Raw genomic sequence first — 60,948 nt, forward strand, 5'->3', positions numbered from 1 at the left:
ACACAGAACTCGAAAGGCTTTCCAGGCAGAAAAGGCAGCTTGTGCAAAGGCCCTGAGGCAGAAACGAATTCTACCTGCAGTCGGTGTGGCTAGAAGGCAGTGGGCACAATGCAGAAGGGTGCAGGATTAAGGTCTGGGAGGCAGGCTGGCCCCAGATCACTTAACGGCTTTGTTAGCAAGGACCCCATGGGTCCTCACAGCATCCTGAGAAGCAGGCAGGGCTGGTAGTAGGTAAATAGGTGGGAAACAAGGTGGGCGTTTAGCAATAAGTCTGAACCCAAGTCTCCTTCCTCGGGGCCACCTTGTGGTCCCATGTCACCGCTGCCTCTGCTGTGGAAAGGAGAGGACCGGGCTGCATCACGTCACCCGCTCCCGCCCTGTTCATGCCGGGCAGCACGGAGGAGTAAGGTCGCCACTGAAGCCACAGAGCTCATTGCTCCATTTCCTAGGTCACCTCTGCAAAGGAAGACTGGTTTAGATAAGCCATTTCGAAATAAAGGGGAAGTTGAATTTCAAAACCAAGTGAAGGGAAATGATGTGGTTTAGTGTGACGTCTTTAACATTTTCAATTTGTGGGGAGTATTTTGCTTTATGGTTAAAAACTCATCACTGGAAGCAGGATGGGACATTGACTTCAAACAGTGGCATCATACCTTATCATAAGCTTGTTGCCAGCGAGATTCCTGAGAAATGCTTGCATGTCCATATCTGCAGGTGCAGCAAAAACATGTACCAGCTGTGACCTTGGAGCAAGACCCGCTGTGTTTACTCTGTGCCCAAACATTGAGGCTTCAGTGCCCCCAACCCCGTGCACATCCACCTTCCTTCTGTGATGGACTTGAGCTAACCATGAAACTCTCAGAGGGATTGTGAAGTGAGCACATCATACACCAGTACTTCAGATAAATGTTATATATCGTTTCTATGTGGAATAAAAAAAATACAAATGAACTTATTTCCAAAACAAATCCACAGACATAGAAAACAAACATGGTTACCAAAGGGGAAAGGGGGAGAGAGGGATAAATTAGGAGTTTGGGATTATTAATTACTATACTATATATTAAATAGATAATCAACAAGGACCTGTGTAGCACAGGGAGCTGTACTCGATATTTTGTAATAACCTGTAAGGGAAGAGAATCTGAAGAGAGTGTACATATATATATAACTGAATCGCTGTGCTGTATACCTGGAACTAACACGATATTGTAAATCAACTACTGTATACTTCAGTTTAAAAAATACTTCATATAGGTCTTCCCTGGTGGCGCAGTGGTTGAGAGTCCGCCTGCCGATGCAGGGGACACGGGTTCGTGCCCCGGTCCGGAAAGATCCCACATACCGCGGAGCGGCTGGGCCCTTGAGCCATGGCCGCTGAGCCTGCGTGTCCGGAGCCTGTGCTCCGCAGCGGGAGAGCCCACAACAGTGAGAGGCCCGCGTACCGCAAAAATAAATAAATAAAAATAAACCTTCATATAATGTTAAGTAATTTATCATGGGAGGCTAAACATTCCAAATATTTGGAATTGTTCAAAATTGATTTTTTTCTGTTTTGTATTATAGTAAAATGCACATAACGTAATTGCCATCTTAACCATTTGTAAGTTCACATTCAGTGGTATTAAATATATCCACCTTGTGCATCCATCGCCGCCACCCGTCCCCACGACTCTTCATCTTGTGAAACTGAAACTCTATACCCGTTACACAATAACTCGCTCCCACCGTCCCTGAAAACCACCATTCTACTTTGTCTTTACGGTTTTGGCAACTCTAAGTACCTCATTAAGTGGAATCATAGTTTGTCTTTTTGTGGCTGGCTTATTTCCCTTAGCATAAGGAAAACCTTGGGAAACCCCAAGGTTTATCCATGTTGTAGCATGTGTCGGAAATTCTTTTTAAGGCTAAATAATATTCCCTTGTACGTATAGACCACCTTTTGCTTATCCATAAATCCGTCAGTGGACACTTGGGTTGCTTCCACATTTCAGCTGTTGTGAATAATGCTGCTGTGAACATGCATGTGCAGATATCTTTGAGATCCTGCTTTTAAATTTTTTGGCTATACACCCACAAGTGGAATTCCTGGATCATAATGTAATTCTGTTTTTAATTTTTTGAGGAAACACCACACTCTTCCACAGCAGCTGTACCATTTTACAAGGGCTTCAATTTCTCTACATCCTTGCCTATACCTGTTTGCTATTTTTTTATAGTAACCGTACTAATGAGTGTGAGGTTATATCTCATTATAGTTTTGATTTGCATTTCCCTAATGATTCAGCATCTTTTCCTGTGCTTATTGGCTATTCCTACGTCTTCTTTGGAGAAATGTATATTCAAGTGCTTTGTGCTTTTCTAATCAGGTTGTTTTTATTGTTGATGAGTTTTAGGAGTTCTCTATACATTCTGGATATTAATCCCTTATCAGATATATGATTTGCCAATGCTTTCTCTCATTCTGTGGGTTGCCTTTTTACTCTGTGGATAGTATCTTTTATGCATAAATTAAAAAATTTTTTTTCATAAAGTCCAATTTGTTGATGTTTTCTTTTGTCACCTGTGCCTTTGGTGTCAAATCCAAGAAATCATTACGAAATCCAATGTCATGAAGTTTTTATCATATGCTTTCTTCCAAGAGTTTTATTTGCTTAGGTCTTAAATAAATTTAAAGACCTAAAGGTCTTTGATTCATTTTGAGTTAATTTTTGTATGTAGTGTTAAGTAAGGGTTCAACTTCATTTTTTTGCATGTGGATATCCAGTTTTCCCAGCACCATTTGTTCAAAAGACTGTCCTTCCCCCACTGAATGGTCTTGGTACCCTTGTCAAAAATAATGTTACCATACATGTGAGGGTTTATTTCTGGGCTTTCTATTCTGTTCCATTGGTCTGTATGTCTGTCTTTATGCCAATACCACACTTTTGATTACTGTAGCTTTGTAGTAAGTTTTGAAATCAGGAAGTGTGTGTGCTCCAGTTTCGTTCCTCTTTTTTCAAGATTGTTTTGGTTATTGGGGGTCTTTTGAGATTCCATATGAATTTTAGGATGGGTTTTTTCTGTTTTTGCAAAAATAAAAGTCACTGGGATTTTTATAGAGATTGCATTGAATCTGTAGGTCTCTTTGGGTAGTACTGACATTTTAACAATATTAAGTCTTCTGGCCCATGAACATGCAATGTGTTTTCGTTGATTTATGTGTTATTTAATTTCTTTCAGCAGTGTCCTTCAGTTTTCATTGTATAAGTGTTTTACCTCCTCGGTTAAGTTACTTCCTAAGTATTTTGTCCTTTCTGGTGCTATTTTAAATAGAACTGTTTTTGTAATTTCCTTTTCAGATTGTTCACATATAGAAATGCAATTGGATTTTGTGTGTTGACTTTCTATCCTGCTACTTTGCTGAATTCATTTATTAGTTCTAACAACTTTTTTGTGGAGTCTTTAGGGTTTTCTACATATAAGATAAACATCATCTGCAAACAGATAATTTTACTTAGTCCTTTCCAATTTGGATACTTTTTATTTATTTTTCTTGCCTAAGTGCTCTGGCTAGAACTTCCAGTACTATGTTGAATAGAAGTGGTAAAGCCGGGCATTCTAATCTTAGAGGAAGAGCTTTCAGTCTTTCACCATCAAATATGGTGTTTGCTGTGGGTTTTTAAATATGGTTTTTATCATGTAGAGGTAGTTTCCTTCTCTTCCCATTTTGTTGAGTGGTTTTATCATGAAAGTGTTGAATTTTGACAAATGCTTTTTCTGCATCAGTTGAAAAGATTTTGTGTTTTTTCCTTCATTTGCTGATATGACCTATTACACTGATAATTTTCATATGTTGAGCCATCCTTGCATTCTAAGAATAAATCTCAGTCATGTGTATAATCCTTTTAATATGCTGCTGAAGTCTATTTGCTAGTATTTTTTTGATGATTTTTGCATCACTGTTCATAAGGGATATTAGTCTGTAGTTTTTTTTATTGAAGTATAGTTGATTTACAATGTTGTGTTAATTTCTGCTGTACAGCAAAGTGACTCAGTTATACGCATATATACATTCTTTTTAATATATTTTTCCATTATGGCTTATCCCAGTGTATTGAATATAGTCCCCTGTGCTGTAGTTTTCTTTTCTTGTAGTGTCTTTGTCTGGCTTTAGCATAAGGTTATGCTGGCCTCATAGAATGAGTTAAGAAGTATTCTCTCCTCTTCGGTTTTTTGGAAAAGTTTGAGAATGTTTGGTATTAGTTCTTTAACTGTTTGGTAGAATTCACAGTGAAGCCATCAAGTCCAGGGCTTTTCCCCCCCCCCCCCCCGGTTTGGAGATTCTTGATTGCTCATTCAATCTGCTTACCAGGTATAAAATCTGTTTATATTTTCTGTTTCTTTGTGATTTAGTCTTGGTGGGTTTTGTGTTTCTAGGAGTGTGTCCATTTCATCTAGGTTATCCAATTTTTAGCATACAATTGTTCATAGAACTCTTTTATAATCCTTTTTATTTTTGTGGAATCTGTAATAATGTCCCCACTTTCATTTCTGATTTTAGTAATTTGAGTCTTCTCTCTTTTTTTCTTAATCCATCAAGGTAAAGGTTTGTCGATTTCATTGATCTTTTTGAAGAACCAACTTTTGGTTTCATTGATTTTCTCTGTTGTTTTTCTATTCTTTATTTCATTTTTCTCTGCTCTAGTCCTAATCATTTCCTTCTTTCTGCTAGCTTTGGGTTTATTTTGTTCTTCTTTTTTCTAGTTCCTTAAGTTATAAAGTTAGTTTGTTGATTCTCTCTTTCTTGTTTTTTAGTGTAAGCATTTATAGCTATAAACTGCCCCCTTAGCACTGCTTTCTCTATGTCACATAAGATTTTGTGTGCTGTGTTTTTCTTTTCATTTGTATCTAAGTAGTTTCTAATTTTCCTTGTGATTTCTTCTTTGAGCTATTGGTTGTTTAAAAGTGTATTATTTAACTTCCATAATTTTGTGAACTTTTCAGTTTTACTTTTGTTATTGATTTCCAGGTTTATCCTCTTGTGGCCAGAGAGGATACTTTATATGATATTTATCTTTTCAAATCTACTGAGACTTAATCTGTGGCCTAGTATATGGTCTGTTCTAGAAGATGCCCCATACGCACCTAAGAAGAATGTGTATACTGTTGCTGTTGGGTGGGGTCTCTGTAGCATATATGTCTGTTGGATCTAGCTTATTTTAAGTCCTTCATTTTTTTTTCTGTGTGTTCTGTCCATTATTGTGAGTGGGTATTGGTGTCTTTATTTTTGTGGAACTGTCTGTTTCTCTCTTCAACTCTGTCAGTTTTTGCTTCATGTATTTTGATGGTCTGTCACTAGGTGTGTAAATGTTTATAGTTGTTATATCATCTTGCTGTATTGAACCTTTTATTAATATATAATGTCCTTTGTCTCTTGTAACCTTTTGTGGTTTAAAGTCTATTTTGTCAGATATTAGTATAGTCACCCCTGCTGTCTTTTGGTTACTAGTTACATGGAATGTCTTTTTCCATCCTTTCCCTTTCATCTTCTTTGTGTCTTTGGATCTCAAGGGAGTCTCTTGTAGATGGCATATAGTTGGGTCATGTGTTTTTATTCATTCTGCCAATCTCTGTCTTTTGATCCGAGAGTTTAATTCATTTACGTTTAAGGTAATTACAGATAAGAAGGGACATATTTCAGTCATTGTGCTGTTTGTTTTCTATGTGCCCTGTAGCCATTTTTTCCCTCATTTCCTGCATTCCTGTCTTCTTTTGTGTTTTGTTGATTTTTTTGTAGTGAAATGTTTAAATTCCTTTCTCACTTTTTATACTTTATAGCCCTTTTCTTTGTGGTTATCATGGGGATAACATGGTAAAGCTTTAACACTCTAATTTGAATTTATATCAGCTTAACTTCAATAAGTTTTTATAAAACTGCTCCTTTACAGCTCTGTCCCCACCCCTTTCATTTGCAGATGTCACAGAATTGCGTCTTTATCCATTGTATGCCCAAAAACATAAATTAAAAATTCATTGAAATGTATTAGTCTAGATTTAGAGTTACACACCAAAGTTACAGTAATACTAGCTTTTACACTAGTAATTGTTGGGAGTTTTTTTTCTTGAAATGTGTTAATCTCTTACTTCATGTAGAAAACAAAAAGTACAGTTACAAACCATTGTTACAATGATGGTAGCTTACATAATTGCCCATGTGTTTGCCTTTTTTGAGATCTTTATTTCTCCATATAGCTTCAAGTCACTGTCTAGTGTCCTTTCATTTTACCCCACAGGACTCCCTTGAGCATTTCTGCCATTGCAGTTGTTGTCTGGGTGGAGAGACAGCTTCCTGGCACTTCCTGCTCTGCCACCTCCCAGAATCCTCTGAGAATTGATTTTTTTTAAATGTATCTAATCAACTAGCTCTGAAAGTACTCTCACCTTGTCCAAAAAAACCCTTCATTTCTTTAAAAAGCAAAATCAGTATTCTTAATATTTAACAGACTTGATTTCAAATAACTTAGTCGTTTCAAAAAAATTGAATATCCTTTCCGCAGCAGAAAAACAACTACTGGGGGTATTCAAAGGCAGTACAGATTATCAATATAGAATATCAGAGGCACTGTAGATTCTGAAGGCAATAGTAATATCTAATGTTTATGATTTATTTACTATGAATCAGACGCTCATATGCTTTAAGTAGATAAACCTGTAAATCTTTACAACCACACTACACAAGGAAAAACTTAAGATTTTTGGAATGAACAAAAGAGATTACTAGATATCCTTTCAATGGGATGCTTGAGCCTTGTAGGGTGTGTTACCACGTCTTTGAATAGGCTATTTTACAACTCTCTAGAGGTAGAAGTTAATTCATAGAAAACTGATAGTAATGTGAATATTCCCTAACTGTTGCTATGCAAGTGAGTCCCATTCATGGCAATGCAAATGAATTTTGTCCTGTAGAGAATAAAGCTAAATCCTCATTTGAACTGGTTTTAACATTTTCCTGATTCTGTCATTAAAAAAATAAGTTAATTCACTTCACCATACAGTAGAAACTAACAAGACATTGTAAAACAACTATACCCCAATAAAAAAAATTTTTTAAATAAGTTAAATAAAATCATTGGCACATGTTCATTTTACATCTGTCCGAGAGTCAACAGTTCCTACTGTTAAATACATTTTTTAAATGTTTCATGTATTTGTAAGGTAGGTAATACTGATATCCCCATTTTATAGATGGAAAAAACAGACAGATCCACTGAAGGCCACACCCAGCTACTAGGTAGAGAAGGTGGGTTCAGACTCCGGTGAGCTCAGAGCTCCAGATTCCATCCTCTTCATTACCTTGTAATACTCTCTCCACAAAAGGAAAGAAGATCCAAAAGTATTTTGAGCCATGAGAGCTTCACTGGAGTAAATTCAAGTCTTCCATAAAGACTCCTTGGGGGAATAACCACTACCATTCACATGACTTTAGAGGAGATGGCATTTTTCTTAACATGGGAGTATTTTCTGCTTTAAGTAGGTCATGTTCTGTATACCAAGATGCTCACAAATTCTCCTGGCTAAGACAAGGAAAAACAATATCAATTCAGTGCACAGTTACCTAAGCCTGGCTTCTTGTCCAATTCTGTTAGGTTCTATGAGAATGAGGACAAAAGTAAATGACTATTTCTGCCCCAAGGAATTTACAAGGAATCCTAAGAAGACTTCCTAAGTAAATCTGAAAATATGAGATTGTTTGACTCAGAAGAAAAATTGTCCTAACAGCCGGGACTAAAAAGTTTGAAAGGAAATGATTTTCTTGGGTTCAGAGCTTTGTATATGACAGAATGTTTTCAGTGAATGTTTAAGTGGGGTACTGCTTGGGACCCAAAGTTGTTCCCAGCTCAAATGTAAATTTTTTAAAACTTCTACTAACTGCTTCTGTCATCTCTGAACCTGCAATTTTCCTCAAGTATAATTCTAACCATGTCATTGCTTCTCTTAAAAAGCTTCCGTGGTTACTTATTGCCTACAGGAAAGGAAGGGGGTGAAGGAGATGAATATTTTTTGAGCATCTGTGTCCTGGGCAGTGGACTGATTGCCCTCCACAAATTACCTTGTTTAATCCTCATAACAACCCTGTAAGATAAGCACTAGTCTCACCATCGTATCCCAGCTTCCTGGTTAAATTGTATTTTCTCTTCCCCTGAATGGTTTCTAATCTCCTTTTCATACTGATATTTTTACTATCTTTCTTAAAATCCCACCAAGATTCTTTGGGGAATTAAGTAAGGTATAAATAATTTCACATTAGTAACACTGGGGCCAACAAGATGATTTGGGCATGGCTGCAATCTAATTTCCAGAACAGGTCATGAAAATAACCTAAATGAAGAATGGCATATGCTTCATCTGACTTCACCGTTAACAAACGGCGATAGCTTAGCTCTGTTTGCAGGCATGGCTGCCCTCAACCTCTGGGCAAGTCGGTTGCTCTTCAGTCTGAATGAGACTGTAGCCCGCCTCCTTCATTTTTATGAAAGATCATCAACTTTGCCATCTTCTGGTACCTAAAGCTTCCTGATCTCCAATCAACAACGTCGCATGTCTGCACTCTGTGGGCTCAGTGATGAGCAGGCTGCTAATCAAGGCATGGCCACAGTTTAGTAAGGGAAACGAGAGAGAGTAAGGACAGTATCATCTGTCTGTTTCTCTTGGTTCCCCCAAGTTTTATTTCCATATCAAACTTGATGCCGGAAAGCAATACCCCTGGGCTAAGGTAGAAGTTCCTTGCTTTTAGCAAAGAAATAGCCCTGTGAGCAACATCTCCTGTCCTCCAGAAATTATAATTGAAGACATGGTCAATTACGTGACCTATTCTTTTCTTTATAAGGATCCGTGTAATAGATTTTTCTTAGAATTTAGTGCAAGTAAAAGTTTGCCTCTTCAAATGTCTATGATTGATTGATTGATTGATTGATTTTTATTTATTTATTTTTGCGGAACGTGGGCCTCTCACCGTTGTGGCCTCTCCCATTGCGGAGCACAGGCTCCGGACGCGCAGGCCCAGCAGCCATGGCTCACGGGCCTAGCGGCTCCACGGCATGTGGGATCCTCCCGGACCAGGGCACAAACCCATGTCCCCTGCATCGGCAGGCGGACTCCCAACCACTGCGCCACCAGGGAAGCACTATGATTTATTTTTATCAGACAGATGAGTCCTGTCACTTCCCCTTGTTAGACTTCCTAGCAAGGGGCACAGAGGCAATTCCTGTTTCACTGTCTCACTGCAGCTTCCTGTAATATTGCCCTGGATCTTTCCTTACACACTCTCTGATCTCCTTTGTATACCTCCAATTTTTCTATTTTATTTTGTCTTAATTTAAAAATAGAGCCCAATTTGGGGAAGAATCAAGTAAAAGATAAATAAGTATGGAGTAGTCACCTGGGCGCATATGAGTAACCTTGCGCCCCCAATGTTAAAAATATATATGAGGGGACTTCCCTGGTGGTCCAGTGGTTAAGATTCCATGCTGCCAATGCAGGGGGCCCAGGTTTGATTCCTGGTCAGGGAACTAGATCCCACGTGCCACAAGTAAAGATCCCGCATGCTGCAACTAAAGATCCCGAACACCGCAACTAAGACCCAGTGCAGCCAAATAAATACATTTTTAAAATAAAATAAAATATATATGAGAATGAGCCATTTCACAAAACACAAATTCCTAAGTGAGGCACATCAGCAAAAGTGGTGATAAAGGCAAGAGTCGTAGAGTCCTGTCACTCTAGAACTCTAAAAAGAGGGAATAGGTCACGTCAATGATGCAATAGAAATAGTAGTTGCTGGGCTTCCCTGGTGGCGCAGTGGTTGAGAGTCCGCCTGCCGATGCAGGGGACACGGGTTCGTGCCCTGGTCCGGGAGGATCCCACATGCCGCGGAGCGGCTGGGCCCGTGAGCCATGGTTGCTGGGCCTGCGCGTCCGGAGCCTGTGCTCCACAACGGGAGGGGCCACAGCAGTGAGAGGCCCGTGTACCAAAAAAAAAAAAAATAGTAGTTGCTAACTGTAACTCCATTCAATTGGTACCTGAACACATAGGGTCAGACACTGTGTGTGTAACCTGCTTGTACCCTGTGCATTCAGAGGAAGAAGGCTCCTGACCTGAAACAGCATGTGGTCTAGTGAGAGAGACCAACCAGAGCACAAATCCCAGAAGAACATGCTTTTATCACAGTAGGAATGGGCGTGGAGCATTAAGAGAGAGCATAGGAAGGCCTCCAAAGATGGAGAAATCGCCAAAGCTTCCCAGAAGGGGTGATGCCGAGCCAGGACTTGAGCACTCAAGGAGTTAGCCCGGCCAAGGAGGGAAGAGGCGATGGCTGTTCTGGGTGGAAATGCCATGTTAAAGGCACAGAAGCCATGGGCACATAGAGCATCCTGGGCCCTCTGAGGAGCTGGCTTGGCAAGAGCATAGGATGAGAGGCAGGGTGTCGCCAGAGAGCAGCTTCCCATTTCATAGGGTCTCATAGGAGGCTTATAAGACATACATGATGTGTAGGTTTTACAGGAGTCTGATTTTCCATGCTAAAAAATTTGGATTTTTGCACTAAAACATTTGGAAGCCTCTGAAGGACTTTGATTTGATCAGGTTTGCATTGTAGAAATCTGATTTGCATTTAGAAAAATCCCTCTGCTGACTGTGGAGAATGGAGGCCAGACTACAGAGTTAGAAACAGGTGGCTGCGCTGGCAATCCAGGCGAGGAGAAATGAGGACCCGGCAGCACATAAAGGTGGAGACACAAGGCGATGGGCCGGCATCTCCGTGGTCAACTCTCATGCTGAAGACAATTTATACACTGGATAAAATAGAAAAAGCGTTTTTCTAAAAACATCAGATGGCTAATGAGCTAGTGAGAAATTGTTGCACAAGGTCTAGAGGAAAACAAGTCAGGACAGGTGAGTGAGTCTAGCGTTGCCAAGGCGACATGGTAGCCGTGAAACAGCAGTGCGCTTCCACAGCAAACGCAGTGACCCTAAATCTGGGGTTCACAGACAGGTCAACTCAGGGGTCTGTGAACTTGGTTAAGAAAAAAATTACATTTTCTTTTCACTAACCTCTAAATGAAGCTTAGATTTTCCTTCTATTACGAGTCTAGGCCACAAGCCTCAGTGATGTGTGCATGCCTGTGACTTTGTCACCAACAGAAATCAGCTATTTTCACACCACATTTACAGCTGTATGTATCTCAAAATGTTTAGGGACTTCCCTGGAGGTCCAGTGGTTAAGACTCTGCGCTCCCACTGCAGGAGGCACAGGTTTGATCCCTGCTTGGGGAACTAAGATCCTGCATGTCGCATGGCACGGCCAAAAAACAAAATGTCATTTACATTCATCACTATTTCTAAATTGCAGTCACTTTCAGACCTGCTGCTTGAACTCGCAATTTAATGCTCTAATAAGGAAGCACACATATGACTCTATCACAAGGTTTTTATAAATGTTTTGGTAACTGTATTTCAATTTAACGGGCTTCCTCTGTAACTCTGTATATTTTTCCCCCTTTAATTTTTTTCTATTTTCTTCTTTTATTTTTTGTTCTCTACATATTTTATGTTTTTAAAACCATCGTTCTGAGAAGGCGTCCACAGCTTCATCAGATTGCCAAAGGGACAGAAGAGGCTAAGCACCCCTGGCCTGGTGGAACTGAAACGGAGCAGTTTGGTCCTTCCCTGCCCCCCACCCATGTCCTCAGCCTACCTTTTGTCTGTGGAAAAACTTTAGCTGAAGAATAAGTTTAATCAGAGAAGTGAGAAAATACAGAAACAGAGGAAAACAGTCAAAGGAGACCAAATAATAACAGTTTAGTCATTAAGCATAGTTAAGGATCTTTAGTTCCTCCTTAAGGGCTATAGATAATTTTCTGAGCCATGTCCTGTGAGCTGTCTTGTAGATACTGAAACCCCCACCAGATGGAAGAAGTTAACTCCATGATGACCAGGCTGTAGCCATGACATAAGCTGCCACAATTCCAAGAATTGGCCTCAAAGAAACGGAAACAAACCGACCCTGGAACTGAAGATTAACTGTACCTAAAACAATCGAGATGACACTGGTCAGGCCACCACATGACCAATATCATGATGACTGTCAGAGCTGACTGTGCTGTTTCTGCATGTAGCCCCCTCCCTCTGTCTATAAAAGCTCTGGCCCCCTGGGCTTCCCTGGTGGCACAGCGGTTGACAATCTGCCTGCTAATGCAGGGGACATGGGTTCAAGCCCTGGTCTGGGAGGATCCCACATGCCGCAGAGCAACTAGGCCCACGAGCCACAACTACTGAGCCTGCGCATCTGGAGCCTGTGCTCCGCAACAAGAGAGGCCACGATAATGAGAGGCTCGCGCACCGCGGTGAAGAGTGACCCCCGCTTGCCACAACTAGAGAAAGCCCTCGCACAGAAACGAAGACCCAACACAGCAAAAATAAATAAATTAATTAATAAACTCCAACCCTCAACATCTTCTAAAAAAAGCTCTGGCTCCCTGATTGTTGGGGGGCGGGGAGTCGGCCTTTGGACAGGTGTCCACCCTCCACCCTGGTTGCTCGCCTCCGAAATAAAGCAACCTTTCCTTTCCTACCAACACTTGTCTCTCTCGAGAACTGGCTTTTGAGCGGCAAGCAGCTGGACATGGGTTCGGTAACAGAAAAAGTTAGAGTCCAGGGCCTGTGAAGGTGAGAGTTCTGGTAAACCACCCTTCATTCAGTATCAGGACTCTACAAGTGCAGGTGAATTAGAAGCACACCAACCCCTCACACAGAGATTTTAGGCCAGCTTTGAATCCAGTGGATGGTCCTGAAAATTTCTAACTCGTAAATTGGATTAAAGCAACCCAGGCACCTGATGGGACTAAAATCATCTCTGAGGAAAGAGAACATCCTAGGCCTTAAATGATTTCTATACATAATTTTTCAAATACAGTATCTAACATAGAGATAACTGGCCATAAAAGGAAAAAAAACAAAGGGGGAACAGATAACAGAGACGCAGGTCCTCCAGATGGTGGAACTAATAGACACAGGCTGGAAACCGACCATCCTCATGGAGATAAAACACGAATGCAAACATTTCAGGGAGGAACTAGAAGGAATACAGAGTAACGCTGCAGATTTGAAAAAAGAATGTTAGCAAAGAGCAAGCCTGAGAGAAGGGGATGAGCACTTAGATTGGAGGTGGGCGGGAATTTGAGTAAAAGAGAGAGGAAGCTGGGACTTCCCTGGTGGTCCAGTGGCTAGCTCCCAATGCAGGGGGCCTGGGTTCAATCCCTGGTCAGGGAACTAGGTCCCACGTGCATGCCGCAACTAAGACCCAGAACAGCTAAAAGAAATAAGAAAGTAAATATTTTTTTAAAAAAGAAAGAGAGAGGAGGCTGGCTACCCATCTGATCTGGGTAACTGTGAAAACAACAATGCCATTCATTGGTACAGGATAATGTAGAACAATTTTGTAAGGTGGAAGTGGAGTAAAGAAAGTGATGGGGGCTTCCCTGGTGGCGCAGTGGTTAAGAATCCGCCTGCCAATGCAGGGGACATGGGTTTCAGCCCTGGTCCAGGAAGATCCCACATTCCATGGAGCAACTAAGCCTGTGCACCACAACTACTGAGCCCATGTGCCACAACTAGTGAAGCCCGCATGCCTAGAGCCTGTGCTCTGCAACAAGAGAAGCGACCGCAATGAGAAGCCTGCACACCGGAAAGAAGAGTAGCCCCTGCTCACCATAACTAGAGAAAGCCTGCGTGCAGCAACGAAAACCCAATGCAGCCAAAAATAAATAAATTTTTAAATTAAAAAAAAAAAGTTACTCAATCCCTCTGTTAAAAAAAATATAAAGAAGAATTTTTAGAGTAATGCTAAATAGTTCATTCTTTAAAAGGACTAAACAGTAATATAATTACTTACACAGCAAAAGAAGTGTTCTCTGAACATGAGGAAGTCTCTAGACTACAAGGAAGATAAAATTGTAGACTGGGCAATGTTACAGACTGAATGTTTGTGTCCCCACCACTGCACCAACAAAATTCATGTGTTGAAGCTCCAGTCTCCAGGTGTTGGTATTTGGAGGTGGAGTCTTTGGGAGGTCATTAGGTGTAGATGAGGTCATGAGGGTGGGGCCCCTATGATCGGATTAGTGCCCTTACAAGAAGATGAAGAGCCCAAAGTCCTCTTTCTCTCCACCATGTGAGGACACAGCAAGAAGGCAGCCATATACAAGCCAGGAAGAGGGCTCTCATCAGAACCCATCTGCACTGACACTGTGACCCAAGTCTTCCAGCCTCCAGAACTATGAGAAATAAATGTTGTTTAAGCCACTCAGTCTATGGTATTTTGTTTTACCACCCCAAGCTGACAGCAGACAAGAGACCCATGGAATTTCCATCCCTGGGAGCCTCTAAGAAATGTATAGCCCTGTCCTCTCTCAGATGGGAACCTGGGCTTTCCTCACTGCTTGTGATTCACAGCCAACCACTGATGGCTTAGACTTCAGTGACCTTTAAAATGAACCTGCTCCATTTAATGAATTAACCAGAACAGCTGGGTGTCTGGACATGGTGATGAATGAGACCATCAATTTGCATGTGGTAATTCAAGGCATATACTAGATCTGATGACCCAATTTGATCCTGATTTTTAAGGGGCAAATTAGTTTTGTGGGATTAAAAAATCCAGGAGGAAATGGTTGTGGAATTACTCAATTGAAAAGAAAAAGGAAGGAATTAAGCAAGTTTTTTTGTTTTATTTATTTATTTATTTTTGGCTGCGTTTGGTCTTTGTTGCTGCTCGCGGGCTTTCTGTAGTTGCAGCGAGCTGGGACTATTCTTTTTTTTTTTTTTGGTACGCGGGCCTCCCACTGCTGCGGCCTCTCCTGTTGCGGAACACAGGGTCCGGACACGCAGGCTCAGCGGCCATGGCTCACGGGCCCAGCCGCTCCACGGCATGCGGGATCCTCCCAGACCGGGGCACGAACTCGTGTCCCCCGCACCGGCAGTTGGACTCTCAACCACTGCGCCACCAGGGAAGCCCTGGGGCTACTCTTTCTTGCGGTGCACGGGCTTCTCATTTGGTGGCTTCTCTTGTTGCAGAGCTCGGGCTCTAGGCGCATGGGCTTCAGTAGTTGTGGCACGTGGGCTCAGTAGTTGTGGCACACGGGCTTAGTTGCTCTGTGGCATGTGCGATCTTCCCAGACCAGGGCTCGGACCGTGTTCCCTGCATTGGCAGGTGGATGCTTAACCACTGCGGCACCAGGGAAGCCTGCAAGTTTTTTTTAGTGAATGTTAGAAGACCAAAAATTTATAATATTATGACTAGTGGGGGGAAAGCAATGGAGTCTTGTAAAAATCAAGCTGCTTTGGGACTTCCCTGGTGGCACAGTGGTTAAGAATCCGCCTGCCAATGCAGGGGACATGGGTTCGAGCCCTGGTCCGGGAAGATCCCACATGCCGCGGAACAACTAAGCACGTGCGCCGCAACTAGTGAGCCAGTGCTCTAGAGCCCACGTGCCACAACTACTGAAGCCCCTGTGCCTAGAGCCCGTGCTCTGCAACAAGAGAAGCCACCGCAATGAGAAGCCCACACACCGCATCGAAGAGTAGCCCCAGCTCGCTGCAACTAGAGAAAGCCCATGCTCAGCAACAAAGACCCAACTCAGCCAAAAATAAATAAATTAATTAATTTTTAAAAATTGCCTGTGAAACTGCTCTTGCCATCTACATAAGCTTTGATAGCAGTGCCAGGATCATGCTGAGCTTGGCATCAGCTAACAAACAGAGGAAAACAAACTTACACAACGTAAGTCATGGAAACACTTACTGAAAGTACAAGAAAAAAAGAAGCCAAATCTAGAAAAGCACAGTCCAACTACATTCTGTTCCCCTACAGTAACTTGACACTTAAAATAGTGGAAAAGTGGATAACAGGGAAATAAGCAAAGCTGTAACAGACTGATATTGACAAAGCAAAATAGAGGTATCTATAGAATTATCAACATAGACTCCAAGGCGAAAAAGACTAGATAGGATAAAGAATTTTATCATCCATTGATATGGGATGAAATCACTTAGAATATATAATAGTGATGAGTCTTCACACACCGAATAAGACAGTGTTACAATAATATGAACCCTAAACTGTTGGAGAATATACGGATTTGAGAAAAACGCAAACCTCATAGGAGACTTGAACTCTCCTTTCTCAGAATCTGAAGACCAAATTGGGGAACCTCATTTGAACAAACTGAGAAAACACTTGCTTTTTTTAAGAAAATTTGTTCACATACTAGCCAACAAAGAAAAGCTCAATAAATTCCACATTTTCTGAATGCTAGGAATTAAACCCCAAGATGATCAGCAACCTTGCCAGTTTTGTTCACCTTTGTACCTGAGCACCTGACACAATGTTTAGCACACAGTAGGGATCCAAAAGTATTAGTTTCATAAGGAAGGAAGGATGACCCACAATACAGCACAAAAGCAACTTGAAGAATACATCCTCCCCCCAATTAGAAATTTCCATTACACTCTTCAAAATAATTCTTGTGTCAAAGAGAAAACTGAAATGGAAATTAGAACCGATTTAAAAGTAAATGGCAATAAGAGTACTGTGTATAAAAATGTACAGTTTAAAAAAATCTACAGGTTGTCTTTGTGGAAAATTTACACTTTTAAATGCATTTCTTGGAAAACATAAAAGATTGCAAATAAATGAAATAAAGTATTCTGCTGGAGAAAGTAGAAACAAAGTATTATAGAAAAAGAAAAAGGGAAATCATAAAATGAAAACAAAAGATAACGAGCTAGACAAAAAGAAAATCACTGCCTAAAAAATTAAAGGAAACCTAGTCTGATCATGAAAAAAATAGAAAACACAAATTAAGTATAATAAAAGGACTGCAGATAACACAGAGATTTTAAAAAATTAATAAAACACTATGCCCAACTTCACATCATTAAATTTAAAGTTTAGAAGAATGGCCGATTTTCTAAGAAAATACAAAGGATCAAAACTGACTCAAGAAGAAGTAACATCACCTTGGTTGGTCAAATATTTCCAAATACATTTTCCTAGTCTTTTGTTTGTTGACTTTTTTATGGTGTCATTAGCCATACAGAATTTCTCCCACCCCAAAACTATACAAATATTCTCCGATAATCCTTTCTTATGACTGATATTTTTTAAATTAAATTCTTCAGTTATTTTTGGTGTGAGGTAGCGGTCTACCTTTATTTTCTTCCAGCTAGATAGCCCACTTGCCAATGTCATTTATTAACCTAAGCGCTACTACGACTTAATTTAAAAATATACAAATGGCTTACTATAAAAATTGGCCAAAGTTTGGAATATGCATTTGATTGAGAAGGAAATGGAAATGACCAATAAATACATGAAAAAATAATACATACCATTTTTGTTTAAAAATATAATCAAAACAATCATGAGATACTGTTTTTCACCTATCATATTGGCAAATATTTAAAGTTTGATCATTTTTAGTGATGGTGAAGGTATGGAAAAAGGGTAATTCTTCAAGGTTATTGGTGAAATTATAAATGTATTCAGCCTCTCTGGAGGCAGTTTGGCCATACTTAACAGAATTTTTAATGTGTACCTTTGAACTAACAGTACTCATTCTAAATATCTGTCAAGGAGAAATTCTCACACATGTACAAAAATGTATGTATACAAGAATGTTGGTTGGACTATTTTATTAGCCAAAAACATTGAGAATCCCTTAAATGTCAATAGTAGAGTATGGTGGACCCATATGACGGACTCCCATGCACCAGGGTGGAAAATAGGCTACATCTATAATGTACTAATATGAAAAACGCACATTGCCTATATGTACTCTGAGGCCATTTTTGTAAGAATAAAATCTCCAAACCACTTTATAACCAACAACTTTACTTTCTTGCTGTTTTTTTTTTTGAAATAAACTTTTGGTTGATTGAAGTAGAACATACATACAGAAAGTTACACAAAGAACATACCTGACTTACCACCACCCGGATCAAGAAGTGCATTATTATCTAGGAGTCTGGAGCACAAGAGAAAGGTGCAGGCTAAAGACAGAGACTTGGGAGTTAGCATAGGAAAATAATTGACTATTGTCAAAATCGGATAAAGACATCCAAGAAAAAGGTATAAAGTGAAAAATGTGAGGGCTGAGGACTTGGGGTACATTAAAGCCTAAGGGGTAGGGAGAGTATACTGGGTCTGCAAAGGAGACTGAGAAGGATGCCCAAGGTAAGAACCCCAGGAAAGAGACAAGACGTTGGAGTAGAAGGACGTGAGCTCCTATTCTTACAAAAACACCAAAATCACAACTAACTGCTGAACAACCATCGACAAAGAAAAAAAACACACACTGGAACCTACCAAAAAAAGATAACCTACCTCCAAAGACAAAGAAGAAGCCACAACAAGAGGGTAGGAGGGTGAAGTTGAGATAAAGTCAAATCCCATACCCTCGGGATGGGCGACCCACAAACTAGAACCCCAGGAAACTGGCCCACCACCTGAGACAATCTGACCCAGCAGAGGCTCAAAGCCTGCGAGTGCCATCCAGGTACACAGGTGGGATGCGCTACGGATGTACTTTGTATACTGTGACCCTGTAACTCCAGCCACAACTGACTGAACCAGAAATCATTGCCCAGGGCTCTGTGCCAGCTCTCAGTATTGGCCAATGAGTGCCACACCCAATGACCCCCCAGTCTCTTTGGATCACACCTGTATCGAGTAGTACATCAACACAGAATCCAAAATGGAGAGGAAGGCAGTAACAGAAGTGTGATTGGGAGGAAACCGTGGTGGAGAAAAGCGGCCAGAAAGTGGGTAGCTTGGAGTAGCGTAAGGAAAAGCAGCAAGGCTGACTCTCACAGAAGCGGAGGAGAGAGAGTGCCGTGGGAACCCTGGGGAAACTTCTCACTCCTGGAACTGGAAGCCTGTCTTTCACAGCTGAAAGGGGTTCAGTCTCATCACCGTCCTTCCTCTCCCTATCACAGGTGACCCTAAGCCTGCCTGGTCAGGGACGGAGTGCCACCGCCTGCGCAGAGTGTCTGAGTCACGCTTCTGGTCACCTTTTCATTTCCCCAACCAAGTGTTTAAGACATGAAAGGCCTGATTGGCTGCGTCCCGGGCCGGTGCCTCAGTGCGGCTGGCCCCTGGGGGGTCAGGAGCATATAAATAGTTCTTGCTGGGGAACCTGGTCTCAGACAAGAGGATAGACATCTCTGCCACCGCTGCTGCCCAGACCCGAGTGGGGTAAGCGCTCCTGCGTCCAGGAATTGGGAGCTCCCTGGGCGCGCAACGCTCTGCCCCTTCCTGCCTGCGCTTCTTTGTATCCACTTTCATCCGACACGTGTGGGCCGGCGACCCAGGGGAGGAGAAGTGCAGTGATGGGGCGAGGGGAACGGGGTAGACGGGCTGCAGTTGAGAATGCCTGGCCCTTCTGCCCTGTCATCAGAAGGCCCTTCCTTCTCTGTTCAAAAGTCCCGGTGCGGCCGGGTCACCCGCGCGCCGCCCCATGCACCTGTGCCTCCGCCGCAGCGCATCCCCGCAGCAGCGCCCCACCGACCATCCCAGAGGAGCTGCGTCCCCGGTCATCCTTCCGCTCCTGCCTGGCATCGCTTCCTGAAGCCCGGAGACCCAGAAAGCGGGTGGTGTTCGCAGACACCAAGGGGCCCTCGCTGACGTCGGTGCACAGATTTGAAGATGCTGTGGGCGGAGACTCAGAGGAGGACTCCTGCCGCGGGTCCAGCTGCGCGCGCCCTGCACAGCCCAGCTCGCCAGAGCCAAGCCTCTAGGCTCCGGGCTGCCCCGCCACGGGCAGGACTCCGGGATCCCGGGAGGCGTCTTCAGACCCCTCGGGCGCCGGGAGCAGTGTGCGGGGCCGGGGTCCTCCTGCGAGGCGCGGTGCGGGCGCGCGGGCTGGGATTCCAGAAGGTGTTGCAGATGCGCATAGCCTTGGATGCCTGAGGTCTGTCCTTGAAGCGCCGCGTGTCACACGCCCGGTGCTGGCGGAAAGGACAACACGTTCGCGCGGTGTTGCCGCGAGGCCCCCCGAGGCGGGGGGCACCATCCAGTCCTACTCCTCTTTAGAGTGTGTTCAGAGCTTTCGTGGGACGATGATCAAGGTCAGAATTATTGCTTGGCGCCTACTTCACAGTCCTGCTCATCGGAATGAAACTGAACTCGGCGAGGGCCCACAGACAGAGCCCTCGGGGATACTTTTTATGTGCAAAGCTTGAATCTCTTGCCCAGGACGTGCGCCTTTCCTCTCTTCCCTGGAGCCCATCTCAGACCCTTACAGTTTCTGCATCACAGTGGGCAGACAGGAATGACGCAACTCCTAGTCGTCCAATAAGCCTGAATGCCTTGCATTCTTATCTCACAAGGTCAGGAAGTAGACCAAAGAGATGAGATTTCCTTTAGGAAGATGCCACCAATGGCGCCCTTCACGCTCTGCAGGAAAGCTTTTGGAGTGTGGAAACAGAAGAAATGTAAAGAAAGCTTTTCTATATAATTTGTTCAAAGGCCTGGCAGAGAGTGTCCATGAGGATGGTGTGGAGGGTAGGAGGGGTGAGGGAGGGGTTCTTTGCATTAAGGCAGGAGGATGCAGCGCAGAAACAGGCTCCTTTACTTCCCTCCCTGTTTGGAAAGGTCTCGTTTTCTGGTAACTCGGAATCGTCTTGCTTCTTCAACTTTGGCCAAGAGAAATATTTGTTAAAGTATTTTCAAGTTGTAAACACTTGACCTTTCCCTTCTTCAGCAGATAAGAGGCAGGGACAAGTTTGTCTACTTTAAGTAGGTAGACTTTAAAAAATTAATGGTTTAGTACCGTTTTTTTCAAGCCGTAATTTACTGAGGCCCAGAAGGCTGACCTTTGCTCCCATGGCCACCCACACTTTCCCTGTTGTATTTACTACCCCGTATTGAAACTGCTGACTGAACTGTGCCTCCCGTAAAGCAAAGAATGTTGCCCACCATCCAGCTCTACAAGAATCAAGTCATTAGCCAGTGCAGTCCCTGGCCTACAACACACTCTGAAAGGAATTCAGGGCGAAGACCAGGTTGGGGCACTTCGTGCTCTGCGAAAACAGGCCAAATGAGCCCTTAGATAGTTAGAAATATTGCAGGAGACATTTTTTATGAACCTGGGTTCATGCATCTTCCTCTCCTTAGAAAAGCACTAAAATCATTAACTGAGACACCTGCTCTTTGTAACTAGCAGTAACCTTCTGCTGAGATGTATGCTTGAGTGCACATACCCTTTTGCCAAAATCACACGTATACTGATCTTATCTCTTCGGAGCAGGTGCCTCAGAGCTATCTGAGAGGCTGTCTCCCAGGCTATAGTCCTTAATAAGTTCCCCAATAAAGCTGAAACAGCTCTCACGTCGTGGGGTTTTATTTCAGTCAACAACTCCCTCAGGTCTGGGGAGGCTGGGACAGGCCTGCCATGTACACTGCAGTCCCCGAGCCTGGCCACCACTGAGACGCCCAGAATGTATGGGTTGGTATAATACATGAGTATTTGTGCCAAGTATGCCAAGTATGCTTCTAGCTTCAGTTTACAATATTCTGAGATCTTTAGGCTTTGGAAGATTTTAGTCTCTTTTCAGAGTTTGTTCATTTCCTCAGTTTATTGTTCATGGATGACAAATTTTAAATAACCATGCTTTTCAAAAAATCTTTATCTGCTCTGATCCTTGACTTGTTGGGCTACAATTGTTTGTGCCAGTGGCTGGCTATATAAATGCAGTCATAGTGGTCGAGCAAGCAACCTTCTCTTTATTTTTCTCCCTAAAGGGCCTGCCCTGGCCAATTCACTCTGTAAAACAACCAGGTGGTTAACATCGTAAAGAGAGAGGCAGCCAAACACACAGGCTTCCAGGGACAGTGTGAACACAGCTGCAACTTCCTCATCTGAAAAGGGATGCTATTGTGACCACCCCCGTTTCGTCCCCATCCCTATATCCTGCCTCTAGTCCTGCCTCCATTAAGGAATGATTGGGTATAGGGTAGGTGGTCCCCACAGGTATGTTGTCAGGATTGGGGAACGAATGCTCTCTGAAATTAAAGCTGGTAAGACTTGTCCATGAAAAAGTTAATCAACAGTCAACCTGGGGCTTCCCTGGGGGCACAATGGTTGGGAGTCCGCCTGCCGATGCAGGGGACACGGGTTCATGACCCAGTCCAGGAAGATCCCACATGCCGTGGAGCGGCTGGGCCCGTGAGCCATGGCCGCTGAGCCTGCGCGTCCGGAGCCTGTGCTCCGCAGTGGGAAAGGTCGCAGTGGTGAGAGGCCCGCGTACCGCAAAAAAAAAAAAACAAACAAAAAAAAAACCAGTCAATCTAAGAAAGAAATGGAAAATTTTATTCACGCCAACCTGAGGATTATAACCCAGGAGACAGTCTTTTAGAAGGCTCTGAGGACTCTTTCGAAGAGGTAAAGGGGAAAGCCAGTATATGTGTGATTTTGGCAAATGGTTTATGCAGCCACGCAGTCATCTTGGTAGAAGGTTACTGCTGTTCACGACGAACAGATATCTTAGTTAATGGTTTTAGTGCTTTTCTAAGTATGGGAAGATGCAAGAAACTGGAGTCATAAAATTTTCTCCTGAAAATATCTAACTGCCTCAGGGCCAGTTTGGCCAGTTTTCCCAGAGCACAAAGTGCCTCATACTGATCTTCCCCCAGAATTCCTTTCAGGGTGTCCTGTAGGTCAGCGACTGCAGTGGCTAATGACCTGATTCTTGTAGAACTGGATGGTGGGCAGCATTCTTTATCTTACAGTCCCCTCCCTTGTGGTCTTAATTTCGACCAAGGTTTGGGAAGCATTTCATGACCAGTTTGTCTCACGTCGCTAGGAATGCTCATTCCCAGGCCAGGCGAGGATTTTCTTGATGGGCCTCTCAATGTGCTATTACTGCATCTGGTCCTGTTCATAGTAGCTCAGAGCCTCTGGATCGCCAGTCTTACTAGTCTCTTGTGGTCCAGGAAATGGTTCCCTCTTCTTGCTTCTTCCCTTATCTAGAGTTACAATATAGTACAGTCATTGATCTTATAGAACTATATAGTTCATCAATCATTTCAAGTCACCTAATAATCATTAACTTTATTTGAGACTCAGTCACACATTTGCAAGAAACAATAATCTTGTAAAATCGGCAGAATACAAGTATCAATAATATAGCTAGTAGCATTAATAAGGTCATAAGTCAGTATTTAAGCTAAGAACTTCCATTAGGTGTGGCCTAGTGTCTCCCCAGGTCATCTGACCAGTCTGTTCTACACCAATCACTGTCTTTAAGGGAAACAATATATTGGCATTGTACAGAAAGCTCACCAAAGGTGTCGGCACATACAAGGTGAGTGGTGGGTCATTATGACCCCTTATGAGATTGAGGAAGGAATGTTATCTTCTAAGGAGTTACATGGCTGGCGCCAGAAGAAGAAAAATGGATCTATGTGGCAAGTATTTCTGCCATCGGAGAGGTCTGGTTAACTTATAAAACAGATGCACAGTGCACACTGGAGGGGAGAGAAGAGGCCTCAAAGGACAGATTTTATGTTTAAATTTTGTGGGGTTTTTTGTTTATATTTATTTTATATGTTATGTTTAACTTTTTGTTTATTTTCTATTTTATGTTCCATTTTTGTTTATTTTTGTTTTATTTTATTTCAATTTTATGTCTGCCTTAAAATGTGAATTTTTATTTCATCAGTGTCAACAGAAAAAGTAAGTAGCCAGCTATAAAGGTGACTTACCCCTAGAAATGTGTTGTAATACATTTGTAATGAAATTAAGGTTTCTAAAATCTCATCAATGAGCCTTTGAAAAAGTACTACTCATGTCAGAACTCACCACTGGGGAGCGGAAGTCTGGAAGACCATGTGGGTCTGGTCTCACAATTACGGGGACCTGGAATCTAGGTTTTTGATATTATCTCCAATGATGTTATACATGCCACCAAAGCCATAGCTAACAGGATTGAAAAAAGATGCTATTCATCATCATCTGTGAATTTTGCAAGCCTGTAGTGCACTTTGAATTAATATTTGGTATTTTATAAAGCCTTATCTTGTAAATTGCACAACTGTGCTCATTGCCCCCTTTTCTGTTAGAATTGTTGATTTTGGAAATATGCACATGTACTATATGTCACAATATTAATCCTGTAATTCTTTTTTCATAGTGATAATCTCAAAAAAAATGAAAGTGGCTCAGGACCCTCTTGACCTCTGAAGACTCCAGACTAAGATAAACTGGTCTAATTTATAACACCCTTTCTTATCTGGGTAATATTTCCATTCACTGAGCTCTGATCTTTTTGCTGTTAAGAACCCCTTTTACTATTTTTCCCCACACACAATGTGTGTTGTCTACCAAATTTCATGCATTCAGTTCTAGTTCATTTCATTAACTGCGTAAATAATCTGTCAAGTTTCTGATGGTTACATTGTGTAGTTTTTCCTCATTCAACAAACATTGATTGAGCAAGTGCTATGTGCCAGATACTAACTACTAGGGATGGAAAGATGAATTTTAAAAAATCACAGTCCAGGGCTTCCCTGGTGGCGCAGTGGTTGAGAGTCCGCCTGCCGATGCAGGGGACACGGGTTCGTGCCCTGGTCCGGGAAGATCACACACGCCGCGGAGCGGCTGGGCCCGTGAGCCAGGGTCATTGAGCCTGCGCGTCCGGAGGCTGTGCTCCGCAACGGGAGAGGCCACAGCGGTGAGAGGCCCGCGTACTGAAAAAAAAAAAAAAAAAAAAAATCACAGTCCAGTGAGGGAAGCCAGCCATATAAATAGATAATAAAAATGAACAGGGAATTCCCTGGCCGTCCAGTGGTTAGAACTCCGTGATTTCACTGCCAGGGGAAGGAGGGCGTGTGTTCAATCTCTGGTCAGGGAACTAAGAGTGTTAGGGGACACGAGGGAGAAATCAGAGACCACTTCCTGTTGGAGTTGCCCGCTATCCTGAGTCCCTACAAGCTGAGCAGATGTTTGCCAGAAATTGCATTTTAGTCAGCTTAAGTGGCCTTATTTACATATGTAATTTCCACTAGACTTTTTGAATTAAAGCAACTGAAGCTGCCCTTTTCTTGAGACTCTGGAAGGCAGCCCATTGTCTTAATGGAGGTGATAATGGCTGATGGGTGTGAATTTTAGAAAATGGGGAGCCTGGCGAAGAGGAGTAGTTTCCCGTATTCATCCAAGAGGATGCTTTGCTCAACCAAGGATTTTTCAGCTACGTGGCAGGTAGAATGCTGTACAAGTAGAATTTCGGGGGGTGTATCAGATTGCCAGAGCCTTTACAGTCACACATTTCCTTTCTTCTTCTTTTAAATGTTATAGTCAACAGCAACCTATTGGTATTGATTTGGTTCCCCAAGTAGATTTCCTACCGCTAAGGGTATGAACTGACCTATGGATTCTATTATCCCAGTTATATTATTCTATTATTCTAGTGAATTAAGCATTTTCAATTAGCCACCTAAATTAAGAAATAAGCCTTATCTTATTATCAGTGTCTCCTGTTGGCTTGATTACTACAGAGCAATCCCCAGAGCCGGATCATCCTGCTGTGAATTGGCAGGATTGAGTCTGTGTATATTCACACTGAGGACCACAGTGTGGATACAAACTGAGAAACTTGTCTTCATTTTGCTCTTAACTGCAAAGTCCTACTTAAGACCGAGTGTCCTTGTATTAATCTGATCCAACACGTATATCATCCATATTCCGAGGATTCTTAAATTTATATTACTAGCCTGGATCTCTCCTCCCAACTCCAGACTCATATGTCAAAGAATAGCATCTCAAATGGTGGTTCCCCCGAAGTTAAAAAGAGAACTACCACACAATTCAGCAATCGCATTTTGGGGTATATAACCAAAGGAACTGAAAGCAGGAACTCAGATATTGTACATTCACGTCACAGCAGCATTATTCACAGTAGCCAGAAGGTGGGGGCAACTCAAATGCCCACCAGTGGATGACCAGGTAAAGAAACTGTGGTCTACACATACAGTGGAATATTACTCGGCCTTAAAAAGGAAGGAAATTCTGGATGAAGCTGGAGGGCATTAGGCTAATTGAAATAAGCCAGTCACAAAAAGACAAATATTGTATAATTTCACTTCTATGAGATATGAGTACTCAGAGTCATAGAAATTGAGAGTAGAATGGTGGGTTGCTTGGAGCTGGGGGAAAAAGATTAGGGAGTATTTGTTTAATGGATACAGAGTTTTCTTTTTACAAAATGATAAATTTCTAGAGATTGAGTGCACAATAACGTGAATATACTGAACACTACTCAACTGTACGCTTAGAAGTGCTTAGGATGGTCAATTTTATGTGTATTTCACCACAATGAAAACATTTTTCAAAAAGAACCCAACTTTTGCTTAATTTGGCCTTTTCTCTAGGGGCTTGGAAATGAGCATCTCTGTTGCTGGTTGTGGATTCACCTCTCAATAAATGTCAAAGGCTTTGCACACATAAAGGTGACTTGGATGGGAGAGAAGTTATACAGCACACGAACGGGATTATCCTGCTGGGGGAAGGGGTATCATTTTTTTTTTTTTTTTGGCTGTGTTGGGTCTTCGTTGCTGCACGTGGGCTTTCTCTAGTTGCAGCGAGTGGGGGCTACTCTTTATTGCGGTGCACGGGCTTCTCATTGCAGTGGCTTCTCTTGTTGCGGAGCATGGGCTCTAGGCACATGGGCTTCAGTAGTTGTGGCACACAGGCTCAGTAGTTGTGGCTCGCGGGCTCTAGAGCGCAGGCTCAGTAGTTGTGGCGCACGGGCTTAGTTGCTCCGCGGCATGTGGGATCTTCCCAGACCGGGCTCGAACCCATGTCTCCTGCATTGGCAGGCGGATTCTTAACCACTGCGCCACCAGGGAAGTCCAGGAGTATCTTCTAAAAGGAGTGTCTTCCCAGTTCATAGCACCGTGTGACATACACACAGCAAACACAGTGATCGCAGAGGCGCATTTTGGGAAATGAGTTCAAAGTTAGGACGGCGTGGGAGGTTATTGAACTTCTCACTGAGCTCTTAAACACTGTGATCCCCTACTCTTAATGGACTATCCTTCATCAGGTTTTTTAAATTACTCAGGTAATTTCTGTAGTGTGAGAGGATATTCATTCTAGAATGTGAAAATCCCTTTAACAATAATCTAAAAGCCCCAATTCCCTGTGGCGAGGAGCTTGCTGCTGGATATAAGCTGATCGTGCCATAGGCAAGAGGCCTCCTCTGCGGTAACCCTACTTCGTGCCCAACCTTTCAAGCTGCTTTTCTCTCTCCCGTCTGTATTCCTCGTGCCTAGAAATGACCGTGACAGAGATGTGGCCAGATCGCTGACCTTTGCAAACAAAAGTTTGGAGCCTAAGGGAATTATATTAACCCGGTTCTTATTGGCTTCCGCTTTGGAGAGAAGTTTGATTGCCTTCCTGCACTCAAGAAGTTTAGAGATGGTCTCAGGGAACGTGTACATATTCTCTTGCACATGTGTGTGCGTGTGTGTGTGTGTGTGTGTGTGTGTGTGTGTTGATACCCAACAACTGAGTCTACTATTTGGTTGGGCAAAGAATCAGTCAACACCATTTGTGTTCAGTCTCTAGTATGTGTAAAACATTTTTAAATTTCAAAATTATTATGTACAAAGAAATGTAGTGTATGGTAAGAATTGTGAGGAAATTTAAACATGAATATATATGAGCAAAGCAGGTGAATGGATGACTTCTACATTTTGACTGATTCTGGATCAAGAAAGGAGAGCAGATATAAGAACTCAAAGAGCATTTATGATGGTGGTGGCCACTTTAAAGCCCTATGCCTCGCATTGATGATGTCCAGTTTCTCCTTTTATGGAACTTAATCTATTTGAAGATTAGACGTAGCCATGCATTGTTTGGCTTTGCATCATTGGGACCAAAATTTGTTAAATGAATGGATAAATTATTGAGTTAATGAATATGGGATAAGTCCCACAGGTGTGGTAGCATTTAGCATGGGGATGAGCGGTCCAGTGTTTGAGAGCAGAGCCATCATTCTTATATGATGATTTTGAGGTCTAAGAATATGGCCTTTACCCTCAAGCCTTACTATCAGATCATTTAGCATGGACTGGCAATCTGACAGCAGTGTGCAGAATAAACTAGGAGGGAGGGCTTGATCTTTTAAGAACAGGAAGGAAAAGGGCTAATTTTTTTTTTAAGGAGAACCAATTTTAGGGCAGATGATACAGGTTTGGGTTAGGCGTTTGAAGTTTAAAGAGATGGTAAGCAATACACATGCAAACTCTAGCAGGCAGCAACTAGACTTTAGCAGAGAGGTAAGTTACAAGTTGAGGTAGACGGTGGAAAGTTGCAGCTGCGAGGGAACAGGGAGATGCCTACACCAACCCTTGAACTCCTTGGCTTCGCTAGTTGGCAAATGAGACTCGGATGATGATGGTGGTGGTGATGACAGCTAATATTTCTTGAGCGTGCCGGCCGCAAGCTAAGTTCTTTCCATACCGATCTGTATCTCACTGTATACTCACAAAAGCCCCAAGATGACAAGGCCATTTGGTGACTTCAAGCCTTTTCTCGCTAATCAGGGCTGATTTCACTCTCTCCAGAACCTATAAGAGTGTTCTTTGCGGGAAGCAGCCAGCGTTCGGGCCCTGGCGCAGCTCAGAAGCGTGGAGACCTCTCTTTAGGAAGTGCTCCCCTTATCACAGCAGGAGTCTCGGGGGCACGCGCCAGGCGAGGAGCAGGCGACCAGGGCCCGGCGCGCACAGTACCGGTCTCTGCAGCAGCTGGCCCGGCCCAGGCAGAGGTCCTCGCCCCCCAGGTGGCAGCTTGGAGGGTACCGGGCGCGCCCACTTGGGGCTCGGGACGCGGAGCCCCGCCTCCTCGGCCCTCCATTCGGTTCTCCGTCTGCCCGTCTCCCCGGCGCCCCGCCCTTCGGAGCCCCGCCTCCCCAGCGCCCCTCCCCTCGGCGCCCCGCCTCCCCGCCTCCCCGGCCCAAGACTTGGCGCCCCGTCTGCTTATCTGCCGGCGCCCCGCCCCCATCTCCCCGCCCCTCGGGGCCCCGCCCAGCCCGACCGGGCGCGCGCCAGCGCGTGGGTACTGGGCGTGAGGTTAGACGACGGGAGGGTGGGGACTGGACGCGAGGGTCACGTCAAGGCGGCATAGACAAAGGGCGGGCGCGCGCACGTCCTTACGCACGCCTCGGCCGGCGGCGGCGAGGGCGGGGCGGACGGTCCCCGGAGGGATTTGCCTCCTGGAGCCTCGAGGAAGGTGAGTACGGTCCGGCTGGCCTGTTCCTGAAGGTCACGGGCGTCTGCGGCAGCTGGGGTTTGGGCCGGCGCCCGTGAGGGCTGCGGTCGAGCGACCCCGCTCCCTGCGACCCCCACCCCCCGGCGTTGGGAGGCACCATTGCCGCTGCCGGGGGGTTCCCGGCGCCGGAACGTGCCGCCCTCCCTGCGGCAGAGCGGGCCCGCCCGTCCCCGCGGCGCCCTCCGGCCCGCGCCCCCGCGTGTCCTGCCGAATCCCGGCCCCCGCGGCCTGCCGTCCGCGCGCTCGGGAGGGTGAAAGATCACGGGGAAAGGCCTTCACCGTGACCGCTCAAGTTCTTTGGTGTCCCTGGGATGTACGTTTTCCGCTCCTGTTCTCCAGAGGATCCCCATTTTGCTTTCTTCAGGATTTCTTAACCCTCGATATCCCTTGCCTCTCCGTTTTGATTTCACGCCCTGCGAAGCATCCTCCTACCGGAGGGTCTTATTTCCTCACTCTCCGTGTCACAGAGGGCTTTAACTTTCGCAGTTGAAAAGTTAGGGAAAATATACCGTATGAAACATACTGTAGTTCTGTGGAAGTAAGCTCCATGCTGTACTACATACCAGTGCCTCACTGCTCAAGGCCTCTGTGCCGCGGACCTTCTCGCTGATAAGTTTCTTGAGATCCGTTGAAGAATTTGCTTTCTGGTTCATTTTCCTTAATTTTGGCTGAAGTTTGAGTACGTCTGTTTAGTTTCATGTCTTGTAGATTCTATCTCAACCCAAGGGAAACGGTATGAAAAGCAATTGTCCTTATGCCAGAGATGGTAGAAAAGAGTCTTGTATTAATGCCAGTTCGGTATTATTTTCTCACTTTGACAGTGATGTTTTTTTCAACCTTGTATTATGCAGAATTTCAGACATGGAAAAGTAGATAGAATAGTGAACCAGCATGTACCCATCATCCAGCCTCAAGAACTCACCTGTGACTGAGCATGTCTAATCCACATCCCCCTTCCGCGCGCCCCCATATCTCTGGGATAAATCCTTGATGTCAAAAGTAGCTTGAGAGGGCTTCCCTGGTGGCGCAGTGGTTGAGAGTCTGCCTGCTAGTGCAGGGGACACGGGTTCGAGCCCTGGTCTGGGATGATCCCACATGCCGCGGAGTGGCTGGGCCCGTGAGCCACAACTACTGAGCCTGCGCGTCTGGAGCCTGTGCTCCGCAACGGGAGAGGCCGCGATAGTGAAGAGGCCCGCGCACCGCGATGAAGGGTGGCCCCCGCTTGCCACAACTAGAGAAGGCCCTCGCGCAGAAGCAAAGACCCAACACAGCAAAAATTAATTAATTAAACTCCTACCCCCAACATCTATTAAAAAAAACACCATGTTCCTTCAATGAGCCAAGTTCTTTAAAAAAAATAAGAAAGTAACTTGAGAGTCAAAATAAAAATCTTACTTCATGGCTTTATGGAGTAAAGCCATAACTTAGTTTTATTGGGACATAGTCTATTACAAGTACTTCAAGTCCAAAATGCATAATAGCATTGGAGAAGCACCAGAAAAGGGCATCTAAAAATTAATTAAGCGGCTGGAGGACAGGTTAAAACAGAAGGTATGGATGAGAACTTCCAGATCATCTTGTCTTTTTCATTTTTGATGAGCCCTCAAGGCCCAGAGAGGTTCAGTGACTTGTCCAGATCTACAGAGAATGAGAGGTTGAACTGAGGCTGGAAAAGACATCTCCCAACTCCGCACCTAGTCTTTCTCCTGTACCATGCTGCTTGCATTTATGTTGTTTCCTTTGGGAAAGAGAAGTGTGTGGAAGGGCTGTGACTGAAAACTCTTCCGATGAAGGGCTTGGGTAGGCAAATACGAACCTTTCCACCAAAATATGGAATAATGAAACTAGGGGATAGGCCTTAAATTATTTCTTAAGCTAGATTTGGGATAAGTTGAAGAGTTCTCATCATAGCTTTTAGGAAACATGGGAAGATGCTGACCTTAAAAGTGGAAATCCAAACAGAATAAGTACAAGCTTTAAAAGATTTAGATGACATTCATAGCTATTGAATGAAGAGTGACTAAGGGAAACTGGAATGCTTTTTAGGGGGTGTACCCCTGATGCTGTGCTCTTGTGGCTGAGAGAACAGTAGCGCCCTCCCATAAAAACATCCTTCCTTGCCATGATCAGGTAAGAATCCTGGGCTGGGTTAGGCTTTTTTTTTTTTTTTTTTTTTTTAAACAAAACCATGGCTTGTATTTCCTAGCACACTTTAGGCAGGTAAGTTTCCATACCTCAGGAAAGACAGCTAAGTTCAGTACTTGGGCCTCAATTTTTTTTACCCTTAAATGCTGCCTGAGGGATGCTGTGAACAAGGGAATCCTTGTATGTAGACTTCTTGGAGTTTGCTTGTAAGTTCAGTTTATATGATATGACATAATTGTTTATAAATTTATTTTCAGGATGGACTTTTCTTCTGTGAGTTTGTGACCTAAATACAGTAGTTGTCATGCACATCCAGTTTATGGAAATGCCGCTCAAATGAACAGCATCAGGGTGTCTTGGTAAATCATTGCCCCTGAAGACATGAGGGGGTGGGGGAATTGTATGTTTTGGCTGAGGGGTTGGTGTGTGTTGGAGAATATTTGGTCCTGGTTAAGCTTGAGCTGTACTGCAGAATTGTTTCTTCACGTAAAACAACCTCATCGTGCCATGTCATTTACTTCTTACTGTATCACTACATTCATGGGGAGGACCTGAGCAAATGTCATCAGTTCCCTGTATAATAATGCTTACTCTATAGCATGATGAATGCTTTTTAAGAGCACAGAATTTTAGAGTTAGGAGGAGTGTTGTAAGTGCTTAGAGTTTTTCGTAAGTCCTTAAAGGTACTCTCTCTTTTAAAACACATTGATACATGCACACGCCACCCAGCCCTACAGGCTGGTTTGCTCTCTGGGACCTCTTTTTATTTTGTCTTCATAATAGTTGTTAGTGTGTTTGCCTTCTATTAAACTGTTAGCTCAAGATCTGCAATTCTAGAATGATGCTTTGTAAAAAGTAGGCACATGATACGCTTTTGTTGACTTTTTGAATTAAAAAAACAGAAACCAAAAAGCTGGTGGGGAAACTTAAATCCACAGAAGGTGAATGACTTATTGAAGGTCACACAGAGCAGAGAGTAACAGAGCTCGGCCTCCAACCTCAGACGACTCCTGAGTCCAGTTCTCAGCCCCTTCCTTTGCACTGTTCTCTTCACACCTCTGAGGAGTAGGGCGGGGAAGATACTATATGTATTTTTTCCGTTACCAGTTGGAGATACATTATCTTCAGGGTCTGCCTTAAAACTTTGTGGTCAGTGCTATCCAATAGAAACATAACACAAACCACATGTATAGTTTTTTAAATTTTGTAGTAGCCACTTTAAGAAAAGTAAAAAGAAACAGGTGAAGATAAGTTTAATAATATATTTTATTTAACCCAGATTATCTAGAATATCACTTCAGCATGTAATCAGTGTACAAATTATTAACGAGATCTTTTACATTCATTTTTTTTACCCTAAATCACTGAAATTCCGGAGTCTGTTTTACATTTACAACACGTTTCAGTTTAGACTAGCCACATCTCCAGTGCTCAAGGGTCAGACGTGGTTAGCAGCGGCTGTGTTGGACAGTGCAGAATCACTGTCCGCTGAGCATAAAGATGAAAGAGCATTTTATGTTCCTGGTAATATACAGGTCTGGGGTTAAAGTAGAGTTTGTGGTTTTGGTGACTTTTCTTTGCACAATTAGGGTTGTTTCAACCTTGTGGCAAGTTGAACCAAGAAGTCTGATGTTTCACAAATTTTGTGCCTTTGTGATGAAATGCTTTCTCATTGTAAAGAAACTGCTTAGTCATGGGGGGGGGAAGGTTTGACTTTTAAAAAATGGCTAGTGATAAAACTCAATAATAAAATAACCTGATAAAAAGTAGGCAAAAGATCTGAGCGCTTCACCAGAGAGGATATACAGATGGCCAGTAAGCACATGGAAGATGCTTCATATCATTGGTCATGAGGGAAACAAATTAAAACCGTGAGATACCACCTAACGTCCATTAGCATGTCTAAAATTAGAAAGACTGATCATATTGAGTGTTGGTGAAGATGTAGAGCACGTGGAATTTTCAGACACTGCTGGTGAGAATTAATGCAAGATGGTACAACCAGTTCAGAAGCCTGTTTGGCCGTTTCATTAAAGCTAAACGTACACTTATGTCATTCCACTCCTAGGTATTTACGCAGGAGAAATGAAAAGTATGTCCATGCAAGGTTTGTAGGTAGCGACTTTATTTGTAACAGTCCCCAGCTGGAAGGACCCATCACTAGGTGAGTGAATAAAGAAGCTGTGGCCTGTTCTACCAAGGGAAACAGCTCAGCAATGGGGAATGAACTGTTGACACGGGCCGCAGCATGAATGATTCTCAGAGTGGTTATGCTAAGTAAAATAAACCAGACACAAATTTTTGAAAAAAGAAGGCCAGGAAGTTGCTTCCAGTTACATATACAGTACTCAGATGTCAGAGCACTGATTTTGAAATGGAACTCTGAGAGCAGCGTTCAGGTTGGGTAACGAAACCTCTCGGGTCTTATAGTCCCAGCAAATGAAATTGTCCTTTCTTAAACTGATGGCCCCAGAATGTCAGTGTATCCTGTATCTTTGTCCTTTTTTTCTTTTCCAGCTTTGCAGGTTATGTTGCTTTGGGTTGAACTTGGTACCACGTTTCTTGTTACCCAGGTCCAGCTGATGTGAGGCCTTTCTAGGCAAGGAGAAAGTACTTAGGGTCAGAATGACCTTAGTTAAGACCAAGACCCTGAAACTGACCATGTTCCTATCTTCTTCCTAGTGAGTTGAGTCATCCTTGAGCCTGACATATCCTGGCTTTGTCTTGGACCATCTGTTTTATCCAGGATTGCTGTTGACCGTTAAGCATATCCCTGGTTTTTCAGCAGTTCAGGTTCACTTCACCTAGCAGCTCTGTGCTGTCCCAACTCCTTGGAAACATTTTTACACCCTTCCTCCTAAGCAGCAGCGTCCTATTCAGGCATATTTCTTATACTCCACTGCTCTGACATGCTTGACATCAAATTCCCCCCAGGGTACATTTCCTCTGTGTACGTGCATTTATTTACCATCACATCAGAATGGGGGCATTTGCTGGGTCTGTGACCTGACAGAGTAAACTAGGAAAAATGGATGGCTTTCCTCTCAAGTGTAACCTGCCCCAAAGCAAAGGAGAGGCCAGCCTGGGGAACAGAAAGACCACAAGACGGGGGGGTTGGGAGGCAGATGTAAGTTCTAGTCCTGCCTCTGTTACTGGCCAATTTTGTAGCTTGTCTCGTCACTCAACTCTTTCAAGCCTCAATAATTTAAGCCATTGGAGGAGCTTGCATTAGAATTCTCAGTGATTCACTAATAAAGTTGTGGTTTGCGACAGCTACCTTAGGGATTGTAAACACCTTTAGGCAGGAGTGGTGTTGAAAGAGATTTCTTGTCAGTGTAATGTCATGACTTCTTGGGAAATACCTTCCAGTGCCCCCTTCTCCTTCATAATAACAGGAACTTAGTGTAGCAGTAATAACAGTTAATGTATTTTGAACATTTACCTTGTTCCAGACACTGTGAAATGTGAACATTCTTTTTAGTAGATGTTGAGCAGAAGTTTAAAGAGATTAAGTAATTCACGCAAAGTCACACTCACACTACCAGTTAAGTGATCGAGTGAGGATTCAAACCCTGATGTGTTTGTTTTGATTCTTGAATCATGAGTCTGTTACCTATTCAAAAATGATAAATACAGTTTTAAAAGTACCAAAAAGATAAAGTGATGCCTTCCTTCCATTCCTAGAGGCGGCTGCCACTGCCTGTCTCCTGTGTCTCTTCCCAGAGATGTGTGTCTTTGCAGGTACACACGCACACTGTATGTATTTGTCCTTTTCCTCCCTCCCTCACAGTTGGTATTTGCAGTGGACCTTGTTCTGCATCTCACTGGGAGGTTGTTTCTTCTCGGTGCATATGCAGATGTCTCACTCTCTCTCTTTTTTTTTAAACAGATGACTAGTATTCCTCTATATCCTTGACTAATGGACAGTGATGTTTCTCTTGATATTACAGACAGTACTGGAGTCAGTAACCTTGCACATATCTCCTTTTGCACAGGGTTTCTCAGCCTCCGCACGGTTGCCGTTTGGGGCTGGATACTTCCTTGTTGTGGCAGGGGCGGCCTAGGCTTTTTAGGACGTTTAGCAGCATCCCTGTCCACAGTCAGCGCTGGATGCCAGGAGCCCCGCATCCCAAGTTAGGACGATCACAAATGTCTGCAGACATTACCAGATGTTCCCCAGGGGCTACAGTCAGTTGCCCCTGGTTGAGAACTACTGTTGTAGTTTATCTTTAGCGTAAATTTTTAGAAGTAGAGTTGCTGGATCTAAGGTTATATGCATTTCAAGTTCTGACGGTGATTGCCGAATTGTTCTGCATAGAGGTTGTACAGTTGTACACTCTAGTCAGCAGTATTTGAGGGTATTTTCTCATTTTCACCAATAGGGTGGGTTATAGGAAACTTTTTTTGCCCCTCACTGTACTTTTAATTCACATTTCTTGGCTTTACAGCTCCCCTTTGTATGAGCACTTAGTGCTTGCTAGGTACCACGGAGTAGTTTTTCCTTTGTGGGTTTTGTGACATACTTTGAAATGCCTTCCTCTCTATCTAAGCCCTCTTAAAGAGTTTGGTACTTAGAACTGCAGACAGTGCTCTGGGTGTCTTCTGATCGTAATGAAGTGATAATATGTGCCATTTATTGAGATCTAATATATATAACAGACATTGTGCTTAGTGTGCTTTAAAAATGCATTCTCCCGGTGTAGCCTAAGCACTTATTTTTAATGAAATGGCATATCTTCTCCTTTTTGAGTTCGTATGTGGCATGTCTCTGGACATATTCTGGTAGTAGGTATGGTCTCCTGAAGTGTAGGATGTGTCACAGAGTCATGGAGAGCTAGCAGAAAAGAAGTTTCTATAGCTGCAAATCGTAATAGTCTCTGCCTTGTGATCGAGTCAGAACTGGTTTAGAAGCCCTGATTTAAATTTGTAAGTTCCCTCCTTTATTTTCTCTTCCAGGACTCTTATATTCTTTTTTTTTAGTTGAGGTGTAGTTGATGTACAATATTATGTAAGTTACAGGTGTACAAAATAGTGATTCACAATTTTTAAAGGTTATACTCTATTTATAGTTATTGTAGAATATTGACTGTATCCTCAGTGTTGTACCGTATACCCTTGTAGCTTATTTTATACCTAATAGTTTGTACCTCTTAGTTCCCCACCCCTATATTACCCCTTCGCCCTCCTCACCGATAACCACTAGTTTGCCCTCTATATCTGTGAGTCTGCTTCTTTTTTGTTACATTCACTAGTTTGTTGTATTTTTTAGATTCCACATGTAAGTGATAGCCATACAGCATTTGGCTTTCTCTGTCTGACTTATGTCACTTAGCATAATGCCCTCCAAGTTCATCCATGTTGCTGCCAATGGCAAAATTTCATTCTTTTTTATGGCTGAATAGTATTCCATTGTGTATATGTACCACATCTTCTTTGTCCATTTATCTCTTGATGGATGCTTAGGTTGCTTCTGTATCTTGGCTATTGTAAATAATACTTCAGTGAACATTGGGGTGCATGGATCTTTTTGAATTAATGTTTCTGTTTTCTTTGGATAAATGCCCAGGAGTGGGATTGCTGGACCATATGGTAACTCTGTTTTTAGTTTTCTGAGAAACCTCCATACTGTTTTCTATCGTGGCTGCACCAGTTTACACTCCCACCAACAGTGCAGGAGGGTTCCTCTTTCTCCACCTAGGACTCTCTTCTTGTTGACAGTCATCGAAGTGGGCAGTGATGACTGTGTATGTGCCTGTTTGCTGAATACTTGTCTCTAGGACTGAGTGCCTAATGCCTAACATGGTGTGTGGCACACAGTATGTGCCCTGATGTCGTCACCCTGAGAACTGAGAAGCCCTGGAAAGTGGGCCATTTGAGGGCCCAGATTTGCCATTCAGTGGGTTGAAGAGTTTCATTAGCTTAGTGGTGGAACTGCCACATTCCTAGGATGCGGCCATCTTCCCTCCTGAAAGGCTCAGAACTGGTTGGGTCTTCTCTTTTTCTCTGGACCATGTGGACTGTTGGGGGAACATTGGTCCAAGCGACTCTCAGTGGATTTGGCTGAAAGGTGTGGAATGGAAGGGAAGGGGTAACTAGTGCTTTGAGCTGATAGCTTCCCCTGCCTCCTGCCAAGGAGTCGTGGTTATATTTACTTGAGGCAAAGTGATAGCCTCTCTTACAAGAGCATTTATCTAGAAATTGTGGTGTGATGGAGTTCTCATGTGAGCAGTTTCCCGATATTTCCAGAGACCAAAGTCTGTGTTAAGGGGCCTTAAGACGCCAGCACCTCTGGCTGTGATGGCTGGTCCGCGAGTCCGGCAAGATGTTTGGAGGCCTGTTTGATAACCACAGTGTGCTGGCCTCATCTTTGCCTCTAAGAATTCACGGGAGGATTGTTTAATGTTGGCCACAGAACTCATTTGGCTAGTTGCTGCTGCGAGTCCTGGAGTCTCTGGGGGTGCGGGGAGTGGAGGGCAACGAGGGGGAGGTCACTGCCTTGGAGGGGAGGAAAGAGCAGCCGGGACAGAGGTCTGCACACTGTTGCTCTAAAGGGTCAGATGATAAGTAGTTGAGGTTTTGCTGGCCGTGGTCTCTGTCACATGTTATTCTTTTTTTTTTTTTTTTTTTACAACTCTTTAAAGATGTAAACACCGTTCCTAGGACACGAGCCTTGTAAAAACTGGCCCAGGTTTGTCCTGTGGGCCTGGTGTGTCCACCTCTGAACTAGGTGACGAAATTATTGCTAAATGTGTTTACTTTGATGTTTTGGGGACACGAACCCAGAATAACCTTGGAAATTCTCAGTTGATTGTGATCCAGAGGAAAGAAATCTAAGCTCTGGCTTGGGACGTCAAAGTGACCCCGGTGTTGGTCACCTTTGATTCATGGAACTCAAGGTAACCTTGGCTAATGTGACAGCAGCTGTGCAGCGGGGCAGGGATGGGAGAGTGGGACAGAGGTGTGGCCCTGGAATTGGACAGGTTTAAGGAATACAGTGACTCAGCGAATTGACTTAAGTCTCAGAAATACCTCTAATTTCCTGAACGTCCGTTGGGATGTCATTAGAAATCTGGCATGTACTGTTTTTAAAAATGAACGAGCAGGTTTGTACCTTGGATTCTGAGAACACCAAATTCCGATGCGCGAATCCAGATTTGTCTTGTGGTTTTCCTCTGATGGCAGGAAGTTCTATCGAGCAGGCCTGGCGTGAAGGAAGTGTTAATGTAGCTCAAGGTGGTTTGACAGCTAGGAGGGCCTGGTGGCTAAAGAGCGGGGCTGTGAGATAGGCGCACTTGTCCAGATTCCTCCTGTGCCGTTTATAGCTGTGTGGCTCCGGGTGACTGTGTCCTCTAAGCTCCGCTCCCTCACCTCTCATAGCCGTGACGGTAACTCCCCTGTGGGGTTGTTGTGAGCATTCAGTGAGGACGGCGTGTGCACAGTGCTTGTTGTGTTAGCTCAGTGTCCGTGCTGTGAGCAGTCAGTAAACGTTAGCAATGATTATGGTCACGTGAAAGTGGAAGAAGTGGAGGATCCCTGCCACTGAAACGTTGTCTTTTTAATTTAATTGCTAGGTGTATGGGATGTAATGGGAGCAGTTAGGAGTCAGAGAACGGGATCCGTGTCTCCCTCGCTTAGCTTCCTAACTGGTAAAATGGAAAGAATACATACTGACAGGTTGTGAGATAACATGAGAAAGGGCTTTGAATTCTAAACAGCACTGGACAGAACTCAAGGTGAAGTCAGTCACCTGTTCATTTGTTCCATTTCTTGAACTTCTAAAAGTATTGGAACCAAGCCAGAAGGTGATTGGCGTGAGGCCAAAATGTTTGCCAGAGAGACATGATAGGATGTTCCCAAGTTCAGAACTTCGAGTGGTAACTTGTGGTTAAGAATGAGTAATATAAAATTGAAATAGTGAAATTAAAAAAAATAAGTGGCTGTATTAAGTAAAAGAAGCCAAGAAGGCTGCATACTCTGTGATTCCAACCATATGACATTCTGGGAAAAGCCAAACTATGGAGACAGTGAAAAGACCAGTGATTGCCAGGGGTTGGGGGTAGGTAGGGACGAATAATCTGAGCACAGAGGATACTTAGAGTAGTGAAAATATTCTGTGTGGTGCCTTAGTGGTGGATACATGTCATTATACATTTGTTGAAACCCATAGAATGTACAACACCAAGCGTGATCCCCAGTGTAAATAGTCTTAAAGAACAAAAAAAAGAGTGGCCAGAAAGGCTGGAGGAGTTAATCTATGTAGAAAACGTGACAATATCTTGTAATACTGAAACTGTATTTCCTAAGTCAGAAGCGAAAGACAAATACTGTGTATTCTTACATAAATGTGGAATTCAGAAAATATGAACTTGTAGAAACAGAGAAAAGAATGGTGGTTACCCAGGATCAAGGGGTAGGAGAAGTTGGGAAATGTTGGGCAAAGGGTAGAAACTTCCAGTTATAAAATGAAGTTCTGGGGGTCTAATGTACAGTGTGGTGATTATAGTTAACAACACTCTATTAGATACTTGAAAGTTGCTGAGAGGGTAGATCTTAAATGTTCCCACCACACACACACAAAAGGTAAATATTTGGCTAATACTCTGTGGGTGTCACGTTGCGATATGCAGGTGTGCAATATGTAGGTGTATCAGTCATGCTTTGTACTCTGCAGACTTGCTCAGTGTTACCTGTCAGTTAAATGTCAGTAAATCTGGGGGGAAATAAATAAAAACAAGAGGTATTATTTTTTTAAAACCTAGATTTCCTTTTCCCCTGCAATTCCATTTCTAGGAATTGATCCTGCAAATATGTTTGCATGTGCATTTTGTATGCTAAATCGTGTAGGCACATTCATTACATTATTTATAACAAAAAAAGGGTAGAAACATTGGTGTCCAACCTCAGGAAAGCAGTTAACCAAATCAGGGAACGTTCTTAACAGTTGAGAACCATGCACCTTCAGAGAGTAAGGGAGCTCCGTGTGCACTGTGGGAACACTCTCCCAAGACACGTTAAGCTACAAAACAAAACAAAAAGCAGTGTTTGTGGTGTGCCGTCATTACTGTTGCCTGGGCGCAAGGTGGGCCAGAGTCATTTCCTCGTGTGTGCGTAGAACGTCTCAGGAAGAATACGAAGCTGGTGATGCGGTTGCATCTGTGGACAAGAACTCTGGGCAGTGGGGGGACAGGTAGGAGGCACGTGTACTCCGCCTAGTACACCCTCCTTGTCTTTTGAGATGCGTCTTATGTCCGTGTATTTTCTTTTTCATCTGTTTGAAGTCTACGGTATTGATTTTTTTTTTAATTGAAGTATAGTTGATGTACAATGTTGGGTTAGTTTCTGCTGTGCAGCCGAGTGACTCAGTTATACATACACATTCTTTTTCATATTCTTTTCCACTATGGTTTATCCCAGGACATTGAATATGGTTCCCTGTACTCTACAGCAGGACCTTGTAGTCCGTCCAGTCTATATGTAATAGTTTGCCTCTACTAACCCCAAATATGCATACATTTTCTATTAGAAAAGTTTGAGCGGCCACAGGTCGTCGTTTCACCGGGGTTGAGAACTATGAAACATCTGTGGTTCTCCTCCACACGCGCGTCTGCCACCTGTTGCTCTGCACAGTCCCTTTGACCTTGATGTTGTGAGAACGGCACAGGCTCTAGGCTGACCCTAAAACGCGCCGGGCCCCACCCCAGAGCATCGTGATGTGTCTCCCCTTGGTTTGTGTTTGTGTGACGGATGGTGTTTCTGTCTCCACCTCCAGCTTCGGCAGCATGTGAGCAACTTCTTGCCAAGGACCCGGGTCACCGCTGAGAAGGGCGCCTTAGGGAGAAAAGTATCCAGAGGAAACCAGCGCCAGACGCGTCTGGAATTCCACGCACCGCAGGCAGCATGAGGCGTGCCGTGCCAGCACCTGCGGCCTCCTGGCACAGCCTCTAGCTCTCCAGAGAGGAGGGTCCTGGGAGCAGTGCGCCCGGAGCCTCTCCAGGGGAAGCACGGGGCCAGGTGTGAACCCTCTATGATGGACGCAATTTCAGCTTATGAAGGAGTTTTAAGGAGAACAGTTATTTAACTTCCACATATTCATGTTCGCTAGCCTTCTGTGGGAAGCGCCAGCAGTCGCCCTCCTCCGCTGGAGTTATCAGGATTTTTCTGGCACCGAGTTGAACTCTTCTTGGTACTTCTGGCAATGACACATCCTCAGGAGAGATTTATCTGCTAAATGCTCTTGAACAGGAGAAGAAGTAAAACTTCTGGAAGCAGCGTGAGAGTAGCAGAGCCCAGATCGCGCCCTCGCCGCTGACTCGCCCAGACACTCTGTCTGGCCTCGGATGCTGGCACTGAAGACTGACCCTGCCCCGTCCACCCCTGCAGCCCGTCTCTTCTGGGGGGGGGGCTGGCCGCCTCGGGGGCCCCCTTTTGCTCTCATCCTACTCCCAGGCTCTCTGTTCCGGCCGTCGAGTGACGTGAACTTGGGAATGGAGTTGGTGCCCCTCCCCTGGCCGGTGCTGTCGGAGAGGACCATCTGAGGCCGAGCTTTGTTCGTGGGGAGGAGGGCGCTGGCCTGGCCTGCATCCTCCACCATGTTCCTGTTGCTGCCTTTTGACAGCCTGATTGTCAGCCTCCTGGGCATCTCCCTGACCGTCCTCTTCACCCTCCTCCTGGTTTTCATCATAGCCCCCGCCATTTTCGGAGTCTCCTTTGGTATCCGAAAGCTCTACATGAAAACTTTGTTAAAGATCTTTGCGGTGAGTGTGCTGTTTACAAATGGTTGCTTTACAGAGGAGGGAAGAAGTACCATTAGCAAAAAGAGCTGTTCTTGTCTGGTTGATTGTGAACTCGCTGCTGGATGTGGGGAGAGTTGGGAGAATGGGAAGGAAGTGGCATTTTGAGTAGAAAGAATAACTAAACGTGAGCTTGTGAAAGCCTTCAGCAGTCTTTCTTTTGAGCTAAGGGACTTGTGTGTTTGGTCTGTCTGAGCAAAGGCACCTATTCCATGACCCCACACCTTGCCTGTTTATTTCAAACGGAGGGCCTTAAGAATTAAAGAAAAAGTCACTGCCGACAGTGATGTAACAGATACTGCAACTCAAAGCTGCTGCTGGCATATTCCCTGACTGATAAGTATGGGAGAGTCTTTTCTCTCTTTCAGATGTTTATCTTAATACGTTCTCGCACTTCAGACAAAAAGAAGTAACAGAAAAGGGCATTTGATGAATTTTTCTATTTTCTGAAAGGGGAGGAGAAGAGTATATTTCTTAACATATGTCAGAACTTAAGTCGTTATACCAGTGAACAGAACTGGTCACAGTGGGAAGGAAATGAGTGAGAAGTGATATTTCCTGGAAGTGATCTCTGCCACAAGCCATCTCTCTTCAGAGATGTGGTGATTTATTAGCAGGATCTGTTTTCAGTAGTCACCAGATCTTCAGGTTCATCTTTTCCATGGCTGAGACCATAATAGGAAACACAGCACAGTTATATTTGTTCAGATAGTATCTTACGGTTCAGAATAGTCTCAGTCCTTTTCCTTTGGTTCCCTGTATGTAATTCTGCAGTGGCCCAGGGTATCTATCAGTGATAGACTTAACCAGTGAAGAAATAGTGACTCTGGAAGATGAAGTGAGCTGTATGAAATGCTACATTACAGCAGGAAATATTTTTAGGTATATTACTGAATCTTGAGTTTTGGTATTTTATATAAGAATATGACTTTTTTTCACATTAAAAAAATGGAGGTGAAGTTGACAGAACCTAAAGGTAACCATTTAAAGGGAAGGTTCACCGGCATTCGCGGTAGTTGCAGCGTTGCCTGGCCACCACCTCTGTGTGGCTCCACAGCACTCTCAGCTCTCCGGAAGGAGGCCCCACACTCATTAAGCACTTGCCCTCCTTCTTCCCCTCCCCTGGCTCTGACACCGTGAACCTGGGCTCTGTCTCTGGCTTGACCTATTCTGGATCTTTCATTTTCATGGAATTATATAAAGTGTGCTCTTTTGTGACTGGCTCCTTTCATGTAGCATAACTTTGTAACATGTTTCAGTACTTCGGTTTTTATGGCCGAGTAGTATTCCACTGTGTGTCTGTACCATAATCCGCTTACCCATTCATCTGTTGACGGGCCGTTTTCACCTTCCGGCTGCTGTCCGTAATGCTGCTGTGGTGCACTTGTGCTTACTTAAGTACTTACATTCAACAGTAAGATTTCTGAGCCCTATCTATGGTCTCTGGGGTTGTCTTGCTACTCAGAGAGTGCTCTGAGACCAGCAGCTGAGTGTCACCCAAGACTGGTTAGAAATGCAGGTCACAGGCCCCCTCCAGACCCACTGAACTAGGATCAGCATTCCAGCGAGCCCCAGGTGCACAGTAAAGTTTGAGAAGTAGTAATCTTGTCAGTCTTTAGTGTTTGTTTTAATTAATCAGGAAATGTAATTTTCTTAAACTTCAGTCCCTGAAAATCTTCAGTAGAACCCAGGGTTCCTGTGAACCACGTAACTACCCATGCCCGTTTGCCACTGAAAAACGTACATCAGTATAGAGTGAGTAGAACAGCTGATAAACTTCTAGGAGACAGCAGTGAGTGATGTCTAGCTTTTATTCAAGTTTATAAGCAACTGATTAATTCATAGACCTATGGAAGTACTTATTCTTAAAACATAAAAATAGGAGTAATCAGACCAGAGTTCTTTGGTAGTAGCTAAATTTTTAAAATTTGGATCACTTTGGGTGGAACAAAAGACCTAGAATCCATGTACCTTCCCTATTCCATTTTGAAAATGTCCCCTCAAAGTAGTATTTTAAAGTTCATAGCCAAGTAAATCCTTATTACTATTGACTGTGTTTTTCAGATGTACGTTCTTGTGGCTTTTAATGTCGATTATAATCATATATTTTTGGGCCAATCCATGGGACAGGTAATCTTTTTTTTTTCCTTTTTTAATTAATTAATTAATTTATTTTTGGCTGCGTTCATTGCTGTGCGTGGGCTCCCTCCAGCTGCGGTAAGCGGGGGCTACTCTTTGCTGCAGTGCGCGGCTTCCCATTGCAGTGGCCTCCCCCGTGGTGGAGCATGGGCTGTAGGCGTGTGGGCCTCAGCAGTTGTGGCTTGCGGGCTCCAGAGCGCAGGCTCAGCAGTCGTGGCACGTGGGCTCAGCCTCTTGGCAGCATGTGGGATCTTCCTGGACCAGGGCTCAAACCCGTGTCCCCTGCATTGGCAGGCGGATTCTTAATCACTGCGCCACCAGGGAAGCCCTTAGTTGCCGCAGAGCAACTAAGCCCGTGCGCCACAACTACTGAGCCTGTGCTCTAGAGCCCACGAGCCACAACTACTGAGCCCGTGTGCCACAACTACTGAAGCCCGCACACCTAGAGCTCTGCAACAAGAGAAGCCACTGCAATGAGAAGCCCACGCACCGCAACAAAGAGTAGCCCCTGGTCGCCACAACCAGAGAAAAGCCTGCGCGCAGCGACAAAGACCCAACACGGCCAAAAATAAAAAAGAAATAAAATAAAATAAAATACACCTAAACTTGTGAGTGCTTTTTAATAAAGACGAGACCTTTATTTTGCCTTTTTTTATCCTCTTCATCCCTTCCTAAACTGGGGTGCTATATGTAATTTTGCAGTTGGTAGGAAGCTCAGAGATCATCTTAATTCCATGGGTCTCTTCCTAACTACGCATCTGAATCACCTGAGGAGTGTTTAAAAAATACTTGTTTGGGAGCACTAGAATCTCCCCAGAAATTCTGATTTAATTGGTTTGGGTGGGCATTTTTAAAAAGCTCCCCGAGTGATTCTAGCATCTACCATCAAAAGGTGGAGTCTGATTGCCCTCCTCTTGAGTTGGGGACCTGCCTTGGGGACTCGTTTCTAACATATAGAATGTGGTGGCCGTGACGCTGTGTGACGTGTGAGGTTAGGTTAGAAGTGGCAGTATTAACTTCCGTCTGCCTCTGGATACTTGCCCCTGGAGCCCGGCTGCCACATTGTGAGGAAGCCTAGGCCCCGTATATGTGTTCCATATTCCAGTCCCAGGGGAGCTGTGACAACCAGCATCAGCTGACACCCAGCCGATGCCGGACCCTGTGCAGTTTGCAGATTCATGAGCAGAATAGATGGTGGTGGTATTTTAAGCCAGTGTTATGGGGTGGTTTGTTACACAGCAGTAGATGACCAGACAAATAATAGTAAAGAATTTTAAACATTCATTCATGTCTCACAGCTGACAACACCTTAAAAATTTTTTTGTTACCTTTCAGTCTTGGCAGTATTTTATGGCTGTGTTCATGGCATGTACATTTAATTTTATGTCTGCATTTTCTTCTGGGATCTTATAAGCCACTTTTACAGTTTAGTAGGTAATCTTCATAAAGATGATCCAAGCTGGATGTCTGGTAGTCCGTGCAGTACACATACCTGTGCTTTTGGGGGACCTAGGTCGGCGCAGCTTGACAAATGGTTTCCCACGATCAGCTCATCTCCCCCTATAAAGGAACCTTGGGGTACCTGCCAAGGGGGGATGTGTGCGTGGGCGGGTCCTCCAGGTCTTTCCTCCTGGAAGACAGCTCAGTGCAGGTCCTTTTAATGCTGAGTTACGGGAGATGGTTGTGTGCGGAGGGCAGCGTGTTACTTAAAGTACCTTAGTTGTCTCAATGTTTGTGCTTCACATTTACCCTCAGTACAGTGATGATGGGCCAGCTGTAATGAGTGGCGTCGAGCTCCACAGCGGAATGGGTCGGAAACCAGTGATGGCCGTGAGGGGGGTGAAGAGACTGAACAGGTCGCGGGGTCCGGGTGGGACAGGCGTGACTTTTTGGAGGGTTTTTTACCAGCTCTGGAACTTGACCGAAGTCCTCAGACCCTGCAATCTACGTCCTCCTCTGGGGAGTGGGAGCAGTAAGGCCTCCTTCACATGGGTCCGTGCCCCCACCCCCGTCCCAGCATCACCGGGGGTAGCCTAAAGGCCGAACTGAAGGAGATGAGAGTGGGATTATGGTGCTCGGGAGTGGTTTTAGGTTCAGGTCTGTCTTTCATACGGAGACCTTGATGAAGAGAAATACTGGGAGCTGGTAAATTAAATGCAGCCCTTACTGACTGCCTGCGAAGTGCAGGCCGCTTGGTCAGCTTCCGCTGGGTTCTGCCTCCTGCCCCTCGAGGCAGTTATAGTTTAGTAGGAAAGACAGATGTCTGCATACAGAACTAATTCAGAACGTGACGCCAGTTAAAATGCACAGGCGGAGACGAACTGTGACTGCAGGAATTGGTTAGGTAGCATTTCATGTAGGATTTGGCCTTTGAACTGGATCTTAAAAGAGAGAAAGCATTCTAGAAGTGCAGTGGGTAGAGGCGAGAAAGTGCGGTCTGGTTTAGAGGCAGTACCTAGTTCAGGAGAGAAGAGCCTTTGGGGGCCTGGAGGGGATGTTGCATGGTGAGACGGGAGTGTGCGTCCACACGGCCTGGAGGGGGGAATGCGGGGGAGAGAGCTGTAGGTGGGCGAAGCCGCGGGTGGATGAAGGGGGTGGCCTGACACTGGCAGCCAGGGAGGACCCTTCTCGGGCGGGGAAGCTTGGGGACCATGGGAGGAGGGCCGGGCGGAGGGGAGCACGTTGGGGTCGGGTGTGTGAGGCTGCCTCTCGCTCTCAGGCCGGGTGTGAGGATGGGGGGACTTGCACACGGTCATGCCCAGCAGGTGATGGGAAACGTGAGGCTGACGCCGCTGTGCAGTCAGGATTGTTGATTTGACGGTAGCTACTGAGAGATTCCTGCGGAAGCAGGGAGAGGAGAGTTCGTCGCTGGCTGGGCGGTGGCTGGTGACGGGTGCTGGGGTCTGGTTCTTTGGGTGTCTCTAGTGCGGTCGTGCGAAGTGCGGTGGAGGCTGGCTGAGAAGAGGGGCGGGTCTCCGCTGAGATTAGTGCCGCAGAGACGGTCAGGCCTTCCGGTGCACTCAGCTCCTAACCCGCAGTGCTCGACAGTGAGCACGCAGCAAGGATGCACCGGGTGCCGCCCACACCTCGGGCCGGGCCTGCGTTCACCTGCGAGGGCTGTGTTGGGTTTACTGTCAGCTCGAGGGCGGCATTGTCCTGCCCCTAACAGTCTCCGTCTGGGAGGTGCTGAAAGGGAATAATTAAGTAATCTGGTCCTGAACATCCCGGATCAAGGGAGCGGAGCGGGTTGTGGGGAAATGACCTCTGAACCCGGAGCTCTCGCTTTTATTCTGGGCGTCTGGACGCAGTGCTTCTTGAAGTGAAGCTGGAGAAGCGTAGCTCTCCATCGCCCTCCCGGGAGTCACCGCAGCAAGGCGAAGGAGCCCGTCGCGAGCGAGCGCTGGCCCCTGGCGGCCCCGCCCGGCGCTCTTCCCCTGCTCTGCTGACCTTGGACAGTTCTCTCCTCAGCGCAGAGACATTTTGAGGTGTGCCTGAAGTTCGGAAAAGTAAAGCTCGAGTACAAAGCGGGAGGGCAGGAGGATGTTTGTGACAGCTAGGGGACTAGACTCTCATGGAACCAGCACCTTTCCAGTTAAAACAGAAGCCACAGCCTCCCCGCACATTCCGTCGTGAGGCGTCCTCACAGACGTTGAGTCCTAGTGATCCAGCGGCCTGAAGGCAGGTGCTACCTGCCGCTTAGAAGCGGATCCAAGTATCAGAACTGTCAGTGCAGAACCAAGCTTCTTGGCTCTGTGCTTTGCAGCTCCAGTGCAGAGTCCTGGCCAGAAGGGACAACCCTCAGCTCTGGTGTGCCGGGCTTGTTGTTAGCTCTCTCGCCCCTTAGCCACCTCTCCCCTCGATGACATTCCCAGATGGAATTCATCTTCCTCCGTTGTAGGAGCTAGGTTTACATTTTCTTCTAGAAGGAAATCACCTGTGCCAGAAGCCATCAAGGGTTAACTGCCTGAAGTGGGCTGTGTGAGTTTTCCTGCCCTAGACTCTAACTGGGTGACTCTGTAAACTCTGTTTTCTCTAGACAGTGGTGTTTGAAGAAACTTCCAGATGAGGTCAGACGGCTGATTAAGCTCGTGTCCTGCTCCTGGCTCTGATGCCTTGCTAACACTTCAGGCTCTGCCAGCAGAGTCTCACCAGAGGCTTTGTGCCGTGTGGATTCTGCTGTGTCATGGAATGATGGGGTTCTTTTCTACCTTGCAGAACTGTGGAAACAGAAGTGTGAAAACACACCTTTTAAAATGTCCGTTCTGTTTCCTTGACTCACTGCGGTCATAACTTTGTGTTCTGCGGTACCACGTTGCAGGAGGGTGGACAGGAGCCCGTGTGTCTGCCTCTCAGCATTTGAGAGCAGGAGGGACCCAGCCTCTGGCTCTCTTCAGACAGCTAAAAGGATTTTAATGAAGGAAGGGAGGATCTAGGAAGAGCCTCACTCTCCTGGAGCCCATATTATTTCAGTGATACTGAGGACAATTCGGGGGGGTTGCCGTTTCCCGAGTTCTGTCACATATGGTCTCATTGGATCCTCGTGAAGTAGGAGGTTGAAGGACCATCATCCTGTTTTGTGGATAGAAAAGACTAGCACCCAGAGTGTTGGAATGAGTTGCTTAAGGGACACAGCATAACTGTCAAACTTGGGATTTGAGCCTAGTTTTGTTTTTGTTTTTTTATCTCCAAATAGTGTTTTTTAATACCTTTTTTTCTTAAATTTTATTTTATTTTAAACACTAAGCTATTCTCAGGCTTTCTGTGTCAAGTTTGTGGGGTCTCCTGTTAAAGGTTACCCAGAGGGTGAATGGGCAGTCCAGACATATATATTATTTAAATCCTTTATCGACTCGAAAACTAAAATTGTTGCTTTCTTGGAATAATTTGGAAGGCAGGCAGCACCGGGTGGCGGGCAGTAGCTTAAAGGGTGCTTGGTTTTGCTGTTGGTGAAGCGCTGCTGTTTGGCAGAAACGAAGGAACCCATGAGGTCCGTGGACTGTCGGACCCGGGAGGCCGTGAGAAGCGAGGCCCGAGCAGCTCACCCCAGCTCCTAGTTCCCTGCTCGTGACCGCCGGGGACGTGGCTTTCGGTCCAGGTTATCTGGGACGGGTGTCCTCTAGGAGGAGAGGGCTCCGAGTTTCCTTCCAGAGCCAGTGCTCTCTCGGCCGCAGTCTGCTCTCGGGGCACCGGGCTGGAGTCTGTCACGGAACGGAAGTGGAGGTGCCCCCGAGCGAGGAAGGGGCTCATCGCGGTGTGTGGCTGTTCCCTCCGCAGTGGGCGACCTTGAGGATGGAGCGAGGTGCCAAGGAGAAGAACCACCAGCTCTACAAGCCCTACACCAACGGTAAGACGGGGTGGGGTGTCCGTCCCCCTGTGCAGCGGCCCCCTGGAGCTGCGTTCCCGCGCGCTTTCGCCCCGCTCCCACTCGTCACTGGTGAGCACCCTGAGCGTTCCCAGTGTGCCTTCTCCCAGCGGGCCGCTTGACCGGGCTGTTCTCTTGCAGGAATCATTGCAAAAGATCCCACGTCACTAGAAGAAGAGATCAAAGAAATTCGCCGGAGTGGTAGCAGTAAGGCTCTGGACAACACTCGTGAGTTTGAGCTCTCTGACATTTTCTACTTCTGCCGGAAAGGGATGGAGACCATCATGGACGACGAGGTGACAAAGAGGTTCTCGGCAGAGGAGTTGGAGTCCTGGAACTTGCTGAGCAGGACCAATTATAACTTCCAGTACATCAGCCTTCGGCTCACCGTGCTCTGGGGCTTAGGAGTGCTGATTCGGTACTGCTTCCTCCTGCCCCTCAGGTGAGGCAGGGCCTAGCCCGGTGCCTGATCTGCCTGCCCGTGCCCCCGGCCCCTCCGCTTTGCTCTCCCACTTTAGAGAGGAGGACAGTACCGTTCTCTCACCGGCCAGGCCATCTGGCTCTCGGAAGGCTGCACCGGGGCTTGTCCTTTAAGGGCCCTCGGATTGTCTGCGTATCAGACGTAGCTGGGTTTCTCAAAGACAAACTGCTTGTCTGGACTGACTAAACACAGGGACGGGGAACACGATGTTCTTCCTGGCCGCCCCTCCCCGGGCCTGGCTGATTCTGTTCCTGCAGCTTCCTCTCCAGGACAGAGGCAGTATTGATCTCCCAGTGTTTCTGTACCACATGCTATTCTGAGTATGTCTTGTCGGCTGCTGGTACCTTCGGGCCCTATTTCCTATTGCTTCACAGCGAAGCTGGGCCAAAGGGAAGGGTAAGACCACAGGGCAGCAGGTGCGTGAGGGCAGCGCAGCCATCGGTAGGCCGTCCCGTCGTTCTGGCTGCTGCCAGTGCCTGCGGAGAGGGTGTCGGCTGAACGCCAAATCCATGGTGTCCTGCCACTCTGGAAGCGGAATGCCCTCTGCTTCTGATAGGCCTGCCCGCGTTTCTAGGGACCCGGACTCCTGTCTGGGTCCAGGTGATCAGATCTTGTGGGGGGGTTTCATGACGCCCAGTTCCATTTTCACACGTCCAGTTCTGTACTCGGGGCACAGATTTGTCTGCTGTGTTGTAACTTGTCTTCTCGTTACAGGATAGCTCTTGCTTTCACGGGGATTAGCCTCCTGGTGGTGGGCACAACAGTGGTGGGATACCTGCCAAACGGGAGGTGAGCAGAGCGCAGGCATCCGAGTCTACAGGTACTGGGGGACGGCTCCCATCTTGAAGGCCAGGCCACTTCTTTGGGCGTAGCCCAAACCACAGACTCTTAGAGGGAGAAAGTAACCCAACGACAGCAATGACATAGGCAGGAAAGTTTTCTTCCAGCTGATCTTGATCTGTGACTGTTCTCTTTGCCCTCCAGCCCTCACACTCTTCCCATTTTAAAGACAAAAGGGAGAAACCACAAGCCCGTAGTGTCCAGCAGGTTTTATAGCATGTTGTTGAGTTTTGAGCATTCTGCTGTGTTGATGAATTGGTAAGAGGATAAGACGTGTAGGTAGAGCCTTTTTGTTTGTTTGCTTTTTTTTTTTTTAATAAGAGAAATGGGCTCATTCTGGGAAGTTATGGGGCTGGCAAACCTCTTTTCCCCGGGCTGGTGGGGAGGTTTGACTCTCTGGCCTTTGCCCTGCCTCTGGGTGTTGACCAGCAAGAAGGAAAGGAATCTAGGAGACTCGGGTGTGCTGGAAATTTTAGGGCTGTGAATTCTAAGCCCATTACCTTGTGTGAATTTGAGTAGCCCTCATCATTTCTTTCTTTCTTTCTTTATCTGTAGACAGAAATATGCTAATACAGAGTTTTACCATAGACACTAATATTTGTAAAAATACTCCTCAGTCATAAAGGCCATAGGCAGTGATGGTTAGATGGTTGGACTCAGCACCTTTTCCTGTCTTTCTATATGTATGAAAAATAAAAACAGAAATCTCTGTCCTGTTGTCGCAGGTTTAAGGAGTTCCTGAGTAAGCACGTTCACCTAATGTGCTATCGCATCTGCGTACGAGCCCTGACGGCCATCATTACCTACCACGACAGGTGAGGGGGCTCGGGGTGGGACAGAGGGGTGCGCTGGCGTAACACGGGGGGCTGGCAGCCGGCCCGCGGGCCCTCAGAGCGTCGTTAGAGCCGAGGAAGCTGCTGAGGCGGCGTGAGTTCCAGATGAATTGTTTCACACTGATTTTTGTTGCTTTGCCTACAATTTAAACGCAGGAAGAACCGGCCTAGAAACGGCGGCATCTGCGTGGCCAATCATACGTCTCCCATTGACGTCATCATTTTGGCCAGTGATGGCTATTACGCCATGGTAAGGCCTCTCTCTGTTGCTCCTTTAGGCTGGTCGGGGCTGGGAGCTCTTTCTTAAGGGTGTGAACAGGTAAGCACGTTTTTATACACGGGCCTGACCTAGGTTGTTGCCTTTGTTTCTGTGGCCTTGGGGACTCCTTGGGACCTGGATGTTGTGAGCAGAGTGAGCACCGTGGGGAGGGGTGAAGGTGGGGAGGGAGGATTTGAAGGCACTGGGCTCGGGGGCTTTGGATAATCCGCCCAGGGAGGGCGTTGGACACAGGTGTGCTCTGCTTCACGGTTCGTTTTAGGGTTTTCAGCTGTGTTTATATCAATAGTTACACATCTCTGGTATCACTGATTAGAAGGAGAATTTAAATTCAGAGAGTCTAATGGTGGTTTCTGAACAGTGAGAGCCTGTGGTTACTGGTAAAGCGTTACGGGGTGAGAGGTTGGGGTCTGTGTCTCAGGGGACCTGGGGGCTTGCGTGAGGACGGCTTCGCTGCCCTTGCTCCTTTGTCTGAGAGCAGGTGGGGCAGGTGCACGGCGGCCTCATGGGCGTCATCCAGAGAGCCATGGTGAAGGCCTGCCCCCACGTCTGGTTCGAGCGCTCGGAAGTGAAGGATCGCCACCTGGTGGCTAAAAGGTAAACAAGTGACACACGGTCTGCGCTTAGGGGAAGCTGTGCCTCTACAGCCTTCTCCACTGAGCCCCAGCTGCTTTCATAGTAGTGTTTTTCTGAAACATGGAGTATAAAAAGTATCAAAACCCTAGTATTATTACTAACCCAAGGTAGTAATGTTTGTAACCTTTTTTATTCCTTGTACCCATTGTAATGAACACTGTATGAACTTTTAATGTGATTTGATTTTTTTAAAATATTTATTTGGTTGTGCTGGGTCTTAGTTGCGGCTTGCCGGCTCCTTAGTTGCAGCGCGAGGGCTCCTTCGTTGCAGCAGGCGGGCTCCTTAGTTGCGGCTTGCCAGCTCCTTAGTTGTGGCATGCAAACTCTTAGTTGCAGCATGCATGTGGGATCTAGGGAAATCTCAAAATGAATTCATTGTCACAAATGAAGAGACACTGAAGGCAACAGAACAGAGTGCAGCTCTGTTTTCAAGGTAAAAAAAAAAAAAAGTAAACATGGTGCAAGTGATGGCGAGAGCTTTGCCGTAAATTGAGAGGAAGCAAGCATGGCTGTAGGAAGTCGGGGGTGCGCGTTTCTCGAGGCTGCTCTTTGCCGGACTCTGTGGAGGGTGAGCCCTTTAGACAGTCCTAGGTCTGAGCCATGGTTCCTGTGCACAGACTCACGTACTTCATTGAACAGCTGTGCACATTAAGTAGTAATCATCCGGTGTTCCCTGTCCTTGGGAGTTTTGTCTGTTAGCCCATGGGTTTATAAAAGAGAGGGTCGTGTTTGTTAACCTGCTTTTATACCACGTCCAGCGTCACGTCTAGGCAGGGTATCGATAGACGCCTTTGGGTGATGATGGGCGTGAGGCTGTCTGACCCTTCGCTTTATTTTCCTCTTGTAAAGGCTGACTGAGCACGTGCAGGATAAAAGCAAGCTGCCCATCCTCATCTTCCCGGAGGGTAAGCCTCTGTGTGGGGAGGCCGCGCAGGAGGGCGAGTCCAGTGTTGTGTTGGAGCCCGGACCCTCACCCTTGATGGGGGAACCTGTCTTCACTGAGCAATGTGGGGGCCCTTTAGATTGGTCGTGGGACTGAAAACTCAAGGGATTCAGAATATGGACTGAGAGTGCCGCCGTGTGGCCTTCCCCGTCGCGGGAGCCCCTTCTCTAGTGTTGCTGACAGGCTCCTTGAGCTTCCTGCAGGGTCCTCCCTGGACCCTCCCGAGTCGGCCGGGGCCTCTGGCCTCTCATCTGGGCTGCCGTGGGAACCAGGGAAGACGGTCCTATAAGAAGAGAAGAGGAAGCAGCGCAGTAGTCTGTTCATCTGTTTTCAGTGTGCGTTCAGGAGCTGGGGAGATGACAGGTTTATCCTCATTGAAGAGCCATTAGAATGATTTTTATTATTATATTTAATCCTTAAACTCCTAATCTCTGGGGGAAAGGACGGAAGGAAATAGCATTTTACTCTCTCCTGCGTTTTAGGAACCTGCATCAACAATACATCTGTGATGATGTTCAAAAAGGGAAGTTTCGAAATTGGAGCCACAGTTTACCCCGTTGCGATCAAGGTACGAGCCCTCTGAGGCCAGGTGATCACCGCTGCCGCTGTGACGCACAGCGGGGAGCTGGGCCCCCTCTGCATGGAGCAGCCCACACTGCGGAGCCCTGAGCTTGGCGCATCTCCCCCACTGGTTCCGCTTTCCTCCTAAGCCCCGCCGGCGTGGAAGGCAGTCCACCTGAGGGGCTTCCTGCGGGCACGGGGCTGCCCAGCTGGGTCTGTGCCTTTGGTCGGTTAGAGGTAAGGGTGGGTAGGTGCAGATGTGTCCTTGCTGCTGGAGGAAGAGACAGCCCTGCTGCTGTGGCTCCCGTGGTTCGCGTGGCATATGACAGACCGAAGGCCTCTCGTGAAAGTAAAGGGGCCTTAAACGAACCTGTTAGTCTGCCCCACCTTTTAGGAACTTGAACCTCTGAGAGTCCAAACTTGCTTAGGAAGATGGGACGCACTCAGCCAGTTTCCCCTTTTCCTCCTCCTCTCTCTCCCCCCTCGTATCCATCTGATTTTATAAATAGATACACATAATTATTTCTAAAAGAATGCTGTTACACTACTTCCTCAAAAAAAACACAGCCTTTGTCACTGTGTTTAGAGTATTTAGGTTGACGTCTCAGATCGGGGTAAGAGTGAGTCAGAGTTGCTGTTAGAATTTAGTCTCCATACTTTTGCGAGCATCTTTTGTCTGCAAAGGCTTCTGAAGAAATATTCCTCATTGTCACCTGGCAGCACAACTGGGGCATTTGGGGGAGGAGGTGTTCTTCCTGGTTAAGCGAACACTTCCCAGCCACGCTGCTTTCCCAGGTAGGCCGAGCACCAGGGCAGGGATGGTGAATGAAGAGTGGCTGCACAGTTACAGGTCCCTGGACCAGGGCTGCCCACGGGATTCGTTGAGGATGCTGGGTCTGGAGCAGCAGAAAACGTTCTGTTCGTATTGTGTGCCGTGGGTGTGGGAACGGGGAGAGATGTTTGCATTGCGTGCGTGCGTCCCACAGTTTAATGTCCTGGGAGCCCAGTGCCTCACCCCACGTGTTATTAAACACCGGCTGCTGCACAGAAGCCCTTCCTGCTCACTCCAGAGCATCGGTTCTGTGCAGCTGCGTCAGCATCACCTGGGGGGGCTGTGAGAAGGCAGATCGTTGGGCCCCATGCCTGGAGTTTCTGAACTTGCGTTTCTGACCCGTCCCTGGGCGCTGCTGACACTGCTGGTCGGGGACCACACTGAGAGCCTGCTTGCTCTTCGCCACTTTTGGAACATGGACCCTTGGACAGTCATGCCAGCTCCAGAACACGGCGTATAAATTTTCCTTCCACCCGCAGGTTTAGTAAAGCTTACATGTGATTAAGAACTTCTGCCTCCCAGATACTTTTCTAGTTTTTGTGAAGACGTCATTGGTAACCGAACTTGCATGACCTTAGCGGTTTTAAAGCTCTTGTTACATTTCCACCAAAATTAAGCCATTGTCTGGCTTTGAGGAATGCATTGCTGTTTTGAGCCTTTGCCTTGTTTTTCTCTCTACGGTGTCTGCCCAGCATGGAGTAGAGAATCAGCCCTCAGCCAAGGTTTCTCTCCAGTCATGCCGTGTAAACTGTAACAGCACCTTCTTCCAGTCACGCACACTAGCTCCTGTTTAAGACTCGTTCTTCTCCCACGTTTCCTCGTGGTGTTATAACATGAACCCTTTAAGCCTTCTGTAGTTACATCCGGATTTTTTAGTTTCTAGGATTAAGTCTAAATGTCTTCATTTCTGTAGTCAGGTGTGCAATTAGGCAAAATGCTCTAATTTTTATTCTGAGAATCATAAAATTTCGGCTTGAAAGGCCTGAAAAAAAATCATATAGTTGTAACCCAGCCCCCTCGCCCCCAAGTGTGAGAACCTGCACTCGGGCCTCTTGGCCCGTGTCCCTTCCCAGGGTCTCCGGGGAGGGGCGTCCTCCACACGGGTGGCAGCTGGGTCCTGTGAGGCTGCTCGTGGAACTGCATCTCCTTTGGTTTTTTCACTCGGGTCCTGGGTCTTTGCTTCACAGTCACACACTCCATGTGACGGCTTGTCTCTGAGAGCCCTTCAGACGTGCAGTGGCAGTTCAGCCCTAACCCTTTCAGGCTTTCTCCTCAGGAACCGGTTCCTCTCGCTGCCTCTTGTGTAACTTCCTGCGGCAGCTCTCCCTCCCGACTCGCCTGCACTAGCTCTTCTCTTTGGGGAGAATGAGGGTCGCAGCTGCGGCCACATGGCCCACAAAATGCCCCTGAGGCACAGCCCTCGCCTCCCTCGGAGCGGCTGGCAGGTGGCAGTGTCTGATGCCCGCCCGCCCGCTGTGGCCGCTGCGACTTCCTCGGGGCAGCGCGGCCTCCTCACACAGACAGGCAGCTCCGTTAGAAGCGCTGTGACACAAGCAGAGCTTTCTAGTTGTTTTCTCCTTGGTCTGGGCACCAGAAGCGATCTTTGAAAGCTGGCGGTTGTGTAAGAAAGTCTCTCTCTGTGGAGGTACGTGTCGGTCTTTGTGAGTGTGTGACGTGACAGGAGGGGTTGATGGAGCCGGTGGGGCGAAGCGTTGGGGATTGTTGACTCAGGGCGTGGATCCCTGGAGGATGTGCTCCTCTTCTGTGTGCGGATGCGCTTGAGGACTTGAGGAATAGACAGTAGACACCTGTGAGTGAGACAGGCCCCCTGGATCAAAGAGGGAGGACCTTGGAGGAAGGCTGCTGGTCCCCCTGAGTGATCTGCGCTCGGGGGTGGATGTGCTAGGTGTCACACGTGCGCAGGTGTGGGGCTCCTGCGGAAGCGTCCACGTAGGGGGCTGGGAGCAGCATCCTAGTACTGGTCCTGCCCCGGGCATGGCAGGGAGCATTCAGCAGAGCTGCCGTTGACGCTCACACAGGTTGGAACTCCTGACTTCTCACTGTCCGGCGTTCCCTTGTCTTGCAGTACGACCCCCAGTTCGGTGATGCTTTCTGGAACAGCAGCAAGTATGGGATGGTGACGTACCTGCTGAGGATGATGACCAGCTGGGCCATCGTCTGCAGCGTGTGGTACCTGCCTCCCATGACGAGAGAGGCCGAGGAAGATGCCGTCCAGTTCGCAAACAGGGTGAAGTCCGCCATTGCCAGGCAGGGAGGCCTTGTGGACCTGCTGTGGTGAGTCAGAGCCGGATCTTAGCAGCCGAGTCCAGGAGGATGGGTATTTCTGAAGCAGGTGCTGGGTGGTTGACTCCATTTACGAAGGATCCTCCTCTCCCTGGTGTGAAGAACGAGCCCACCAGTCCTGGAGAGTCAGCAGTTTGACTCACTCTCAGAAGCCTGGGATGTTTGGACGAAGCAGTGCGTTTGGCGCCCCTTCCTGGGGACACAGTCCACCTGGGCACCGGGACAGCCCTGTCTCTGCGGGCAGGGACTCCGTGCCAACCTGGAAACCTCAGAGGAGCATTGGGCTCTCTCATCTCGTGTATTTGGCAAATTGCACCGTCCTTAGAAAGGCCAGTTTTGTTCTTTTGTAGCTTGTTACCTACTAGAGCCGGAGTTAGCAAACTTTTTCTGAAAAGAGTCAGTACGTATTTTAGACTCTGGGTCACGTGGTCTCTGGTGCGACTGCCTGACTGCCATTGTAGCAGGAAAGCAGCCAGAGACAGTCCAGGAGCGGGTCCGTGTGCCAGTGACACTCCACTTACAGACGTAGGCGTCGGGTGGATTCAGCCCGTGGGCCATGGTTTGCAGACCCTTACGCTAGGGTATGAGGTAGTTATACTCCAGCTAACAGGAGGTTGATGTGGTTGAACACTGGGTCGGGGGACTGATCCCCTCTCCTGGGACCCTTAGGTTTAAGTGCAGGGGTCAGCTCTGGAGTGCATTTGACTGACTGGGCGTTTAAACCGACCTGTAACCTTTTTTTATAAAATTAATTTTGTTATTGGAGTATAGTAGATTTACACTTGTGTTAGTTTCTGCTGTACAGCGAAGTGAATCAGCCATATATATGCGTATAGCCACCCTCTTCCAGACGCCACTCCCACATAGGTCACCACAGAGCACAGAATAGAGTTCCCTGTGCTATACGGTGGGTTCTTCATAGTACTTATCTTTTATATATCATAGTGTGTATGTGTTAATCCCAATCGCCCAGTTTATTCCTCCCCTACCCTTTCCCCCTTGGTAACTGTTAAGTTTTCTACATCCGTGACTCAATTTCTGTGTGAATACGTTCATTCGTATCATTTTTTTTTAGATTTCACATATAAGCGATACCGCGATTTTGTCTTTCTCTCTCTGACTAATTCACTCAGTATGGCAGTCTCTAGGTCTGCTTGGCCCTTTAAAAATGCTGACGTTTATCGGGCACCTGCTGTGCGCCAGACACAGTGCTGCTGCCGCTGGTCTGATCATCTCACCTCACCCTCAGTAACTCCATGAGTAGGAAAATCGTTACTGCCATTTTTCAGATGAGAAACTGAAACTCGGAGAGGTTAAGTAACTGGCTTTCAAAGCTACAGATTAAGCCCTGGAGTCGCATGTTGAGCTCAGGTCTGACCGGCTTGAATGTTTAGCCACTGCCTCACGTTCCCTGTCGCTGAAGCCCAACGAAGACAAGGGTGGCCGCTTTCCAAAGGAGGCCTTTGCTGGGGATTTTAAAGGATGTGGCTGGTGTCAGGGCTCCCAGGGTAAGGCGGGTCCGGTGGTGAGGGCTTCACCAGAGACTTTTCCTACCAGCCCGCCTCCACACTCAAAGTGTGAGAGAAAGACTGCGGTGGGCTTGGGTTTGCATCAGTCACTGAAGATGATGATGATTCTAGGGTGCAGGCAAGGCGTTGGGGTGTCTGTCAGGTGGGGGGAGACTTTGAAGAAGCGAATCCACGTTTAGAGGATTTCTTTGGGGCTATTGGAGGAGGTGGGTGGTTAGCCCCAAACTCTGCGTTACTTCCATTCCCTTACGGGACCATCCCTTGAGCGCGAAGAAGTAAGAACTTGTATTTTCCGTTGTGTTCATTTGCGTGAATTTGGAGAATCCCGGCGTCTGAATTGTACAGATTTTATTTTACAGATCAGTTTTACAGATTCATTATAAGTCCTGGTATTTCTTAAAGCTTGGCTCACCTTCCATAAAGCCAGGGCCTCCTTTGCTTTCTGTAAGGTGAGGATGAATGTTTGAGCAGAAAGAACTTTTAACTCCTTGGCAGGTGTGAGCAATTAGAAAGTACCCTGGATAAGAGGAGTGAGCTCTGACCCCAGGGCAGGGGTGAGAGTTGTAAGGTGGAGAGGGTGGGTCCCACAGGCCCAGGGCCGGTTTCCGAGGCCACTGTGACGAGGGAGCCGCTGCGACTCTGGTGGGCTTCTCCGGGCGGGAGCGGCACGGGCGGCCGGTGGGAGCGCACCTGGCCGGGGCGCAGGGCAGCCGCGGGGCTTCTCCGGGTGGGAGCAGCACGGGCGGCCGATGGGGCGCACCTGGCCGGGGCGCAGGGCGGCCGTGAGGCTTCTCTGCTCTTGCATCCAGCCCTCCTCTTTCTCTCGTCAGGGACGGTGGTCTGAAGCGGGAGAAGGTGAAGGACACGTTCAAGGAGGAACAGCAGAAGCTGTACAGCAAGATGATCGCTGGCAACCACGAGGACCGGAGCCGGTCCTGAGCCCGCGCTGCCGCCCGGCCACCTCCGCCCGGGACGCAGGCGCCATGGGCCGCTGCGCACACAGGACTCTTCGGGCTTCTTCGAGCCGCCCGGGCCGCTCCCAGGATGAGCTGCCTTCTTGTTCCTTCTCCGCCGAGTCGGCGGGAGGAGTGCCATTAAAGTCCCCTCCCCACCGTGCCCGTGTGGCCTGAATGCTGGGCGAGAGCCTGCCATCCCCACTCGGGACCCGGGGTGCGGTCTGTCCCCAAGACCCGCCTGCGGGCGGGGACCTCACCAGGCCAGGCCCGCCCCGAGGAAGGCGCAGCCTCGGGGCCCCGCAGACTCGAGAAGAGAACATGTGGTCTGCAGGGGCCCTCGGCAGACTGACGGTCCCCGGCCTGGGCCGCTGGCCACGGGGCCGGGTGGGCATGGGGACCGGTCCTCCCACTCCGGCCGCACTCTGCCAGCTCGGCCTCAGCTGCCCCGCTGTCCCCTGGGCTGGGGGTGTGGCGACACCTACCTCACCGGGTTGCTGTGGCAGCTCACGCGCTACCACAAGGGGAGGCCGGTCAGCTCAGCGTTGCGGCTCCAGGGCCGGGGTGGGGCGGGACGAGGGGAGCTGGAGCTGCCCACGGGGCTCCGGGTTTGTTTCTGTGAGTAAATAAAATTGTCTTCGATGGTGACTGAATTGCGGGATCTCTTCCTTCACGCGCACGCCCCTGGCTGGGGGCCCGAGCAGCGTGCTTCCCAGCAGCAGGCTGGTTCTCTGACTTGAGCTGTCGCGGAGACTTGGCTTCTGGAACAGGGACTAACGCAGGTGGGAAGAAGGTGAAGCCCTCCTGTTAGGTGTTTGCGTGGCTCTGGGTGATTTGGGATTCCCCACATACGGGTGCCGTGGGATTGGAGGTGTGTGACGGCGGGTGGAGGGCGTGCAAGACGGTCTGGAGGTGAGGGCGGGGGAAGCGACGAGAAAATCCCCGGACAGGGCAGCA

At 46.5% G+C, this 60,948-nt stretch overlaps 1 protein-coding gene across 2 annotated transcripts; it reads left to right on the forward strand.

Moving 5' to 3' along the window:
* Positions 1–29,272: 29,272 nt before the first annotated feature.
* GPAT4 (glycerol-3-phosphate acyltransferase 4) lies at positions 29,273–60,626 on the forward strand. Of its 2 annotated transcripts, none has more exons than XM_082863755.1 (12): positions 29,273–29,327; positions 41,281–42,265; positions 49,715–49,784; positions 49,944–50,244; positions 50,998–51,072; positions 51,849–51,938; positions 52,113–52,206; positions 52,715–52,830; positions 53,719–53,774; positions 54,295–54,380; positions 57,292–57,500; positions 59,869–60,626. In XM_082863755.1, the coding sequence occupies exons 2-12, from the start codon at positions 42,101–42,103 to the stop codon at positions 59,975–59,977; spliced, it is 1,371 nt and encodes a 456-aa protein (XP_082719881.1). In that variant the 5' UTR covers positions 29,273–29,327; positions 41,281–42,100; the 3' UTR covers positions 59,978–60,626. The 2 variants fall into 2 exon arrangements, with proteins under 2 accessions (XP_082719881.1, XP_082719882.1); XM_082863756.1 differs by lacking the exon at positions 29,273–29,327 and adding an exon at positions 35,232–35,252.
* Positions 60,627–60,948: the final 322 nt, after the last annotated feature.

This window comes from Leucopleurus acutus (genome assembly GCF_964270905.1).
Source record: "Leucopleurus acutus genome assembly, chromosome: 21".
Classification (NCBI taxonomy): domain Eukaryota; kingdom Metazoa; phylum Chordata; class Mammalia; order Artiodactyla; family Delphinidae; genus Leucopleurus; species Leucopleurus acutus.

Coding starts and splice junctions, on each gene's coding strand:
- GPAT4 (XM_082863755.1), top strand. CDS start 42,101: ATGTTCCTGTTGCTGCCTTTTGACAGCCTGATTGTCAGCCTCCTGGGC. Junction 51,939..52,112: donor ATCATTACCTACCACGACAG/GTGAGGGGGCTC, acceptor ATTTAAACGCAG/GAAGAACCGGCCTAGAAACG. Junction 52,207..52,714: donor GTGATGGCTATTACGCCATG/GTAAGGCCTCTC, acceptor GTCTGAGAGCAG/GTGGGGCAGGTGCACGGCGG.